The sequence below is a fragment of the Enhydra lutris genome, unplaced genomic scaffold, assembly GCF_002288905.1.
Source record: "Enhydra lutris kenyoni isolate GAN:26980312 unplaced genomic scaffold, ASM228890v2 scaffoldscaffold66, whole genome shotgun sequence".
Taxonomy (NCBI): Eukaryota; Metazoa; Chordata; class Mammalia; order Carnivora; family Mustelidae; genus Enhydra; species Enhydra lutris.
This window is the reverse complement of record NW_019154150.1, coordinates 15116139-15177086: the sequence shown is the minus strand read 5'-3', so window position 1 is coordinate 15177086 and position 60948 is coordinate 15116139. Positions and strand designations below refer to the sequence as shown.

Below are 60948 nucleotides of genomic sequence, written 5' to 3'. Positions count from 1 at the left end.
TCTGGGTTCAGCCACTCTGACCTTGGCCTAACTGCCCCTAAATTGGGCCTCTGCAGGGTGCTGGTATGCGGCTGTTGTTGGTTATGGGTCTGGGGTTGGTTCTGAGTAGGACAAGGCTTTTAGGGACCCTTGCAAGCAGATCTGAGCCTTTGGTAACCTATACTAGCTGCTGCTCCTTCTCCTTCTCCTCCTCCTCCCCCTCCCCCATCCCTGCCTTTTTTTGGTACCAGTATGGTATCCCTCTTCTTCTCCCATAGCAGGACAACCTCCTTGCAGGTTTGCAGGAAGTAGAAGCCAAGGGGTCAGGTCAGGCAATGGCTTCAGAGACTTCTTGCTGACACTGACTTCGCCCTCCTGCCTCTGCGTCTAACCTTTTCCATTAGTCATATTGGCTCTGTCACTCATTTTGGTGACATTTGTTCTGTCCTCTATCTATCTCCTCTTAGCCAAACTCTGGGCAATGTCGACATGGTCAGCTCACACCCCCTGCACCCCTCCCTGTCTGCAGGAATCACTTTGGTCTGGAAAATACTCCCACTTAACCATTTCGGGGATCACAGGCAGCTCTGTCAAATGTTTTGCAGGGATCCAAGAATAGAATTGTCTCCTCTGGGCTGGATTTAGAAGGTCAGGAGACACGATGAGGACCTTATACTAGGTCTTCTCATCGAGGGTCCTCATCAGAGAGTAAGGACTTTCATCATTTTCAGAAGGCAGAGGATACCACTCAATGGAACATGAGTTGAAAACCTTTAGAACCATGTGCTCGTCACCTGGGAGTGCAGGATTCCCATCCAAAGCCCGAGGGGTGGTGGCAGCTGGCTACTGTGACCTCCCCTTCTTCTCAACCTCCCCTCCTCTGAATGGGGGAGGGGGGACTGCTGTATGTCGGAAGCCATGTGGGAATATCATCCGCCAGAGAAACCAAGCCAATTCAACCCACCATTTATTGTTGTCCAAGCCTGTTTGCAAAGCTGAGGGGGTCTTCTGGCTGGGGCGTGGGCAGGAAGCCATGGGGCTACAAGGTGTGGGGTAGACCCAGGATGCTACGGCCCACAGGCTTTGGTTTGGATGACATCCGAGCCAGAGGACCCCTCAGCCACACTCCAGGCTGGACGGTAACAATATAGCGGTGATACAAATAATCAAGAAGATTCAGCTTGTTACAATATATAAAATGCAGCAGTTAATTTCACTTTCCCTGTCGGTCAGATCTGAGATCAAACCCTAGCTTTGTGACAGGCGAGGTCCGGCGCTGGGAGACTTGTTTCCCGATCTGTGAAATGGAGTCCGTAGTTCGCACCTTACTGACGATGCGAAGATGAAGGGGGTCGTCAGTGCACGTCTCTGAGCCTGGTTCGAATAGTTGGCACATGTGGGAAGCTCCCACAGCCCGTAGGGCAGTCTCAACTCTTCCAGCCGACCCGGGACCACTCCACTTCTGCGGAGACCATGGAGACACCTGTGCACCCCAAACTAAACTCTATCAGAAGCGCACCTGCCTGAGGCAGAGGAACTCCTCCACGGGGAGGAGCCGGGCGGCTCGGAGCACGAAGATGGGGGAGGGGATGGCACCTCGGAAGAGATGCCTGAGCGTCAATGTTTCACCCAAAGGAACTTGACAGCGACCACGGGACTTCACGCCCTGCCGAGGCGGCGGCGGCGGCGGCGGCGGCGGCGGCGTGTGACCTTTAGGAGCAAGATCTCTGTCCTCAGCACTCTCCACGTTCCCACGCACACCGCGCAGGGGAACCGGCGGTGGCCTTCCTGGGCTGGCTCCTGAGAGCCGGGCGCGCAGAGTCAGGTGAGCGTGTATGGATTTCTTGCCCCTGATTGGCGGAGGGGGCCTTGGCGGGGAGGAGTCTGACTACTGAGCTCCACCCCAACATCTTCCCGGGTCAGAGCATCCAGCGCGCCAGCCTGCAGAGAGATTAGACTGCTCCCGCACCCGTGCGCCCTCCCCTCCTCCGGGAAAACGCCAGGGCAGAGTTCTCTAGGGGCGTCTGGTCAATGGCCTGGGGGGCGGGACAGCCTCCGAGCCCGGGGTTGGGGCTGGCTTCGCCCGGGCAGGCCTCTGTCCCCAGTGCCACCCCGGGGTGGGTGGTGCGGGCGGGAGGGGCCCACCCTGCGCCCCCGGGCGCCTGTCGGTCAGACCAGGGAAACTTCGGCCTGGAAGCTGGAGGAACGGCGCGCGCCGGGGCTGACGCGGGTCAGCATGGACACCTGCGTGCTGCACGTGGCCCCGTTGCTGCCTCCCGAGGGATGCTGGTATTTGAGGCTTGAGCCCAAGATGCCTTTCAGGTGCCAGCGCCGCCACTTCCGCCGAAGCTCCGCCTGCACCTGGGGGAAGGGAGGCTGGTCAAGCCCGCCCCTAGCAGGCCTCCTCCACTGCTGACTGGGCTGCTCCGGATGGATCCTCCCTTGGCCAGTGCACAGTTGGGACCACATAGGAATGGGGGTCAAATCAGGACTTTGGAGTGGGAGGAGGTAGGAGGCAGAGAGGATTAGAGGGTGCAGTCCAGGGAGGGAGAGGGGTGCTGCCTGGGGGTGGCTGTATCCCCCTTCTTCTGTTCCCTGCCCTGCAGCTCACTTAGGCTCATCTGAGTGGATGGAGCTCTGTGCTTTGTAACCAGGGCTCTACAGCAACTCAGCCTCTGATGGTGGGTACCCCCCGCCCTGACTTGCTGCATACAGCTGCTTAACAAACTGATGTGCCCACGAATCCCAGGTCTGTGTATGTGTGTATGTGTGCGTGTGCGTGTGTGTGTTTGTCTTAAAATGCACATGCTAAGTCAGCAGGTCTGGGAGGCCAGGTGGGGGCAGAAATCAGCATTTTTAACAAGGTCCTAGGTGTGCACCCCTATTTTCTGGTCTGAGAACCACACTCGGAGTAGCAAGACTGAACTCATCATTGCTTTGCACATATCCCATCACTGTTTCCCGACCCTGGGCCAACTGGAGTGTTATTGCCTGGTCCGCAAGATCTGGGAGGGGCTTACCTCGCCATTGAGGAAGCAGTAGAGGATGGCCACCACAAAACCCTGGGGAAGAAGGGAGCCGGAGATGTGAGGCAGACAGACTCCAGGAGCCCCCAGCCCTGTACCACCCATGGCCATGGCCCCTGTGTTCCCCTGGTTAACCAAAGAGCAAAGCATACAGTAGGGGGTTAATCAGTACAGTGAAAAAATTGGAAGCCACTGGCAAAGGGCCAAGGCCCCAGGTTGAACTCCCTTAAAGCCCAGAGAAGTATGCAGCCTTTGGTCATTAGTTCATACCTGGAAAGACCCCACGACGAGCTCAAAGACCATTTTCACTTCAGCTTTAAAGTTGTGGGGAAAGAAGGCAAACACGAAGTAGTGCACTCCAAACAGGGGGATCAGCAGAAGGGTGGACTTGGCCAGCCTCCTGGGGACAGGAGAGGGGCAGACGGTGGGCACGGGAGGTAGGGATAACAACGGGGAAGTATGAGCTTGGGCTGCTGGCTCCTAGAAATATTGTGTTCTCCTCTGTTCCTGCTTCAGATCTGCGAAGCCCATGCCCTCACACCCCCCAGCTCTCCTAACCTGGAGACAAGTATGAAGGAGAGGGAAACTCTATTCTCACCCCTCTGGAGGGGAGTCTATAAACAAGGCCAGTACTGAACCCTGAAGATAAGATACAGTATTTCAAGCTCTGTGGCAGCAAAGGGAGAGATGGTTTCAGCCCCCAGGAGATCCTGGTTCCCCCTCCCCTGGTGTCAGATTCCCTAATCTTCGAAGTGGGGTCAATGTCTGCTCAACATGATCAAATTACAGACATGCCCACTCTAAATTCAGAAGTGCTTTTGGGGCTGTAAAATGCATTGCTTCCACAAGTGACCCATTCTCTACTGGGGATGAGGACATTTGGGAAGGAAGTCTCTGTAATTGGGGTGCTGACCCCATATGCCCGAGGCCACTTGGGAGGATGCTGGGCACTCAAGTTTATGCCTGGTTTAGTACTGCTCTCTGTCTCTGACTTCTTGCCTGTCCACTCCTCTAGGAGTTGCCACCTTTTCTAGAATCGCTTCCCTCTCTCCCAGCCTTCCCACATGGATACACACACTCCCAGCAGGGCCAGCGCCTCCTTTGCCAGCCATGTGTGCAGGGCAGGGTTGATCCTCCTTCCAAATGACCCCTCCTTCTCCGATGGAGCAGGGCTCACCCTGCCAGTCCCCTGACCTCAAAGCCGGTCCGGGCAGCTCAGTGAGCCCATAGTTCATTGGCTGGGAGAGGTCTGAGGGCCAAGGGGTCTCTGCCTTTATCTCTTCTGCCTTGGCAGTCAGTCCAGGGAACCCTAGTCCTGGATCTGAGGTCCTATAGCCGACGGGAGGCAGAGACTGGGGCCTTGCCCCTCCAGCTCCTTCCTGGACCCGGCTCCCAGCTGTGCCAAGATCCTGAGCACTGCCCACCCTCTTGGGCCACAAACCTATTCCCCATGCCCAAGGCTGACAGATGGAGGCATTCTTTAAATTGAAGGCTTACAGGGAGGTGGAGAGTGGGAGCTGACGGCCCCTCAGCGGGGAGCTCCATCTCCCATTCCCCCCACTGCTTCTGCCTGCTGACAGCTGTTTGGTTTCTGTCTCACCCACGGGGACCTGGTGATGACCAGCTCTCTTTGCTTCCTCTTCGAGCCCTTTGGAGCAGTTGTACATTGGGGAAAACAGGGCCCCACAGGCAAAGGGGAGGATTAGGATGCACAGGCCTGATGTGCTGCCCCCCTGGCAGACACAGATCCCTTCAGGGCCTTCCGTTCTCAGACTGGAAGGGAAGCTCCTCCTACGCACCCAGCGGGGGAGAATGCCGTCACACGGGGGGAACGTGAGCCTTAGTCTCATCAGAGAGAATCACAGGATTCCAGAATAGAATCCTAAATCCAGCAGCTCGTGACATTCTAGCCAAGAATCTTAGAACCACAGCACAAGACTCCCCCAAGAGAAGCCAGGCCAGGAACAGTCCAGAATCCCAGGACTGGAAGGCCCTTATGGGATATCCCAGGGTTGTCCAGTCTCTGTAGCACTGAGAAGCAATCTCTTATTCCCATCTGTGGGCAGGCAGACCCCTACTCACCTCCCCACAGCAACCCTGTCCATGTTTCCTTAGTTCTGTCTTTGAGCCCTCTCGTTCTCATGAAACCCTGCCTGGTTCTCCAGTCCTCCCAGGAGTAGAGAACAGCCCTCACACCTTGCCAAGCAAGGAGCACGACTGCTGTCCCATGGGCACTGTGCCCTCTCCTGCCATGGCCATGTGCTCCCAGAACCTTGAAGAGAAGGGAGCACGTGTCTGTTTCCTCACCTGTAAAATGGGAACAGTTGATAGGGGACAGTGTGGATGACATAAGGTGATGTTCAGAAACTCCTTACCACACGCATGGCACTTAAAGCACAGGTGTTATTATTACTGGGGCGGCCGCATCCTGAAGGTGGCTATCTCACTGTTCACCTGGGGGCTCCCCCAGGGCATGCATCTACCGTGCATTTACTGGGTCCTTTTTCTGTGCCCCACACACATGTCAGGGACTGGGCATGTGGTGTGAATAAAGCACAGGTGATCTGTTGTCTTCTCAAGCTCCCTGGCTTGGCAGCAGATGCATACCTGGCGCAGATCACTTGCTAGGTAAGTGATTGCAGGAGAAGCAGGCCTGGGGAAGGGGGAGCCTGGGGCAGGCAACCCTTGTGGGCTGAGCCAGGTCATGGGGGCAGAGGGAGGCAAGAGAAAGGTGGCTGTCTCATGACTCCAGAGTCACCAAAGTTCCTGGAGAACTTCCAGGAAATGTGGGTAGATTTGAAGACCGGGGATGGGGACACCGGGGGACCCAGGGCATACTCACGAGTATGGGCTGCTGTTACTCTTCCCAACGTCTGGGGACCGAAGTTTCTGAACCAGAATTCGGATGATGAGAATAAATAGGATAAAGTTCACCTGGTGGATGAGGTCAAGGTCAGTGGTCAGAGAGGGGAGGCCAGGGTGTCCAGGTCCCTGGGCTGATGGCCTGTTTTTTCCCCCCAGGACCCTGCTGCCTGTCCATCTTATCTCTTCCCTAGCTTTTCCCTTTTGGGCAGGCCATCTGGGAACTCTACTTCACATCTCCAAGGACTGGGCCTCCCAATCCATTTTCTTTACCCTAGAGGAGGAACTGATGGGGAAAGGGGTCGGGCCAGTCCTGCACAGGCACTGGGAAGCCTATGTTTCTGTTCTGACCCTGACATGAATCTCCTGTGTGGTCGAAGGAAATCGACTACCCAAGCTGGGCCTCAATTTCCCCATCTCTACATGGCGGGAAGAGGCCTTACCAAGATGGAGGTGAGGATGGGGGCCTTTATGATCCACCAGAATGAGGAGTTGATGGTGTCCCAGCATCTGGACAGGGCATGGTGGGGGAGAATGAGAGCAGTTGTCCTCAGCCAGAGTTAGAGGCCCTCCCTGGTGTTCCGGCTCTGCCCCTGTACCCCTTAGAAACTACAGGCCCAGGCTTTGTTGCTCCCAGTCTCCCTCATCCCTCCCAGGGGATCAGCCCCAAGTGATGGCAGCCAGGGGGAGGGGGTAGGGCAGCAGCTCACCCAAAATCTTCAAAATGGATTGTGATGACGGTCCACACAATGGTGAATGTGCTGGGCACCCCTGTCAGGGCCAAAGGCGAGAGAAAGAGAGGAGAGGGCACAGGGAGAGGTTTAGGAGAAAGAAGCAGAGAGAAAGGAAGGGAGGGAGGGAAGGAGGGAGGGACGGAAGGAGGGAGGAAAGGGTGGGTTGCCAGGGCTGCCACCTGCGGTTACAGAGCTTGTGCACTGAGCAAAGACGCTCATTCCACTGAGGGGGTGGAGCTCTACTCCTCAGGGGCTGTGTCCACCCAAAGGAAGAATCTTTTTCTAACTTTGATGGAGGTATTTTACAGACTAGCAGGGACCCTGTGTTTCAGGGGCTGAAGCGGAAATGGATGCTCACAGAACCCGTCCCCCGGATCAGCCCTAGGTGCAGCTACAGCATGAGGGCACCTGCCCCGGGGTCAGAGGTTTGGGGGACTTTTAACAACCTTTGGCTGAGAGCCCGGCAGGCAGGACCTGCAGCCCAGGGAGACCTAGGAGTGCAAGCAGGGTCGGCACCACCCCCTAGTGAGCTTCCCAGGCCTTGCCCCTTCTGTCCCCAGCCTGGAAGCCCTCCCTGGTACCATACCCCAGCCGACGAGTATGTACCCCCAGAAGTACTTCCGCTCAGAGAAGAAGGAGACGGCAAGCAGGGTGTGCAGGTAGAGGCCCTCCACCAGCAGCCAGAAGAAGTTGGCCATGACACAGTATTGGAATAAGACCATGGCTGCCTTACAGCTCACCTGCAGGGGGAGGATAAAGAAGGGGCTCACTGAGGCTCGAAGTGGTCCCCCGCCTTCACCCGGTCTGTTTGGGGACAACAAACACAGATGCAGCATGGCCAACTTAATCTCTCTGTTGTTTTTGCACTGTCCCCTTAGAAATGTCCCTGGTGGTTTTCCCATTATCCTTGATTTTAGATCCTCTGATATTCTGGGATAGGCTTGCACTTTCCCACCCATCTATCCATTGCTTTACCCACTAGATACCCACTACCAGCTCACCCATCTGTCCCTCCACCATCCACGCATCCACTGATCATTTATTCATCTCTCCATCTATCACTCCATCCATGAATTCACCCATCTATCTCTTCATTCTTCTATCTTTCTACCAACTAGACATGCACAAGCATCCATCCACCTAACCATCCAGGCATCCATGCATCCATCCACCTGTCTACTGACCCACCCCCCTACCCGTCATCTATCTATTTTTTCTTGGTTTACCCATCTAGCCTTCCACCTACACAGCCATCCACACACTGACTTACTCAGCCGTCCATTTACCTACCCGTACACTTAACCCCTCCCCCACCTACTCATCCACCTTATTTCAATTAGGATGGAAGGCAGCTGGAAGAGGTCTGAGGAAGCCTTCTTGCCTGAGTTTGAAAGAGTTGCCTGAATGTGTGGGGCTATGAGCTGTGGACTGTGGAGGGGGGGTTATGGAAGTGTTGGGGACTGATGGGGGCAGAGAAGAGGCAAGAGGAAGAGGAAGTAGAGATGAAGAAGAGGAGGGGGGGGCGCCTGGGTGGCTCAGTGGGTTAAAGCCTCTGCCTTCTGCTCGGGTCATGATCCCAGGGTCCTGGGATTGAGCCCTGCATCGGGCTCTCTGCTCAGCAGGGAGCCTGCTTCCTCCTCCCTCTCTCTCTGCCTGCCTCTCTGCCGACTTGTGATCTCTATCTGTCAGATAAAATAAATAAAATCTTAAAAAAAAAAAAAAGAAGAGGAGAGGGAAGGGACGGTCATTCCTCCTGGGGGCAGAGGAGCTGGCAGGAGCGTGCGTTCCCCAGGCAGGTGAGGACAACGGGAGAGTCAGGGGGATCCCTGAGTATGGCAATCAGGGGTTGCAGGTGGCCCACCTGGAATGACTGGAAGATCTCCTGGGCTCTGTCCTCTCCCAGAAACAGTCTTCCATTTCAGATCAAGCCCAAGTAGCCCAAGTAGCTGTGAGCCGGAGCTTAAAGCCATCCCCCTCCAGGAAGCCCTCTAGATTCCACTCCTCTCTGGAACACAGGTTGCCACCCTTCCTTCCTGTGCCCTTGGCTTTAAGACATCCTCAGAGAGCAGCTTGCCCTCCTGTCCCTCTGGCTACAAGCTCCTTCCTCAGGTGTCACTCCAGTTCTGCCAGCTATAGGCGGGTGGTGTCTCCCATCCTCCTCCGCTCACTTTACAACTAGAATAGCTCATCTCTTTAACAGGACAATTAGCTGTGCTTCCTGCCTTAGAAAAGCTTCAGATAGTTGCTAAACGGGTCTCCGAAATTATCCTTAACAGGTGTGCTGGAGGCTTCCTGGCTTTGTAGCTCAGAAGTCCCAGCTCCTGGGTGGAGTCCTCTGGGGAGCTCTGGGATTGGCCAGGGTGGCCACCCTGGGTTTTCCCTCCCTCTTGTCAAGATGCCTGAGACTCACCATCACAGGTTCATTCTCTGGGGAGAAGGTATTGCTGACCCCAAAATAACGCAGTGCCTCTGAGGTCCCTCATGAAGCAATGAGTCACTGGCCATAGGAATGGGTGGGAGTCAGGGCTGGTCTTGAGCTCTCTGTCTTAGGTCTTGGGCCCTCAGAGATGGGGCCAGTGCTCATGATCACTTAGAGATGGACCCCTTAGTGATGGGCAATGAATTCCTTAGATACTCTCTTGAATGCCCTTCCTGAGGAAGCCCCAGAACAGGGCTGATGGCAGGAGAAGAAGGGAAGAGAAGGGCTGTGTGTTTGGACTGGCTCCAGATGGTGGTGATGAGGGAGGTGGAGGAAGGAAGTTTTGAAGTCCGTGCAAAATAGGGAAACTGAGGCAGGGAGTTTCCGAAGGTCACTTGGGAAGTTAGCAATGGGGGGGGGGGGGGGGTGGGGGTGGGTTGGGGGCGGGGGGGGGGTGGCTGTGGATTCTGGCCACAAAATGGCACACTTCCACCAAAGAGAGGCCCTTGTGACAGGCACAGGCAGGTGTGGGAGCTCCCAGGCAGCTGTGCACCATCTCCTGTGGCTGGGAGGGGGGTGGGATTCAAGGAGCTGGGGGGGGCGGCGGGGGGGGGGGGGGTTGGCCATCCTGGGAGAGAGAAGAGGAAGGAGGAGAGGGGAAAAGGGGAGAAAGCGGGAGAAGAGGGATGCGGTGTGAGAAGGTGAAGAGGGAGAGCGAGGCGGGCTGGGCAGGGTTCTCACCGAGCCCTTGGTGCAATGGTCCAGCTCCTCGCTGTCGAAGAGGGTCAGGTCTTTGATGAAGACAGAGGCGGCCCTCAGGATGAAGGATATGAAGAGGTGCACGTGGATGTAGTTCCGTGTGCAGTGGAGCTTCCTGCGCGAGGCGGGCGGAGCTGGGCGGCTGCAGGGGCTCGGCCACCCGGCCCAACCGCATGGTCCTGGGCTCCACGCGAGGGCAGGGCAAGGGCAGCCTGTGGCCTCCAAGTGCAGGCCCCGCCCCCGGGTAGCCCAGTCCTGTGGGCCTCGGCCTCCAGGGCCAACCCCACCCTCTGGTGCCCTATTCCCAGGTTCAGCACCATCCTGTGGGGATGAGGCTGAGACAGGTGGACCGCTCTGAGCAGCTTGCTGTCTCCTGGGGAGGTTGGCCTAACTGGGGGACAGAGACAGGGACTGTGTGCTGCGTGGGTGGGGGGTGACCGGGGAGGGGACCAGAGCATGACTGGGCCAGGCTGGGCTCGAGGAAAGGAGTGAAGTGGCTGGGTCGGCTTTGAGGCTTGCCCTGGGGCTAGACCTCACCTGAACAGGCTCAAGATGGCTGTGGCAATGAGAAGGGCAGCGAGGGACAGGCTGTGGCCAATGGTGTAGCCGGTCTTCACGGAGCTGTAGAACATTGACCGCTGCTACAGGGGGGAGAGGAAGGGGTGATCTTAGGTGGAGGTGGGGCGGGCTCACCTAGGGGGTGCTGGCAGGGGCGCATGCTCTACACACCCTGCCTTGGCAGGTGAAGAGGCCCAGGGATTGGTCCCCCCAGTGGCCCAACATTCTGGCCCTTCAGGCTCCATCTGAGGCCCTTACACTGTGCAGCAAGGGAGGCACACAGGAAATTAGGACACCAAAGAAGACACTGGGGTAACTTGCCACTATGGGCTCTCAGGGGCAGCAGTCAGCAGGATGAGGGCAATCTGGCCTTTCAGGGGGTGGCAGGACGAAGCTAGAATCCAAGAGCTTCTTGCTGGGTGCCTCTCAGTGCCCTCCGCATGGACACACGTGCAGAGCCTCGGTCACTGGGCCCTCCCTTCTTGCTCGCCACATCGCACCCCTGCCGGAGCCCAAGCAAGGGGTCAAGTGGGATTTAGGGGGTTTAGATCCTGCCTGAGGACCTGGTGGGCTTTGAGGGCCTCTGAGGAAGTTGCCTTCGTAGGAGCACTGAAAGCTCTGAGCAGCGTCTGGGGTGGGACCAATGTCACAGCTGACAGACACACACCTGTGTCTCCGCACCAAATCAATGAGGGGCTCCTAGCTGAGGACTCCAGTTACGCTCTACCTTCCTATCAGAATCCTTCCCTGGCTCCTGGGCCCACATCCATACAGCGAGCCCATCTTCGCCTGCTCCCGGGCGTCCCTGTCCTAGGACTCAGGACCACAGTCCTGTCCCTGTTCCTGTCCCTGGCTGGCTGGCTGCCTGCTATCTGAGGGTGGTTCCTTCCAAGATCTGCTCCTCAGTTTCCCCTCTGCATGAGACAGGAAGATGAGGCCTGCCTGGCCTGCCCCCCTCTAGGGCTGGAGCAAGGTGCCCACAAGGTGGGGGAGAGTGGGTGGGGTGGGGGTGGGGCAGGGGGGGTGGCCGGGCTGGGAGGGTGAAAGCCCCTTTCCTGTTCCGGGTCAGGGAGAGACAGGGAGATGAGCCCCTGGAAGTGCAGGTGTGGTGAGGGAGGAGGCTTGGGAAGGACCCCACCCCCACCCCGAGTCCTGCTTCCACATGACAGCAACCTTACTCCTTGCTGGGAGAGTGGAAGGAGGCTTGCAGACTGAGGCACTCTGGGGGAGGAGGGGCAGGGGTGCACAGAGGCCCACCTGGTCCAAATCTGATGCCTTGTCATCCCAGCCACAGGCAACGGGGTAGGGGCCGGGCTCCAGGTGTGTCCAGCCCTCGGTGGTGCAGCCACGGCTCACGTTGAGGCCTGGGTGGAGGGCAGGGGCCGAGAGGAGAGAGGTTGAAGCTGGGAGCAGGAAGAGTCCATGGAGTAGGCATGGGGCCTGGCTGTCCCTGAGCTCACCTTATCCCTGCCACCCCCAGTGGTGTTGGGCTCTAGCCACCCTGCCCTAGACCCTAGGGCATCGTGGGGGACTTGGGGTGGGGCAAATCTCCAGGGCTGCCAGGGGGACCCTCCAACATGAGGGACAGTCACAGCAGACCTTTCTGGGCTCAGCCCTGCCCCTTGCCATGTCTAAAACTGACCCCCGGGGCAAGATAGATAGTGACCCTTGTCACAGCCTGGATTCTTGGTGCAGAATGACCCATGGCTCTTGTCACAAGCTGAGTGCTCACCCTGGTCACAGGGCCAAAAGTGCTGGAGTGGCTGAGGGTTTCTTTGCCCCATGGGTACAGACAGCAGTCCTCTGGCTGTCCCGAGGGGCTCCTCCTGGCTCAGCCTGCCTGGGCCAATGGGCCTGCTTTCCTCCCATACCCAGTGTGGCTCAGATGTGCCACTGGAGCGGGACCAAAGGTGAGGCAGGAAGGACACCTGAGAAGGGCGCAGGTCTGAAATCCTAAGTGGGGAAGCAGGGAGTCCTACCTAGCTGGGGAGCCTGCCCAGACAAAGGCACATGGGAGGGGGCATCAGGCAGCATGGCCCCACAGGGTCTTGGAGATGAATTTTGCTGCAGCTGGGCCTCTGGGACTGTGGCACCCTCCACTGTCCTCAGAGGCCCAAAGCTGAAGCAAAGGGACAGGACCCACTAGGGGGGCCCATGATGTGAGGGCTGCCCTTGTGGCTGCTGGCTCTCTAGCCCTGGGGAGGGGCTGAAGGGAAAACGCGGGAGCCAGAGAAGATCCCAGGACTCTTTAAGGCACCTGGACTTGGTGAGAGCTGGCTTGTTGGGGTGGGAGGGAGGGGGGAAGAGGAGGAGAAGGAGGGGAAGGAAAGGAGCAGAGAGAGGAGGACAGGAAGGAGGAGAAGGGGCAGGAGGAGGAGGTAAATGGATGGAGGAGGAGGGAGAGGATGATGAGGTGAGGAGATGAAGAAGAGCTGAGAAAGAAGACGGGTCCTAACGTCCTTGACCTATATAGCTCCTTCCTCACACCCCAGGCGATATCACTGGGGTCACCATCATTGCCACTACCGGCATCACTTTTGTCACCACCACTGTGTCATCGCTGTCCCTGGCACCACCACCAGCGCCATCACGGTCACCACCAGCCTCACCAGCACAACCACTATCATCACCATCAGGGGTCCCATCGCTGTCACCAGCACCATCACCGGCAGCGTCACCATTGAGAAACTTTGTTTGTCGCAGCTGGACAGAGCACTTGAGGCCCAGTATCTTACTGGATCCCCTCAACCCCTCAGCGAGGAAGGGAAGCCCATTTCACCTGGAGAGGCCAGGCTCCCAGAGGCTGGTCACTTGCCCCGAGAGGCTATGGCAGGTGTGACCCCTGGAGTCATCCTGGTTAACCTTGCCCCTGCCTGCACTGAGGGGGACCTGACAGCTTGTTTTGGGTGTCCAGGAGCAGAGCTGTAGGAGGAGTCGAGCTGTCCTGAGAGCTCGGGGAGAGTCACTCTGCATGTGCATTTAGTATTTCTAAACTTGGCTTGGAATACACCCAACTGGGTGATTCCCTGCCCGCTATTTCTGTAAATCCTCCAGGCCGCCCTTTGAAAGAGGTTCTTAGCACCCTGCCTCAAGGCTGGGGAATTGAGTGACAGCCAAGGACAGACTCAGGAGCCGGGCCTGGGTCTCTTTCTACTGCGAGGTCTGGAGCCAGCAGGAGACACTCTACTGAGGCAGGGGTGTTGGGGGGCGGGGCCAGTTCTGAGTTGGCAGTCCTTCTCTGGGCCAGTTCCCAACCACTCTGCTGCAAGGGACTCCCAGCGTGAGAGAGAAGTGCTCACTTAGCCCCTTAGCTTTCCACCCCCGCTGCCCGTGCAGCCTGGGTAGGCTTCAACCAGGCCCTCAGTAAAACCGCAGGCCTGCCTCAGCCCCAGATCTCAGGTGCTCACCGAGGGCCCCTCCCAGGATCTGATTCTTGTGTGGACTTCCCCCACCAGCTGCCGGTGGGGGGGCAAGTCCAAAAAGGTGACAAGCCCAAATCAGCCAGCCTTGAGGTTGGGACACCAACACCTCGAGTTTTGAGCACCCCACTGGCCAGAAGGACTAGAGCTTGGTGAGGCCAGACCTGTGACACAGCAGGCACCTGGTACCATCATGAATTAGGGGACCCACCAGCATTCACACTGCAGGGGTGGGGGGCAGCAAATGGGACTGTGTTAAAGCTAGCCATTAGGAGTAATGATGAGTTCGGGGTGCCTGGGTGGCTCAGTGGGTTAAGCCGCTGCCTTCGGCTCAGGTCATGATCCCAGGTCCTGGGTTCAAGCCCCACATCGGGCTTTCTGCTCAGTGGGGAGCCTGCTTCCTCCTCTCTCTCTGCCTGCCTCTCTGCCTACTTGTGATTTCTCTCTGTCAAATAAATAAATAAAATCTTTAAAAAAAAAAAAAAAAAGGAGTAATGATGAGTTCCACTAAAGGAGGGGACTGCCAAGGTCCAGAGAGGTCGGGTGATTTGCCTATGGTCATACAGCAAGGAGGCAGCAGGCTTGGGATACATTTGTGGGTTGGCCTGACTCCACATCTTTCTGGGCTTCTGGAGTGACTCAAGGGGCACCCTGTCCCCTGGAAACCTGCCTGCCCCACATATCGGGGGAAGGGAGTGGATACTGGGTTACCTTCAGAGCTGGATGGCCTCTTTGTACAGCCCTGGGGTTGTGGCCCAGGTCTCAAAGGGAACGTTCTTGAAGAGAGATCTCAAGGGTGGCCACCTGAGACCCCAAGAAGCAGTTCAAAGTCCCTCTCCAGACTGGGCCTGGGAACCAGCACAACTTGTATGTGTAGAGGGGAATACAGAGGACGGGTCTAGGGACTTTAACCCCACAATCTCCCAGTCTCCTGTGGCTCACCATGTCACACAAAGAAGTCATTGCCTCCCTTCCACTCCTCCCTGGGCTCTCCATGAGAAAAGCACAGCTCAGTGACTGGAGGTAGAAATGGTGCAATTGCTTCCCCACACACCCCGCCCCGCCCTCTCTCCCCTTCCCCATCAATCACCAGTCCCTTCATCCCAGCCTCCCTTCCTCACTACCACCACCATCTTCTCTCCCTGGAATTAGGCAGGAGCCTCCTGCTGACTCTCACCGCTTTCCTGTCCCCTCCAACCCACTCCCACCTCGAGATAATTGAAGAGATTGTTCTCAAACCTAGCTCTGACTATGAGCGTGCTCCTGCTGAAATCCTGTCTGTGGTGCCCCGTCCCAGTGAGCCATGGCAAACATCTCAGGTAGGCATCAAGACTGTCTTACCTATGGCTTCACGATGTAGGGGGTCGGGCAGGGAGGTGTCCCACAGACCCCACAGACACATTAATGTAGCCACTGTTGTCTTAACCAAAATGGCGATCCTAGTTGTCACTCTTAAAAAATGTCTTTTCAAATATTTCAAGGTAAAAACACCACAGATGAAAGACATGCAGACCAGGAATCAAAGGACTAGGCCCCCATGGACGTTTTGGTGCCTTGATGAGCAGTCCCTAGCCTGGCCAATACTCCTTCCCCAGGATTTTTTACCCAGCCTGGGGAGATGACTTCTCTCTAACTCTACAGTCTTTATTCTCTTCAGGTGTCTTCAACTTTCCCTGTAGAACTATGTCCCTTCCAATGCTTCCAGGGAGGACGCTCTTTCCCCAGTTCTGTTACCCACAGGGGTGGGAGTTGGGCTTGGCACTGTCCCCGTTCTACACTTGCCTTCTCGCAAACCTCCCTCTCTGGAGTTTAAGGCTCACACCTTCTTCCCAGGAAAACACGCCCCCTTTCCCTTCCATTTGCAGCCCCTACGCTGGTCTCTTATTTCTCTCCATCATTTTCAGAGGCTAAGGCCGCCAGGTACAGCTTTGTAGGTTGTACACTGCACAAGGGCATCTGGCTAATAACATGGGGACCGGTCTACCTCATATTCAACTTGTCATTAGGTGGGTTCTGGTGGGTTCTGGTGAGAGGCTGACTCTGCCTGAGGAGGGACTGCCTTCTTCTCATCTGCACAAAGGCACCATGTGGGCCCCAGGGGGCTGGCAGCCTCGGGGTTAGCCAGATGGTGGGCTGCAGTCCAGGTTCTTAAGGGAAGGAACTGCCTTGACAATTCCAGTAGGGACAGAAGGAAAAGCCGTCAGGAGGAATGCAATTAGAGGAGTGTCAAGGAGGAACACAAGTAGCAGGCACTTCCAGGGATCTGATAGAAGGCTGGGTGCCAGGCTCTGCGGACTGGACGCATGAGAGCTGCCGGAAGAGCTCATCACCTACCTGCCCAGGTGTCAGACTCCCCTGGAAAGCTGGGCTAGGTGGGAGCTGGCCTGGAATACGGATGTCTCTGACTGCTCCCAGACTCCACAGGGAGGGCACCAACATCTCTCCCTCACTGCTGAAGTCACAACACTGAGCACTGGAGGGCAACACCAGCCTGCTCCAGAGTCCCTTTGGCCCACTTCCTGTCCCTATTATACACAGAAATAGGTCCAGAGAGCAAAAGGCCACCAGGAATAAGAGATGTCCAAGAGTCTTTCTGCACAGCCTCTGAATTCTTATCTAGGTCGTGTTCCTCTTAATCCTTCCCCCTCTAGACTTGCTCCTCTCTCGGGTCCTCTCCACTCTAGACCTGCTCCTTCCTGGAGTCCTTCCCACCCTAGATTTGCTCCTTCCCGGAGTCCTCCCCCATCCACACCTGCTCCTTCATTGGGTCCTCCCCCCTCCAGACCTTTTCGTCTCTCGGGTCCTTCCCCCTGCAGACCTGCTCCTCCCTTAGGTCCTTCCCCCTGCAGACCTGCTCCTCCCTTAGGTCCTTCCCTCTGTAGACCTGCTCCTCCCTTAGTCTTTGATGAGTCTCCAGCTCATCCAACCTAGACCTGAGGTGGGCATGCTGCATCCCTCCCTCCCTGCCAGGAGTCCCATGCACCCTTCACAGACAGGGAAATTTCCCACTTCTCTCTTCTGTCATGCTTGAAGTCCAAACCATTACCACTTCTCACCTGCCTTGTGACTGGGTCTTCCCACTGCACCCCCAGAATCCTTTCTTTTCATGGAAATTTGAATTATCGGTTAAAAATCTAAACCTAAATTGGACTGGTCAGTCCCCAGCTTAATGTCCCCAGTGGTTTCTCAGTGAACTTAGGAAAAAGTCCAAGGACTCAGTCAGCGCTCAGGGCCGGCATGGCCTCTGCCGCCTGTCTCTCTACTCTCCTCCCTCCCCTGCTCAGCCAGGGACCTCCACTGCATTTCCTCAGTGTCCATCCCACAGGCTGCTGATCCTCCCTCTCCACAATCCCCCCTACTCCCGACTCAGGATCTTCCCCACCTCCAGGACTTCAGAATGTAGCTGAAAGTTCACCCCTCCATCCACGAACACCTGCCTTAATGTTGTGCCTTACCCCCTTCTCCCTCCCAGGACTCCTTACCCTTTACAACACGTGTTTGTGTCCCTGCTAAATGTCTCTTCAGCTAGAGCCAGGAAGACAGCGTGGCTGGTCTAACGCTCCCCGCCCTGTGTTTGTCTAGCCCATGCCTGTCATACTAGTAGACGTTTAATAAACGTTCACTCAACGAAGAATGGCTGAATATGTGCTGGAGGCTTCCTCAGTGAGTCGATGGCAAGAAAGCCCAGTTCCTAAAGAGGCTCCTCCTCTTCTGCCTTCTAGAGAACATTTGTTGAAGCAGAACATGACAAGGTGTGTAAGCAAAGCCCAAAAGGTCATCGGCTCCAGGCAGTGAAAGACAGTCATGACCAGACAACGGGAACACAGGAGCCATAATCTAGTCATGCATCTGTCAATCAGTTATCAATTACTGAACAAATATTTAGTGAGCCCTTCCCATGTGCTTATCTTTTATGTGAAGAGCTAATCTAATCCTGTGGATCCTTCAAAGACCTAGTGCCAATACACCCTCTTCCAGGAAGCCCCCCCACCGATTGCTTGAGCCCCTCTGACCACTGTCTTTTGCCTGCTCACTTCCTCAACAGGTGGGGACCCACTCCAGCTGGTACCGCCTGAGCTGCCCCAGCTCCCTGGTTTTAACCTGGGCCTCTTACCTTGAGTTGAGGAAAGGAGGTTAAAGATGAGGGGACAGGCCAAGACGACCACCTGGCCCGGAGGGGTGGCTGGCCAGCAGGTGAGGTTGTCCCACATCTTGCTGCAGCCTGAGGGGGAGGAGGGAAGGCAGAGGACACACAGGTCAGCACAGTCACCGGGTTCTTCCAGCCTTGGGACCTGAGCCCACTGGCACCCATTCTTCTTCTTCCTCCAGGGTCCCACCTGGAGGAACCTCCAGTGTGAGAGAGCTGGCATCAACCTGCCCAGGCTGCAAAGGGCCTCTCCAGATGGGCGGCAGGACTACAGCTCCATTGTCCTCAGTGAGGGATGGAGCTCCCCCTGGGGGTGTTTTGAACAACGGGGGGATTTTGTTGCAGAAATTAGGGGTCTCACCTGGCATTTGGAGGGCAGGTCCCAGGGATGCCAGGACATCCTGCAAGGTGTCACATGATAATGAATTATAGTATTGTGTATTCTGCAACACTTTCTGGTGAGCCCCTGGGCATTTGTGTAGGTGAAAGTGTGTTGTAATGACAGAGCCTAGACTATTACTCCATTTTGCATATAAACACAAGGTACTTCCTGTATAGTTTTAACATATGTGGAGTCTTCCAGAAATGCAACTGAGTAAAGGGAGGGATTTTGTTGTATGTTGAACACTATTTTTTTAAAGATTTTACTTATTCGACAGAGCGCACAGCAGAGGAAGCAGCAGGCAGAAAGAGAGGGAGAAGCAGGCTCCCTGCTGAGCAGGAAGCCCAATGCGGGACTTGATTTCAGGACTCTGAGATCATGACTGGAGCCGAAGGCAGATGCTTGACTGAGCCATCCAGGTGCCCAGTATGTTGAATACTATTAAGAGCTGTTCAAGCTGGGGCGCCTGGGTGGCTCAGTGGGTTAAAGCCTCTGCCTTCGGCTCAGGTCATGATCCCAGGGTCCTGGGATCGAGCCCCGCATCAGGCTCTCTGCTCAGCAGGGAGCCTGCTTCCTCCTCTCTCTCTGCCTGCTTCTCTGCCTACTTGTGATCTCTGTCAAATAAATAAATAAAATCTTAAAAAAAAAAAAAAAAGAGCTGTTCAAGGTTTTTAGAAAATCACACTACCTCTAACAATGCTGCCCATGAACCGGAGTCAGGGAAGCAACCACTGTATAGATCAACCCACCCATCGCATTTCCAGAATACAAGTACATTCCAGGCTTCAGACTATGTGTTCTTATTTGTCAGTGTCATCGTGCCTGAATGTATGCATAGTATTTCATTACAAATCACTTTCCTTTTTATTTTTCTTTTACAACCGGAACTTCATTTAAAAAAAAGAAAAATGGACGCACGTGTCCTGAATTTCATAAAGGAGACATTAGAAAATATTTGTCATAAACGGAGGTGTTGGGTATGATGGGGTGGTGGGTATATTGGGATTCAGCTAGGTCTTGAGGAGTCTTCAGAAAATTAAAAAAGCAACACCTCTGCCCCCAACTCAGTCAAACTGTGACTTGTGCTATGGGGCGGTGGTGTTCAGGAGGTGAGTTTGGAGAAAGCCCTGCCCTGCAGGCTGTGTTTTCCGCCTCATACCTATGAGCCCTGAGGGCTGGCTGGTGAAGGGTGCACAGTGGGGTCCCTAGGCGGTTGCTCTAATAGGCAGATGCATGATTTTGCCTCCTCAGGGTCTGGGTGTCCTTGAGGGACTAGGACTCTTCTGGATCCCCTTGCCTGGGGGAGATTTCATTGTTTCTTTTCAACCCTGCCAGACCCATAGATTTTCTCAGGAAACCCAACCCCCAAGCCAAAGTCAATGCCAGCTGGGCCCATCCCAGCCCAGCCCAGGTCCGAAGGTTCATAAATTCACAAGAAGGGGGCCTGGGAAGAGGAGGTAAAAGGACGTCCCCAGCTGGGGAAGAGCCCTGGGAGCCCGATTGCAGAGTGGGCTGGCACTGGGGAGGGGCCTTCTAGAGCCACAGCAGCCAGGTGGCGGCAACGGCTGAAGGCTGAGAGCATCCGCGCTCGCAAGGCCGTGCCAGAGAACACAGCCTTCCTTTCTTGGGGCCCCAACCCCTTCGGTCCACTCTGTCTTGAGGCTTCTGTGGCCTCCCTCTGGCTCCCAGTCCCTCCTCCATTCCTGTGCCAACCTCTCTGGAGGCCCTGAAGGGACCCACGAGGCCAGGCACATTCTGCTCGCCATTTGAGACCCTGTTAGTAACAGCAGCAGTTACGTAGCCTTTGTAGGTGGGAGGCACGGTTCCACCCTCTTTAAATAAACAACGTATTTAACCCTCCCATTTTACAGATGAGTAACTGAGGCATGGAGACATCAGGTAACTAGCCCAAGGTCCCGTCGCCGGTGAATGGTGCAGCCTGTTCACCCATTCCCATGCTCCCTCTCCAGCAAACCTCTCACGCTTCTCCCATTCTGAAGGGCTCCAGGCCCATTTCTTGGGGGAATTTTGCTCTGCTGGACTCTAGCCCTCTGACAATGCTGGGCACACCTTGTTTTGTAGGCCAATGATTGCATCTGGGTCCCCGCCAAACTCAGCTCTATGGTTCTCAGGCTGCAGCATGGGTTGGAGAGCAGATTCAGAGCTGGGTCCTCAGCCCTGAGCTCAGCTTGCCCAGAAGCAGCACAGGGAGAGGGAGACTGGGCACTGCCCTTCAGGAGGCTGCACTTGGCCTCAAGGACTCTCAGCACCACCAGGACTGGGCTGTGAACTGTGACATGGCAGGGGAGCCAGGGAAGAAAAGCCCATGGGGGTATGTAGTCAGGGAAGCTTCCTGGAGGAGGCAGTAGGTTCAGGAAGTTGAGAACAGAGTGGTTGGTAAGACAATGCTAGCCATCTGGAAAGCCTCTTGTCTGTGTGTGTGTGTGTCCCAGAGAGGCCCCACAGGCCCCACCATGTATGTTCCTAGGCCCACAGAGATGCAGGGTGCTGGCTGGCTGTGTGTGTCCACCAGGGACTTCCACCTAAGCAAGAAAGCAAGCCGGGAGCCTGGGGTGGGAGTTGGGGAAGGACAGGGGGCCTCTGTGTGCCAGTTTATAGACACGTGTGCACTGACAGACACATACAGACACTCACTCCCAGACACAAAGAACCACAGACATATGGGCAAATACATATACATGTATGCTTATGTGGACATAGAAAGACCAGACACAGCAAACAAAGGCACAGAGAGATACAAGCAACTCACAGACATGCAAGCACAGAGAGGAACGGGCACACCGCAGATACACACACACACACATCCACAAACCACCACACAGAGACACCGTGCACCGGGCAGACACATCCAGGCCTCTCCAGGCTTACAGACACACATGCGCCTGACACACACAGACACTTGGAGTCCGACATGGGGCTTTACAGGTCCCAGAGGCACACGCAGCTCCACACCCACGTGGGCCAAGAGCACATATCTGGACATGCACGAACACGCACAGAGCCCCACGCAAGGTCACAGGCAGACTCATTGCCCACAAACCCATACTTGCCCTCCTCTGGATCCCAGGCCGTCTTCCTGGTGGCAGGATGTTGGCACCCGGCAGGTGCCCTGTGCCAGCAATGATCTCACTGAGATCACGAGGGTGGCTTGCCCTCGGGGCCTAGGAGGCACTGCAATGGGGGCCTAGATTCTGGGGTCTGGGCCTCTCTGGGCTGCCTGCTGTCCCAGATCCTGCTGCTAGGGCCTGCCGGGGCCGGTGTGCAGTGTCTCCTGCCTCCCTGCCCTGGAGGGGGTGGCGGTGCATAGATAGTGAGTGGTCTGGCCACCTCTCACCCAGGTCTTAGTCTTAAGTCTCCAGGAGGCAGGCATCTGTCCTTCCTTAGGAGCCGAGGGAGGTAAAGGCCCTCCGTGAGGCTACAGAAACTCACTTATGGTGCAGGAGGCAGACACTCTGGGCACCGGGGCCAAGAAGGAGGGATCCAGGAGGGGTTGCGTAACTGTTAGCCTCAGATAGCTGACAGGAGACTGGGGAGCCCAGGAGATGTAAAGATGTTCCCTACTCCTGGGCAAGGTCGTTCTGTAACCTCAAGTTTGGCCTCAGGGAGGTGACCTGGCAGGGAGGCCCAGAGCAGACACAGCCACCCAACTGCTCAGCCCTTCTCCACCCTTAGTGAACCTCGGGCTCCGTACCCACCCCCCACTCCCTTTAAGACGTCTGCTGAGGCACCTCCCACCTCCCCAGCCTCTCTCCTTCTCCACGTCCTGTGGCCCACCCTTCAGAATCTGGCTCAAGGATCCTTTCAAAGAAAGGTCTCCATAATTCCTCCCACGCCTTCCCCAGGGCTGCTGTGCCAAGTGTGGGGCTCCCGGGGTGGGAGAGTGGGGAATAGAGGATGCTGTCTGTCATCTGATGGGATAGCCCTGCCAGCTCTAGGCAGCTAGGCAGCCTTGGTCTGTGGGTACCACTGGCATCACCCTTCCCCTGGCATCACCCTTCCCACCATGAGGCCGGAGCTTTCCCACTGCCCTGCAGGAGGAGGAGCCAGGCCCTCAAGTGCTCATCCTCCAGGTTTGACTGTGACTTGTCTCATCAGCTGGACAGTGCATGAGCTGCTGGTTCATCTGGCCTACGGAAGGTGGGCTGGGATGGGAGGGAAGCATGCGCGACTGGGGGCTGGTGTGTGTGGTGGTACCTCTGGGTGCAGAGCCTGGGGCTGGGAGGAAGGAGCTGGGCCTCAGAACCCCCAACCTAGTGTGTGCTCCTTGGTGAACTGCAGGGAGCTCCCAGTACTGGGGCAGGGGATGGGATCAGAGAGGCCTGTTAGGGTTTCCTGCTTCCATCTGGTCCCCCAGCTTCTTCCAGCATTCTCTTCTCGCCTCTGGCAGCTCCATGGTGCCATCCCCACCCGACACGTGTGGGAGGAATGTGCCTGGATCTGGGCGCACGACATGATGAGAGGCAGGGCTCCTTGGGGGTCTGGGGCCCTCTCTGCCCGCTGGGCCTCACCTGCTGTGTCATTCTCCAGCCGGGCTTCCTCTAGGCATTTCTTGCGTTGTACCTCGATCATCCGCAGATGGTAACATTCCTCCTCCCACTGCAGGCTGGTTGCCTGGCCACCCTGGGGGACAGACACAGGGAGGGGACCCGTCATCCTCATTAGCTGCCTATCTCGCATCCACAGACTCTGGGAACATGAGGCCAAACAAAGCCTGTCACTTGACTGATCCAAGTTCAGACAGAACCACAATCCCAACCTCGGACTAAAACCCGACCCAGACCTGGATCGGACCCGGAACTCTTGTTCACTGTACCCACAGTTGGGAGTTCTGGATCCTTGCCTCGGTCTCTCTGGGTGGGAGGGGTCTAGCTAGTGCTACCTGATTATGAGGAGCTGGTCCCTGGAGCCAGGCCTGGGAGGAATCCAGGAGTCTGGCTCCATCTTCCAGGCTCTGTCCCCATTCTGGGAGCCTGTACTCAGTCTCCTGGGTCACAAGGCTGGGAGGGGGCCACTGGCCCTCCTTGCCCAGACCTCACCTGCTTTCTTCTTAGCTTCTAAACAATTCCAGCTGTTTCAGATCTAATGAAGGAGGGGAGGTTTCAGGAAATAAGAGAGCCCCTCTAGGAAGGTTTGCCATCCCACCACACCTCCTTTGCCTCAGCCCCTGCCCTGCCCCAGCCCCAGCCCCTGCCCCTGCCCCTGCCCCTGCCCCTGCCCCTGCCCCTGGGAGGTGGGGAGAAGGGATGGGGAGGCCCAAGCCTCCTGCCTCCCCTTTCCCACACCCTGGCCAGGGATCAGGGATGGAACCAGACCTGCGTGCTGCTGTGGGGGCTGGACAGGCATTGGCACTGGGTCTAACATGTGAGTATGGGTGATGGCTGCCCAGGGACAGACAGGAGAAAAACAGGTCTTGGGAACCACTGGGTAGGGGAAGGCAGGTGAAAGCCTCCACTGAGCTGGTGGAAACTTCTACGGGTCTCTTTTGCTTTAGGAAAGTGGCTGCCACCCCTGGGCAACCCCATATCAGTTTCCTCCTCCCTGCTCAGGGAAGAGAATGCCACGGCTTCCCAACAGGGCCATTGGAGAAAGTTCAGCAAGGCAGCTCCAGAATCAAATACTCTCTGTTGTCTGTTCCAACTTGTCCCTCCTGCCCTGGGACAAGGTCCTCAATTCCCTCAAATGGGCCCCAAGCACCTCCCCCGCTGATTCAAAGGCGCGTTGCCATGGGGCTATGAAGGAAAGCATTTCCTTCCTTCTGGCCTGGTACCAACGGTGTGACTTTGGCCACTGTTCTAAGGTGACCACACAGAGGGATAAGGATCCCACTTGCCAGAGAGCTCGCCATTGCCTGCTATAGCTATACATTGTCGCCATTGCTGTAGAAGAAGGGGGTCCAAGCAGAAGCTGGCCAACTCAGTGTTCAAGAGGCTGCAGACTTGAGTCCCTTCCACTCAACACTCTTGTCCCTTGTGGAGGCCTTGGTGGAGCCTCATTGTCACAAAGGTCCTCAATGTCCAACTTTCCCACACGCAGCTAAGCACCATGGATGGCCTAGCCCAGGGGCAAGAGAAGGCCTCATTGTCCAGGATGCCTTTCAGACTTCTCAGCACCCAGACCTCACCTGCCCATGTGCCATGAGTCTGGAAGCCCCACAGTGAACCTGGGTTCCATCTTGGATTGTTAATTTTATCAGCCAAGGGAGGGAAGGACATGAGCTGGTAAATCACTTAAAACTTGGTATATGGAAAGCAACACAGATCTACTGTGGAGCAGAATATGGTTCTTCATATAACTATTTCAAAGAAAATACATGGGATTTGAAGGAAATGTGCCGCGGTCTCTCTTTGGGGTCACACGTTTCCTTTCTTGCCAAAAAGCATTACTCAGACTGAAACACTCGAGATGCTCTGTCTTCAGTGATCTGTGACCAGCTCATACTGCTCAGGCATGGGAAGAGGGGTGGCCAAAGGACCCCAGAGGTGACTTCTGGAAGTCACTGGCTCATGTCTCACCATTGGTCTTGCTTGTCTGGAACACGATTCTCCCCAAAGTGCCTTCTCAGCCTTACTGCTCTCCAGGAAGGCAGATCCTCCCTCCCAGGCTCGCCTATGTCTCCTGCCCATTCTCTCCTACCCTGTTCCCCACAACATGAACATGGGATGGATGGGAGTAGACATCTGCTGTTGCTGTCTTCCACCATTCCTTATCCTCCTCTGGTGCCATGTTCTCATCTCCACCTGGGAAACCACCTCCTTCCCCACTCCTCCTTCTTGGGATTCTGATGAACAGTCTTCTAAGAGATCAACATGTCATCAGACTTGAGCCCATCAGAGCATTCCTGGCCTTAGTGCCTTGCACATGGCCCAAGTCAGGCTGCTCAGAGCCAGCAGGCTCATTCCTGGGACTTTGGATTAAGAGATTAGACAAATAGATTTGGTCTTTCCAACTAGACTGGAAACTTCAAAGCGTGCAGGGGTTGGAACTACTGCTACCATCTTGTTTCTTCTTGTATTCTTGTGGAACACAACAACGAAGGCCACACAGGTAAAGGATGAATTAAAAAAATGGAGAAAAACTGGGTCCTCTTGACATTATCTCTGTCCCTGGATGCAGCCATGCCTGAAAGTAGCCCTGCTTCCAGCAACATGAGTCAATATCTTTGTTAATTGCTTGAGTCTGTTGAGTTTTCTGTCCCTACAACCAAAAAACGTCCAGACCTGTGCTCTGAGGACAGGACAGTGGATGCCCCCATTTGCTAGGTCCTCTTTTTTTTTTTTTTTTCTGAAAGAGTACACAAGTCAGAGGGAGAGAGAGAATCTCAACAGCGTCCATGCCCAGGGTGGAGACAATGCAGGGCTCAATCTCACAACCCTGAGATCACAGCCTGAGCCAAAATCCAGTCAGACGCTTAACCAACTGAGCCATCTAGGGACCCCTTTGCTGGGTCTCTTACGCCAGAGCTGTGGCCACACTCTGCCAAGAGATCATTCTCTTTCAGTCACCAAGGGCATCATAGGGTTCCTAGCAGCTTCTGCTTACCGCTCTTTGAAGGTGGAAGGCTATCGGGTCAACCTCTCTAGCTGACTCTGTCCATCTGTCCCACCCAGCAGCATAGCTACAAAGTCTTTCCTGAGAGGCATTTTGCAGAGGAGGTGGGCAGGAGGCCCTGGGGTAACCTGGCAGTATGGGCTGTCTCTGAATAACCTGAGGGTAGTTTGGAAGATGAGCTCTGTCTTTACCCCAGTTTAGCTGAGTGTTAGACCCCATCTGCAGAAGGGTAGAGGAAAGAGAGACCCGAGATCCCCTAGCAAGTACGCATTCCTAGATGGGAACTGCATCTCTGACCACTAGTCTGGACTACATCAATCCCTGTCCATGACCTTGCCTGGGGCCATCTGGTCTACCATTGCTCTTTGGGGGACAGGGCCAGGGCAGCTCCCTGTAGCCCTTATCATTGAGGAATTCATGCAGACTTTGAACTTCCTCTTCCACTTATTTCCCTATGCTAAACATCCTCATTATCCCTCTGGGCTCCAGACATACTAAGCTGGAAAATTCCCAGCCAGATGCAACCAAACCTACTGATTCTAGGAAAGCGTTCCAGGGTGGGATATAACTGGGGTATGGGCTTCACAGAGAATGGGTAGTAGAGGTGCGTCTTTGGAGAGGTGTAAATTTGACCATTAGAGGTGGAGTAAGAACATTCCAGAAAGCAGGAGCAGTGTGTACAGAAGCATGGAGGTATGAAAACGCCTAATACATGCAAGGTTGCAAATACATGGTATGGCAGCAGCAAGGGGACAAGGTGTGGGACACAGGCAGGGGGGACAAGTTGTGGGACACAGGCAGGGGCCAGCCCTCATCAGGTCCTGCCTGGACCAGTATACTAGCTTTCAGCCCCACCACCAGCAACCCAAAGACCCCAGGAACTAGGAGTCAAAGCCCACACTTCAAAACTGACATTCAAGGCCCTCCCTATTTCTACTACTGCCTACATTTCCCAACTTGTCTCCTGATGCCCCACATGGACAGGAGAAATGAGGGCTTTCTCTCAAGCCCTCACCAATTCCCCTGCTGGGCTGAAGTCACCTGACCTTGAGGGTGGGTTGAGGTGGGAGTTTCAGGCCACATGGAGCCCCCAGCACCTTCTCTACTACAGGAGTTCCTGAGCCCAGAAGAGGAGACCTAGGCAAGAGTGAGGAAGTCTGTAGCCTCCCTTGAGCCTGAGTCTTTTTCCCTCCCCTGCCATGGTACTGTCTGGATAGGGGAAGTGACGGACTGGATGTTGGCAGGAGAATCCTGAGTCTCTGGTTGGGGGCAGGAATTAATCCCAGTCTCATTATTCTGCCTGTTTACCTGGGTCCCTCCTCTCTATCTTCACTGTGAGGGGCTTGGGAGAAAGTCCTGCTTTCTCTTGCATGTGGGGCTCCCTGAGATCTGGGGTAGGGTGCAGATGCTGGGAGTTGTGGCTGTTAGATGATAGGGGCTCTGAAAGACGGGATGGGGGCCTGACTCAGGTTTTGTGGGTGCCCTACCCACCCCTCAAGGGGAGCTTGAGCTCACAGCTACTGGCCTGGAATCAGAATTCCCAGCCAGAGAACTATGGCCAGAATTCAGGGCCAGAGAACTATGGCAGGAGAAGCCAAGGGAGCATGGTGAAAGAGGAGGAGTCCCTCTGAGGGCAGCTGGCTTCTGAGAGAGGTCTAAAATGCAGCAGACTGGATTAGGCGAGAGAGAAGAGAGAACTTCCTGCCTGCAAATTACCAAGCTCTGGAAGGCCACTCTGAATGATCTGTGCTTCTGAGACTTGCCCAGGAAGGCCCTTTGTCCCTGACAGGGATGGCTGGGGAACGGGGGAATAAAAAGTAAGGGTGGTCCCATTTACCACTCTCCCATCACCAGCTCATATCCCATGATTTATTTAAGCCTCCTCCTCCTGCCATTGAAATAATGGGGCAACAGAATCACTGGGGGAAACTGAGGATCCTGAGAGAAAGCCGAGGGGTCAAAGGCACGCAGGACCCCAACCCAGCTTCCCAGACTGTGCCCCTCATTCTGGCTTTTGTGCTTGAATTGGTGAGGAGATAGAGAGGGTGCAGTCGGGGGAGAAGCAGGAGGAGACAGGGGCAGTGGGGAGGAGGGGGGCACACAGAAAGGTGGGGTAAATCATGGGATCCAGAAATCACAGGAAAAGAGGAGAAGCACGCTCCCAGCTTCTCAGAGGAAACCCTGAGAAGTTGAAATAGGGCCTCATCCTATTGGGAAGAGGCACAGGGAGATGGCTGGGGTGATAGGAACGTGGGCTAGTTTGATCTGGGCAGTGGCTACACAGATGTGCACACGTGGGACAACTCCTGCACGGTCACTGCAGATTTGTACATTTTACGAATTAAAAAATGTCTCTGAAGTCCTGAGGCAGCCTGCAGCAGGCTATTGCTGTTTTGGAAGAAGAAACTCCTCTTGGTGAGGCCACAGATTCCACAATCAGACTGCCTGCCACTTCCTGGCTGGGTGACCTTGGGCAAGTCTCCCCACCGCATCTGTAAAATGGGGCACCATCTACTTCCAGGGCTGCATCCAGGGTCACATGTCAAGGACACCAGGGAACCACCAAGAAAGGTTAGTGGTCATTGACAAAGGCTCAGGCAGCCCCTTGTGCCAGGCTGGCCTTGCCGTCTGCATCAGGACCTGGGCCTTGCCACTGCCCACACGATCTGCAGAAGGCCAGGCAGTCTGAAGTTCCCGCTGGCTGCCACGTGGGCGCTGTGTCCACCAGAGGGGAGGTCTCAGGGCAGGGATTCCCTCACCCCCTACTGCTGTTCAATTTCTTCCCCCTCCCTGTATTTTTACATTCTTTCGCCAACAGTCTGATGCCTCTGCTTTCTGAATATCCATATTTTGCCAACCTACCTCCTCCTGGGAGAGGCCGAATTCTGGGTGGTATGTTGGGGGCGGGTATGACAAAGAGGGAGACACAGGAAGCAGGTTTGGGCATGGGGCATGAAAGAACTTTCCACATCTTAGGGTGGTCCCAGAACAAGGGCTCTCATTATGAGAATACAAGCGTAAAGATGTTCCATCTGGGGCTAAGCCTGGCCCCATCTAAGGGCACTTCTTGTGGATGTCCTTAGGTATACAAAGCCTCTTGGGGATTCTTTGTAGGGGATCATTGTGGCAATGGCCAGTGAAGCAGGAGCAGCAGGGACTCAGGTTTAAATCCTCTGCCTCTTGAAAGCCATCCTGGGCACCCCGGAGGGAAAAAGGACTCAGTTTACACACATGGTGTGTGTTGGGGGGCCCATGTTGGTGTTGGGGCCACGTGCTGAGAACTGAACACAAGCGTGCGCAGAAGACAGGCTGAGACTTCCATACAGAGTCGGTTGGTGACCTCTTGCCCTCTTCTGATGATCGGCTGTGCAGGAAGAACTTGTTTTTCAGATAGCGGGAGGCACTTCCTAAGAGACATGGACCCTCACATCATGAGCTACATGAAACTGGGGTGCAGATAAAGACTGGGGCCCCATCCAGGGAAGGGCTGGACGTTCACCCACCCACCAGCTCTCTGTACAGGCTCACCACAACCCAGTCCAGAAGGATCTTTGCAGTCAGACCCCAACCCCTAGTAGTATCGCCACACTGCCTGGGGGTGCTGTGCCAAACCACGCTGTTTGGGGATGTCTGAACAGCAGATATCAAGGAATTCCTGTTCATTTTGTTTAGTGTGCTGGGGGTATCGTAGTGGTAGAGGAAAATGTCCTTTGGTTTTAAAGAATGCACCTTAAAATCATGTGGGGTGCAAGGTCATAATGTCTACAATTGATGTTACAAGACTTCAGCCAAAAAGGGGAAATGATGCCAATATTAATTGTTACCGGCTATCAGTTGTCAAACGCAGGGCCTGGGAGGGGATGGGCACTGGTTGTTCCCATACTGCCATTGTGCTGACATCACCCCAAGGACTGAGTATTTCCATGTTCATTACATTATTCTCTGTCTCTCTCTTTCATATGTTTGAACATTTTTTTCACAATAAAAAGTTAATTTAAAAAACCTATAATGCGGTGGAGAGATGAAGCTGTGTTTCTTTGACTTCTGAAATACATCTAAGGTATGTGAGCAACTGTGGGCATATTATACAATTGTGTTGGGAAGTTCAGCTGGGGAGGGCAGAGTGTGGGAGGCTGAGCAGCAAAGGCAGGGAGAGAGGGGCAGGGCTTCCTCTCATCCCCTGGTCCCATGCCGGCATCCCTGGCCAGAGGGGCCAGTGAGGGGTCCCTGCGAGTAGCAGGCTTGGCCTAAATTAGGTTGCCCCTGAGGCTGTCCACCATGGGAAGAATTATGTTGCCTACTTCCCAGCCTTCCCTGAGATGGCCCCTCACCTACCTGGGCCTGGAGTCTCACCCCCACATTGCCTGCCTAGCTCATGAAGTCCCCTGGGCTCCCAAACTGGGGATCGAGTGAAGAGAAGGCCTATCCCAGGTCACACGGCTCTTGGTCCTCCTTCAAGCCTCGCAGAAGGGGGGCCCAGCACTCTCTTCCCATTTCTCCTGCACTGGGGAGGGGGAGGCCAAGATTCCCACCCTCCCTTTTGTGATGAGGAAACCGATACCCTTCCATAGAGATCAAACATGTTCTCAAGGGCAACTGGCCATTGGCATGGAGGAAGGTGAGGACCAGGTCGCATGGGCTCCAGAAACATCAGGGAGGACTGAGATTCAGGGCACCAGGATGGGAGGTTGGAAATTTCTGAGGAAAGTTCACTCTTCCAGCACAGTCCCCTAGGAGCCCCAGGTGGCTACGGTTGTCATTCTGCTCGAGAAGGAGGGAGGCCTGACCCCACTGTAGCCATGTTTCCTTAAAGCCCGCAAGGTGGTCTGCTGGGGCCAAGAGGGCCGGCCCAGCCGTGGACGGCCCCTGGAGACGCTGAAAGCAGATAGCTAGGGCAGGATGGCCACGGCATACTGAGACCTTCAGGAGCGGGTGGGCAGCAATCTGCCTCAGAGAGGAGGTAGGAGAAGCCAAGCCTTTCCCAGCCCCTGGGCCATCCCTGCTTCTGGGGGGTGGGGTTGTGTGTGGGGGATCTGGGGGCTTCTTCCTCCTTCTGGGATCAGGCCTATTGGTCCTGCCAACAGAGGATCTTTTATAGTTTTTGGTGGAATGTTGGCCCATTTGTCCAAACTCTTTTAGGGCATTGTCCTGCCTCCCCTAGGGAGCCTTCCCTGACTGCTCCTCTCAGTGATCCTTGCTTCGGTGCTGGTAAACTGCACCCCGTAGACCCCTGGGCTCTTCCTTCTGGGCCACTGGCTCTGTTCTCCCTGACCAGCCTGAGAATCTTCCCAGGGCAGGACCTGGGTCTGCTCCTCCTCTGACACCCACCCTCCCTGTCCCTGAGCTGGGGATTGCCCTGAGTAGTTCTGCTACCAGTGAAGAGCCCCTGTGCCTGCTGTCCAGGGGGTAGGGGCAGTAGAAGGTCTGACAGGTGGCCTTGGGGCAGACTTCCTCTTCTGAGACACTAGAGATTTTCTTTCCTCTTTTTTGCTTCCCTGTTCAGAGATTTCCCCTTCCCTGACTGAGCTCAGGGCACCATAAACAGGAGTGATAAGGCCTTGGGTCTTTACACTGAACTTTGCAGTTGCCATTTTATGACTCTGATGATTATCAAGTTCTGCTCCCAGGACAGGCAATGAGCTTCTCGTCCCCAGTACGTCAAGACATTAGCTAGATGGAAACACAGAGAATCCTGCTTCAGTGGAGGTGATGGTAAGGGAGGTAATCATGGGATAGAAGAGACTAGGTGATCAGTATACTCTACCCACCCACCAGCCAGCCTGGAGCTGCTGTTAGACCTGGGACCCACTTGGGTTAGGCTCCGACTAAGCAGCAACCCCAGATTCCTCAAGTCCTGGGGTAGGCAGACAGAGAAAACCAACCTCAGTCCAGGGCTGATTAGTGGGGGACAGGTGTCTTTGGGACTTATTTTGCCCATCTGTAAAATGGGCTTGGGTGGACTCCATGAGTTTTGAGGTCTTCCCTGATCTTAGAGGGAGATGATCCATGCATCTCCCACCCGAATCAGCATCTGCCCTGCAGGCGAGCCACCCGCAGCAACACATGAGGGCACGGCCACGCATGGGGCTCACCAGCACACATGCCTTAAAAGCATACACACATCTTGTGGGGTTGAAGCAGAAGCTGAGAAAGAGGACGCCCCGGCTTCTTGGCTGTGTGCACCTTGCTCAGCTTTCTTCAAGCACACGTCTGGCCCTTCTTCATAAACACCACCCAGAGCCTCTCACTGCCCACCACCTTCCACCTTGGGCTCTTACCTTTCAGCGCCGCTCAGTGCGAAGGCACAGGAAGGGCCTGCCAGTCAGCCACCTTACCCCAAAAGCCCCTTCCTAGCGCTGCGTCTGCTGCTGAGACCTTACTCCTACACGTAACACACACCGCCCCACCGCTACCTCCAGACGGGCCCAGCACACAAAGACGACCCCCGTAGACTCCCTCGCTGCCACCTACTGTCCACCAGGCCTTCCATTTCAATCGACCATAGTCCCCCCACCCTGCCTCCGCTGACTTCCCCGCCCCACGCACAAAGCAGCCACTACACCGAAGGCAAGTTTACGGAGCACTCTCTCTCCTGGCGCCCTTCCACCGGTGTCCCAGCTCGCCGCGCTGAGCGGGCTCTCAGCCGCGCAGGGTGGGACTAGGAGCGAACAGGATCCACCCCCTTGGGTCTAGATCCGGGCCGAAGCTGAGCTGGGAGGAGAGACCCGGCGCTCCGTGCCCCTCATTCCGCTTCCACAGACGTGCGCACAGACTGCCGGGCTCCCGCCGCCCCCACTCCACCCGCTGCGGCCGGGACTCCGCGTTGTCCGGCGGGCACTCACCGCGGGGCCGAGGGTGCAGGCGAGGGCGCTGGCCAGCACGCAGAGCCAGCGGGCGGGCGGCGAGCTGGTCGGGTGCATGGTCTGCCCTGAACCCGCGGCAGGCGGCCCGGCGCCGGGAATAGGCGTGCGGGCCGCGCACCTCGCGGTCGACGGCGGGGAGCCCGGCAGAGTGGCGCGGTAGCGGTGGCCCCGGCGCGAAGAGGCGCAGCTCGGGGCTGGAGGCGGGCCCCGGGGGCTCGTCTGACGGGCGGCGGCTCTGGCCAATGGCTCGGCAGAGGCGGGACCGCCGCTCAGGTGTGGGGCGGGGCTGGGGGCTCTCCCGCCAGGGGGTAGTCCCTGCGCTCAGTCCGCGGATCCCCCGCCCCAGGTCAGTCTTCGGTTGCCTGGCGTTCGCTAGCCCTCACGCCTTCCGACCGCAGCCTCGGGAGTCTCGAGACCCCAACACGCCGCGTGCTTGCCTGCTTAGCTCACAACGTTTCCAAGCGCCTGGTTGCCGTCTCCCACGCCCGCACGCTCCCTCAGCCCCACCCCAGGACGCTCTCCACGTCCACCTTAAGGGCCACCTCCTCCGGGAAGCCTCCCTGCCAGCCTCCCCATTTCCCGTGTCTGCGCCTCGGAGGACTGGTGCTGGAGGGCCGGACTACGAGACACCTGTCACTTCTTATCCCCCAGGCTGCGGGCTGCGGCCTGCGTAGGGTCCTAGGTTATCAGCGACCCAGAGGTGAGGCACGTGGTTTGATCCATTTTCAACCGCCCCAGCTCATCCCTCGTCCCCACAGGCCGAGCGAGGGGAAACAAGGGCGCGAGTGAGGCCCTACCCTGGGTTCCTTGGTGCCACCCCTGAGCCCAGGCGACCGGGCAGGGCGCGTTTGGCCCTGGCTGGGCTCCCGAGCCCTTCATGACCAGAGAGTGAGGTGTCGTGCTTTAGGGAGGATGGCACGTCCGCGTTCTCGCGCGTCTCGGCTCAGGCACCTCCCGAGGGAGGCTGGGCCGAAGTTCCAGCGCCCCCGCGCGGGGAGGGAAGATCTGTCCCCGGTGCTCCTGACCACGCTGCAAAACCCACCTAAAATGAAGCGGGAGACTTCCTCCTCCTCCTCCCGCCTTCTCTGTTTTACAGCCCGGGAAGCTGAAGTGTAGAGAAAGGGCTGCACTCGGGCCGCCTGCCTCTGGTGCCTCGCTTCCGTCCGCCGGGTGACAATGGATCAGCTTGCCTCCACTTCGCGTCCTCAAGGCTCAGTTTTATTCGTCCCTAAAATGAGGTGATGGTTCAACCCGCGCCGCGCGCCGCGCCCCGGGAGGTTTTCTTGTAGACCAAGAGCAGGTGGCTGCCTTGCCCTCTTTCCCAGGACTCGGAACGGTGTGATCTAGGCTGGAGGTGGCGCTGGTGGTGGCAGAGATAGGGTGGATGGTGGATGGATGTGATAAAGGGATGACAGTGTCCAGTGGAGAGGCGGGGAGGACTGGCACGACCGGGGCTCCCAGTGGGAAGCGAGGCTGCTTGAAGGAGCTCCACCAGGCTCCAGCTGACCAGCAGGTGCCTCAGAGTTCCCCACAGACACACCCGGGCTTCCCTCCTTAGAGCTCAGGAAACTCCGGCCTCTGACTTTCTGGCATGGGAGGAAGTTATGGGGAATCGGGGAAAAGCCTGAAAGGGATGAGCTCCCAGCCCCTCCCCAACTTAGGTTTATTTGGGGTGCTGGCATTTGCTTCCCCCTTCTCTTCCTTTCTCCCTCCCTCTCTCCCTTGCACATTTATTAATAGCTTGCTGTGTACCAGCCTCTGTGCTGTGCACTGGGGCACGGAGGTCGGTAAGACAGGGGGACCTCTTGCAGGGGGGAGGATCTGGAGAGCTATTGTACTCCCCACAATTTCCACCTCCTTCCAGATGAGCCTGGACATAGACTCTTCCCCCACAGGGGAGCAGTGGAGATGCCTGTGCCTCCAACCTGGCCATTCTATGGTTGGGACCCAACTGCTTAGTGGAGGACGTGTTTGAAGAATCTCCAGGCTTCTCAGCCATCTCCACTTCTGGGGGCCAGGTTAGGCTCAGGAGCTAGGCATCCTTGCCTCCCCTTGTGACCCTAACAGAACCCCTTCTTAGGCCTCAGTTCTTCAGCAGGACAGTGGAATTTGGTCCCAGTTCTGGGGAGTCACCTCTGCTGGCACAGCGTCCTAGGAGTCCTAGACATGAATGGCAAATCCATGGGCTTTGGGTCTCATAAACCCTTGCTCACTATACACACACACACACACACACACACACACACGCACGCACGCACACATGCATGCACACACGTACATATACCACCTAGCCAGCCACAGAATGCTAAAATCCCATCATTAAAGCTTGTCTCTTGATCTGTTGAAGTTGTGCCCTCTCTGAGGACAAGAATCTTTGGTACTTGAAAGTACTTTGTGAGGGGGTGAAGATTGGGGAAATTAGGAAGGAGCCAGACCCCACTTTGCCACCTGATAGCCTGGCCTGGTGGGTGCCTGGTGGGGAGGGAGGAGACAGAGGGAATCTTAAGACCCCCCAACCAGAGATGGGCTGCCTTTCCCCTTGCTCTGGACGGTGGTCCACAAGAAACCTCTTTACCTTCCTGTGCAGGCTAGAGACCATGAGGGTGACTGGCAGGCCCTCTCCACTCCCAGGCGGTCCCTGGCTCCTGGGAAGGAAGCAGGTGACTAAGGAAGAATACTTTTCCAGGCAGATTCTTTGCAATGAAAATTACTCCTTTGTTCTTTCTGAATTGTTCCCCTGGGAGACCCACCCTTCCTTACATATCAAAAGGCACAAAACAAATTCAGAAGTGAAAGAAGGAGCAGAAAAAAGAAAAGAGCAAACACAAACGAAAAATTAAAGATTCAGTCCAGGTTAGATTTGACCACGTGTTTACGAATGGTTTTGGCTTATTCAGTTCTGTGTTCCGAGGCCCAGGGGGCATCTCCTGAGAGTCCTGAGGGATCTTCTGGAAAAGCCATCCTTTCACCTGTCCCCTGGTCTGGGAAGTCTTCTGGTGGGGAGGGGGCTGATTTCAGAAGCCTGGGGTTTGGTGGGAAGGGCAGGCTACCTGAGGGGGTGAGAAGCAGAGACTTGGATCTTTGTTCCCCATCTGGAGTTGGCCTTTGTTTCAGCAGTCCAGGCTTGGGGAGGGGGCCGCAGCTCCCCACTCCTCCGTGTCCTTTTGCACTGATTCCTGTTCTGAGTATCCCTTCCTGGATCTCTGAAATCTGTCCCCTGTGTGTGGCCCAAACCCCAGAGCCCTTCCGGCTGCTGGTTGCCGGAAATCACAGGGGTGCAGAAAGAAGATGGGGGGAAGAGGGAGAGGCAGTCACTTGCCATTCCCCGTGACGACAGGCACGGCAGGAAAGAATCTGCAGTTACTCATTTGGAGCCTGCTTGGCTTCCTGGCTGCCTGCCTCATTCCCGCAGTGAGTGCCACCCTTGCCTCCCCCAGTCCTTCCCCACGTCTCTGAGTCGTGCGCTCACTGCTTCAAGGCTCCCAGCTCAGAAACTCACTGGTGGTGAGGTTCTGCAGTAGAGTGGGAGCAGCCCTGGGCACCACAGTCTAGATTTGACCTGCATGGGGGATGGGAGTTAGGCAGGCAGGGATCTGGCCTGGGGAGTCACTGTTCCAGGATTCCCCCTCCAGAGCCATCCATATCGCTCTGTGGATGCAGCCTCTCTAGGCTTCTGCGTTGCCCTTCTTCGGGGCCCATTCTTCCTGTGAGAAGATGCATTTTCACTCCTAGCTGTGGTTTGGGGGAGGGCAAGTGGGACTCAGACAGGTATTTAAAGAAGCAATGTTCTCTCCATCCCTTCCCTAACAGCAGGGAGCAAAGAGCATCCCTTTATCCCCTATACTGGTGCTGGCCAGTGATGGGCTCTGCAGGTGTCACAGGCTTGGCCACAGGCTGCCCCTCTAGGGGAGCCTAGTGCTGTTTGGGTGACATACTGGGGGAGGAGGCGCTGACCTAGGAAGAAACCAAAGTTCAAGGGAGTACAGGTAATGGAGGGAGAATTGTCCAGACTTGACAGGTGGGGACCAGTTCTGGAATGGCCTCTACCATCCCTTGGTCTTGGAGGCCAGGGCTTAGAGGGAACAGAGGGGACAGTGCAAATGTTAGGGGTTTCCTTTCAGGTCCTCCCGTGAGCAGACACTATGATGGAACTAAGATGGTGGAAGTTGGTGGGATGGCAGGGGAACTCTGAGAAAGATACCGTGGAGCTCCTGCCAGCCGGCTGGAGAGCTCTAGCAGAGGCCTTCATAACTTCACTGTGCTCCGTCAATGGCCTGGAGCTGTCTGGGAAGCGCAGGGCCTCTGCTCCACTGCTGGGGTAGGTCCTGAAAGGATAGGTAGATCTAGAGGCCAGCAGCTCACTGCATTCCTCACAGCGGAATGGCGAGTTCTTTCTTGAGGGGAGGTCCAAGGGATGCACATCGAAGGCTATTACAGAGGGGGAACCAAGGCATGGTAAATGAAGGGGGTGGGAGCACTCCTGCTCCAGGAGTCAGAAAGAGGAGACTTAGATCCTACTCTCAGGGAGAGCCGAGTCTGGGCCCACAGACAGATGACTGGAGAAGGAACTCTTTTCTTCAAAATCCCAAGGCTCAGTTCAGTGCAGGCCTCAGTAGTCTGTCATTGTGCAACTTGGCATGTGGGTTATGGTGTGGTGATTCTGGGAGGCTCTAGAAAGGGATGCCCCCCCCCCCCCCCCCTTTGTTCTCGAACAGCAGCCAGTCTCTTGGTCAAATACTTACTGTAACATCTTTGTGAATGTGTGTGCACATGAGCGTGTCCATCTACAAGGGCATGTGACTGTGTGTCCTTGTGTGTAGGCACATCTGCTCCCAGCTGGTGTGTCTGAGAATAGGCCTTGGTTGGGAGGTGGAGTTGGGGGCAAGGTTCTGGGTAACTAGGGGCTGAGAGGGAACGAATGTCATAAAGGGCACCCAGGACCACAGTCCCAGGGTGTTTCTCAGAGCTCATTCCTGTGCAAGTAGACTCCTGTAGGGGTTGGAGCACTCCCACCCCAGGGAGAGCTCAGACTAACCCCACAGGAGATCACCTCCTCACTTCCCAGCCCTGTGTTCCTGTGAATTGGTGTGTAGCTGATCTCAGGCAGAAATTCTGGAAAAGGAAGATAATGTGGGTGAGACAAGATAGACATGAGGGGTAAGTAACGTAATTGATGTCGTGAGAGATTAGTGTGTGTGTTAAAAATGTAAGGGTATCAGTTAAAAAAAAACAAAAACCAGAGATCTCTATGTAACTCCTAAACAGCTAAAAGAAGGAAAAATTAAGAAAACTCTACCAGATCAATAAAAGATCATATGTACGGAAGGAGGGTAGGTTAGGGACAAGAATACGTGGCAAATAAAAACAGAATCAAAGATCAGGAATAATTACAAACACTGATTGCCACAGTCCATGTGAATGAAGGAGAATTTAAGATGGAAAGTTTAAGAGAGATAGCTCATATTATTAGAATGTTCAGTCTATCAGGAAGATGGTTGGGATTATTATAGGAGAATTCTAAAACCTGTAAGGAACAGATGATTTTTATGTAATCAAACTGCTCAACAGCAGCAAAGAAGACAGACTGTTTTCCAAGATATTTTATGGGGTATCATCATGCTGATAATAAAACAAGGCATGGAGAGCACCAGAGAAGAAGACGATAATTCTGTTTTATAATTTGGTGGATGTTAATAAATAAAGAATTTTATGAATTATGTTAATACAAAATTCAATTTCACATTTAATGTTTAATTCACATTACTACATACACATAGAAGCAGGAATGGAGACAAGGGAGGCACACCATGGCCGCTGGGGTGGGGAAAGGAGGGGCAGGCCTGTCGTCAGCTGACATGCCTCAGACAGGACCCTGCCAGCCACTGCCTGGCGAGGTGGGGGTCCTGGGGGCCCAGGAGGTGTGTCTGCAAAGGCCGGTCTCACCTGCCAGGTGGGAGCTGAGACAGGAGGAGGAAACCCCGGCTGGTCACGTGGAGGCTGGTTGGTGAATCAGGTGTTCCCAGAAAGGGATGGGCCCAAAGTTGGGCTGATGTGGGCCAGAGAAGACAGAGCACAACCCGGGCCTGGAAAATGTCAGGCACAACCACTATCCTGGTCCTTGCAGGGCTGGGGTGAGAGCATCTAGCTGGCTTCCTTTGTCCCATCAGTGGGACCTTTGGTCTGAACTAGGGCCTTGGTTACAGCCACTGTGTGACTTCCAGACTGAAGGGTGGGCTCCAGGACTGGGACTGGGCTGAGGTTGAAGACTGGGCAGACAGAGCAAGGGACCTAGGGGAGGTGGGGGCAGCCTGACTCTGGTCCCTGTTCTGTCCCCATCCCAGTCACCGATGTCTAGCAAGGAGGCCTCTGGGGTCTTTACGGCCTGACTCTGCCCATAGGTGGATAGCCATACTCCTTAAATGCATCTTATTATCATCTTTATTACTGTGATTATTATCAGAACCCCAACCCCAGGCTCTGCCCTCTGATTTCTCTGAGACTGTGTGTGAACACCCTTCCTGTGGCATCAGGCGATATCAGGGTTCCCAGGCCCTCTGCACCTCTCTGCATCGGGTGCAGAGACCCGATGGCAGCCCACATGCTGAGAAGTAGGCTGCTACACTGCCTCTGGGCAGGGTCTGAGGTCTGCAGTCTGGTGTCAACCAGTTGGGGCCTCCCCAGGAAGCCCCCCGCTCCCTTCCCTGCCCTCCCCTTCACATGGGTGGGACTCTCAGTCCCCAAAGGCCCAGGTCCATGAAATACAGCTTGTCTTTATTTTCTTCGAATTAAAATTAATGTTGACTTGATCCCCTCATCACACCAGATTGGTAGAAAATACAGCTTCGGCCTTTCTTCGGTTCCCCAGTGCCTGGTGCTGGGAGAATACTAGGGAGCCCTTTCCTTCTCTATGCCCCTTGGTTATTGGGCCTTATTGGTTGATTCCAGAACTCTCTTATTAGCCCAGTCTTCATGGTGCTGAGGTTTTGGGGCCCGAGAATCTTGGTGGGGCCCGGGGGTCTTTTGTCCAGGGTCCAGCCTCCCAGTATAGAGTGCAGTCCCCTTCTCGAGGTGGGGAATGGTGGGTGCAGCTGGGGAGTTTAGTGCTGCTCCAGAAAGGCAGTCCCAGGGAATCCCAAGGAAGTCTTCCCCTTCTCCTCTCCCCTGCAGGGTCAGCTCCTTCCTAGCTTCAACCCTGCCCTGTTGGGAGAGATCATCTGCCCAAGAGAGAACTCCCTTCCAGGGAGAACAGCAAAAACCATGGCATGGTCTCCTTGCCAAGTTGGGCCCCACCCCACCCCTCCCAAGCAGGGCCAGAACTGCTGAGGTGACTGTTTTGTGGGGCTGTGAGTAGCTCCTGCACCAGCCTTTCTTCTCTGGAAGACACTTGGAGAGGGGGTAGCCCTCGGCAAGAGGGAGAACAGGCCTGGGAGGCTGGAGGGGGGCTGGTGACTGGCATCCCCAATGCAGAGAGGAACCAGCTGGGCGGGACCACCTGCGCAGGGCTGGGAACCAGGCCAGGAAGATGCTAGCTGGAGGAGAAGGGAGGTGGGAGGAAGAGAGTTGAGGAAGGAGAGATGGGGGAGGAGGAAGGAGCAAGGTTGTGTGTTAAGGTGGGGACTGCGGTTAGGAGGCAGGCAGAGGAAAGGGGAGGGAGGAAAGGGATGAGCAGGGCAGGCCAAATGCTGGAGCCGGGGAAGTCTTGTAAAAGGAAATCCTCTCTGGCAAGCCCATCCCTGCTACCCCCCTTCCTGTTCCATTCAGTTCCTCTGCATTTCATCCCTCCCCTGCTCAGGACAGTAGCTTCCTCATAACCTCCAGCTTCTCCCTGGCTCCCCACTCTCCAATCTCAGCAGCCAGGTTGATTATTCTTCTTTTTGTAATTTATTAAGAAGAGCTTCAAAATATACAAAGTGGATAAAATAATGTAATCAGCTTCCTTGTTTCCCCCCTCACTTAGTTCATTCCCTGTGTCCCCACCCCAACTTTGATCATTTGGAAACAAATCACAGATCTATCATTTTATCTGTGAATATCTCAGTATGTTTCTCCAAAGGAATGACCCCAGTAGCATGACCACACAATACAATTTTACAGCTAACTCTCCATTCCGTAATAGCATTAAATATTCAGTTGTATTTAATTCTATTTTTTGCCTTATAAATGCTTTTTTCTTCTTTTAAAGAGAGAGAGAGAGGAGAGAGAAAGAGAGCATGTGCGACAGTGAGGCATGGGAACAAGAGGGGGAGAGGGAGAGAGAGAAAAAATCTTAAGCAGTCTCTATCATGCATGAAGCCTGATACGGGGCTTGATCTCTCGACTCTGAGATCATGATCTGAGCTGAAATCAAGAGGTGGGCGCTTAACCAACTCAGTGCCCCTAAATGCTTAAAAAAAAAAAAGACATTTGTTTAAATCAGGTTCACACGTTATAATTTAGTATAGAGTTTCCCTCCATCTCTCCTTCCCCTGCAAACTCTCTTTGGAAGAAACGGCATTGGTCCTGTCCACCTGCTTCCCACAGTCCAAGTGTGCCGATGGCATCCCTGTGCTGTTATTTAACTTATCTCTCCGAGACTGATGATTTTAAAATACATTTGAAAACAAGCGAGACCCTGTCACTCTGCAGTTCCAGGTGCCTGCGGACCCTGAGTGAGTGCCCCGTTGCTGTCCTTCCCCTTCTGGCCTTCTCTCCTATCACACTGGCCTCCCTGCCTTTCCAAGAACTCACAACTAGCCAATTCTTGCTTTTTGGTCTTTACACTGGCTGTTCCCTCCATTGGCATTGCTCTTCCCCGAGTATCTGTCCTGAATCCAAGAGCTCTCTGCCTCCAACTCCTGGGTCCCAACCTGGTCTACTTTCCTCCATGATTCTCCCTAAAACCGATAGCTGATGCTACCCTCTGCATCTCAGCTTTCTAATGCCACCTACTCATGGCTCTAGGGGAAACCTGTCTTCCCCCTCCTTAGCCTGGCCTTGGAGGCTGGTTCTGTACCACCCAAGCCTTCTAGAATGCCATGCCTTTTGTGCCTCAGTCCCTTTGCCTGGGCTGTTCCTTCTGCCAGGAATGTTTTTCCTCCACACATTGCTCCATTGCTCGGAGGTGACTTTCTCATGCTTTTGGGCTTGAATTCATATCAGTCATCCCTTCTGGGAAGACTTCTGGAGCCTCTGCTGGGGATGACAGGTCCAGGGTGGGTGTCAGTGAAGGCTGGTAAGCAAGAGAAACGGAGCTCCTCTAGGCCTTTTCTGCTTAGACCTATTCGTGACTCTAGGCCAGAGCTGACCCTTGACCACAACTGATCTCTAATTGCAGTTCTGGGCCTCCACCCAGAGCTACCCATGACCCCAGACTGATCCCTGACCCCAGTATGGCCCTTTACCCTTATTATGGGTCTTGACCCAGACTAACCTTTGACACTGATCATGGATCCCAGCCCAGAGTGACCCATGACCCCAGGGTGATATCTAAGTCTGATGACAGGCCCTAGCTCAGCTTGACTTCTGACCCAGGCTGACCCCTGGCTTAGCTTCCGCTGCAATCCATACTGCCTGCCATAGGTAGTGAGAGTGCATGGCTCACTACAGGCAGGTAGTGTGGGAGCTGCTGAGTCACAGGTCCCAGTTGAGGGACAGAACCTCAAAGCTGGGAGCCTTGGGGCACCTAGGGGCAGTCCTCTGCCCATCCTTCCCCTCTGGTTCCCAACTCAGGGAGTGCTGCTGACCTGGCAAGACACTTTGAGGCCAGGCATCAGGGAGGGGAAAACTGGCCGGACCAGCCCACACCTCTGTTTGCACAGGTCTGGGTAAAAATAACCTCAGCTACGCAAGCCTTTCTCACTTCCTCCTTATCCTGGATCCTGCCCAGGCCCAAGTCACTTGCCAGCTGTATCTGCCCCTAGGTCTCTTCTCGCCTGGGATGGGACAGGGGTCCAGGCAGCTTCAGTAACTCTGCTGCAGTCCAAGTAAACCCTGACATCTGCTGCTGCCTCTGAGAAGCCACCCTGGATTGACTATTAGCTCTCAGTTCATGGTGGTTCCACGTACGAGACTACTTATCTCCCCTTGGGTTATATGTGACATGTCTGTCCTCTGCTTTGAAGGAGAAGGATTTGGTTGGGGAGAGGAAGCAAGGAGGAAGCCCAGCCCCTGCCCTGGGATCCCCCAGGCTGCTGGAGAGACCAGAATCTTCTATAGGGATGAGTTAGAGTCTAAGTGGGGGCTACAGGCCAGGCTTGGACTCTTGGGGTTGTGCAGACTAGAGGGAGGGGTTCAGTGGGAACCATGCACTGAAGGGAGTGGAGGACCAGGGAGGGGTGGTGGAGGAGGAGTGTGTGAGTGTGCGAACGCTTACAGTGGGGGAACAGGAGGAGCCAGAGAGCAGAGGCCTTGTGGGTTCGAACTGAGACCACATCTGAGGGTAACTCAGCCCCACCAGAGGACTGTGAGGGGGGTTCTGTACAGAACTGTGTGTATTAAAAAAATGTCCCACCCTCCGTCTAGAGAAAGTGTCAACTGGCTTCACCTGGGGCCAGAACCTGGTTGGGGTCTTGGTCCCCCCTCCACATGGAGGGGCTGGCTGTGTTTTACCATGGCCAGGCTGCTCTCGCCTGGCACCAGTTGGCCACTCAGCTGCCACAGTCATTTCCTCAGTACGAACGTGTGAGAAAACATCCTTGTAGGACACACCCATCATCATCCAGCGGCTTGCTGGTAACAACCCCTTGGTTGTTGGGGTGGAAACCGCAGCTTCTCTACTCTCGGCCTATGCCGTTCAGTGGTTGGATGGGGCTCATCGGCCATTCTGGCTCCGGGCGTGGGTACTTGGCCCAGACCTGGCCAGTGAGAGCCAAGCTGGTGGTCACATGCTTCAAGCTGAGCCAATGAGCATCAGCCCTGGAAACTCTGCCAGAACTTTAGGAAAGAAGGAAGATTTCTTTGGCTATTATGCCAGGAAAATATAAGCCCTCTGCTGCGGTGGTCCTATTTACCTGCTTGAGATTTGAGCCAGTACACACAAAATGAGATCCAAGAGATGGTGAGATAGATTTCGGATGACATTATTTGAGTGCCTGGATCCAGCTGTACCGAAAGCTCGTCTCTCCGTGGACTTCTCCGTTTCTGAGCTATACATTCCTCTTGGCTTAAGCCAGTGTCACAGGAACCAGATAGAATTCTAGTACTGCGACCCCGCCTGCTCCTAGTGCCCAAATTGTTCAGGGAGAGCAGAGGACGAAAGCCCACCCGGGGGGTGGGGGTGGGTTAGGGCAGGGGAGAGTGAAATGTGCCTGTGGCTTGTTTTAGCAATCTAACCGAGAGATGCATTGCCTCTGAATCTTCATGTTGGTCTCTGCTCCTGATCTCTGGAGCCTCTCCTGCATCTGGTACTTCTTTTTTAATAGTGAGAGGCTCTGCTGCATCTCCATATGGTGGGCAGGGCCGGTGGTCCCCGGTGCCTCTCCCTTAGTTCTGCCTGGATTTGCTACCCTTACATGGTGAGGAGAGTGGGGAGCTGCCTCTCTGCGTCTTCTCCAGCCCAATCCCACCTGCCTGTCAGGAGGAAGAAACGCTAAGAGTCTGCGTGTGGAAAGCAGATAGGCTTCCCATGGATGAGAATGCAAATTTCCATTTATTTATTTGGCGGGAATCATTTCCATATTAGTAGTGGAGAGAGGGAAGGACAGGTGGGAAGAAAGTTTTATTTATTTCTTAAATTTTTTATTAATATTTTTTCACATGGGGAGGAAGTTGTCCGTGCTGGATTAATTAGGATATAGCTTCAGCTACGTGTAATAGAAACCAAAAGAACAGTGGCTTGAATAAGATGGAAGTTTGTTTCTTTGGAACGTGGAAGCCAGAGCTGGTATGGAGGTCCTTCCTGAAATGTTAAGGGCCCAGGATCCTTCCATTTGGCTGCCCTGCTGTCCCTTGGCTTTTAGCTTGGTCAGTCATGGCCATTAGTTTTCGAGGGCTGCTGTAACCCAGGACCACAAACTGGGTGGCTTTAACAACACAAACTTATCATCTCACAGATCTGGAAGCTAGAAGTCTGAGGTCAAGGCGTCCTTGGGGTCAGTTTCTTCTGAGGCTGCAAGAGGCACTCTGTCCCATGCCTCTGGCCTAGCTTCTGGTGGCAGCTGGCAATCTTGGGCATTGCTTGGCTTGTAGAAGCATTACTCCAATCTCTGCTTTTGTTGTCACCTGGTGCTCTCCCTGTGGGTGTGTCTGTCTCCAAATTGCCCCTTTTATAAGCACACCAATCATATTGGGTTAGGGCCTACTCCAATGACCCCATTTTAACTCGATTATCTCTGTAAAGACCCTGTCTCCAAATAACATTAGATTCTGAAGTATTAGGGGTGGGACTTCAGCATATGAATTTTGGGGGGATGCAACTCAACCCATAATAGTTATCCTATGTTGTATAACAAATTACCCCTAAACTTAGTGGCTTAGGGAAATCATTTATTATCTCTCCTGGCTTCTGCAAGTCAGGAATTTGGGAGCAATTTGGCTGAATGGTTCTGGCTTGAGATCACTCATGGGGCTGCAGTCATCTCCTCCTTTCCCCCATCCCCCCCCCAACCTTCCCAAACTACCCCCCACTCCCCAGTCCACAGTGCTGCTTGACGGATCCTCAAAGCGCCGTGTCTCACTTCCCCCAGGGTGAGGGGTCCAAGAGACCAAGACGGAGAAAGCTACCGTGCCTCTTCTAACTAGTCTTGGAAGTCACACCCCGTCACTTCTGTCACATTCTATGGGTCATACCGGCCACTCCCGATTCAGTGTGGGAGGAGGCTGCACAGTGGCTTGCACACAGGAAGTGAAGATCTTTGGCCACATGGCCGATGGTGTCTCACCACCACTTCTGCTTTCTACTCAGCAGGAAGGACAGAGCACTCCTTCCTGGTGACAGAGTGACCTGGAGGTAACCCAGTCCCCTGGGGAGACATATCTTCAGGCTTTCTGTGGTATATCACTTGCCACAACTTAGTCACGGCCACACACAGTGCAACACGCAGCTGGGAAATGTGGTCTTTATCGGGGCAAGCATGTGCCCTTGCTTCAAAATTCCGTTACTGTCTTAATGTGAGTCTCTCTGAGAGCAGAACCTGGGACAGTGGATAGAAAAAGCCAGTTTTTTCCTCGTCAGTAGGGAAAACCCCAGTCCTCTACTCCTTGTGGGTTTCCCTTACTACTCAAGCAGAGCACTTCCCTTCAGACGCTTTTGGTCACCAGTGTTGGGGGGGGGTTCCCTACCAAGCAATTCTGTGACACCAGCTGCGTGTCCTAAGATTTAACTCTGTTCTGTCATTTCCACTTGAAGATAGCCTCAGATCCCACTGGTTAAGGCTCCTTCCCATGAGACCACCCACCACACTTCCAATGCCAATTTGCCCAGTTCAGGTTGTCACCTTGGCTTTTCCTAATCACCGTTCCTGTGCCCTGTCCTTGTGTTGTATTAAATTGATGAAGTGCTCACAGAACTCAGGGAAACACTTTCCCTAGTTATTTAAAGGATATGACAAAGGATTCAGATGAACAGCCAGAGGAAGAGATAAATAGGGCAAGGCCTGGGAGGGTCTCGAGAGCAAGAGCTTCTGTCCCCGTGGAGTTGGGGTGCGTCACCCTATGGGTCCGTGGATGTATTTGCAAACCCAGAAGCTGTCCTGACCCTGTATTTTTGGGATTCTTACGGAGGGCCCCTCACATGGGCATGATTGATGGATCATTAACTCCATTTTCAGTGCTCCTTCCTTCCTTCCTTCTTTTTTTTCTTTAAAGATTCATTTATTTATTTTTTAGGGAGAGAGAGCATGAGTGGGAGGGGCAGAGGGAGAGGGAGTACGAATCTCAAGCAGACTCTGCACAACATGGGACTCAATCTCACAACCCTGAGATCAGGACCTGAGCAGAAACCCAGAGTCAGACGCTTAACTGACTGTGCCACCCAGATGCCCCTCAGTGCTCCTTCTTAAGAACATGGTGGGCAGGGCTGAAAATTTCAAGTTTCTAATTATTGCTTGGTCTCTCTGGTGACCAGTCCCCATCTAGGAGCCATGCAGCCACTCACTGGAGTTGTCACACCATCACAGGCAGGAAAGTTGGGTGCAGTTTATTTGGGAGGTGATCCTATGGGGCTGGAGGTGGAGGGCAGAGAGTTGGCTCTTGAGGTCTCTGCTTTAGGGGATGGGGGCTCAGCTCAGTAAAGACCTCTCAGAGAGGTCATGCTGGAGGTTGGAAGCTGGGACATTTTGACATGGGCTCCAACCTGGGAAATAACTCTCCTGTACTTCCTAACTCTACCAATTCCCCCCGCCCCCATCCCCTGGCTCTATGGCTTTGGAGACAGCGCTGAGACAAAGGGAGAGATCTCTGTGCTTTGGAAGTGAGATGCTAAGAGCCTACCCAGGACTGTCCACCACAGCTGTGGCTGTGACCAGAGGAGGGACCCCCAAAGCACCTGTTCCACCATAGAATAAGTAGAGAACAGTTTGGGGAGCCACTGTGACATCTTTGACCAAGATAGTCTGCTGATTTTGCCTGCCTGCTACCCAAAGTGCCTGAGCACAGGGATCTATCTGGGCTATGAGGTTTGAAGGGCTGCTGTTAGTCCCTGTCTCCTTAGAGCTGGCGCTGTAGGCTTGCTCTAGTTCCTGTCCTGGGGCTTACTTCTTGGCCCTGTCTCACCAGCCCTAAAGGACAGCCGATGTGGACCACCTCCAGGAAACCCCTGGGCTTGATCAGTCCCTGGCCCCCAACTGGGAAATTGAGGGCTTCCTTGTGGGACCAAAACCCTAGTCCAGGGGACCACAGACATTCCCCTCAGGCTCTCACCTTCCACTCCATCCAGCTAGGGATCTTCTTCGGCCAAGATCCATACTGGGCATAATGGAAACATTCAGAAATGGAAGCCAGAGTACAAGTTTAAAAAGGTAAGTGGAGGGGCGCCTGGGTGGCTCAGTGGGTTAAGCCTCTGCCTTCAGCAGGTAATGATCTCAGGGTCCTGGGATCGAGCCCTGCATTGGGCTCTCTGCTCAGCAGGGAGTCTGCTCCCCCCTCCCCGTCTGCCTCTCTTCCTACTTGTGATCTCTCTCTCTGTCACATAAATAAATAAAAATCTTAAAAAAAAAAAAAAAGGTAAATGGAAGGAAGAGAGGGAGCAAAGCCTTCTCCTAGTCTGACTTCCCAGCTCCCATCCCAGAATGCTCATTTCTAGCACTCCTGGTCCCTCTCCACAAAGGTTGAAAGAGGACCCCTCCGGGCTGGAGTTTACCCCTTCCCTCTCCCCTGGGGAGTGGGGGTCACTCCGTGGCAGGGGCTGGAATCTTGTCACTGTCACGGACCCTCTGGTGAAGCCTGTGGACTCTGGTTAGGGGGATATTTTTAAAGCATTAAAAATAAAATATAAAGGATTGCAAAGGAACTCAGTTGAAATAAAAAACAAATTGGTGTTGTCATCATCTGTTCCCTGTATTTCTTAATTCACGTATCAAATGACAAGACCTAGCGACAGGCTCAATAGCTACAGTGACTAAAAAAATTTTTTTAAGCTTTATTTATTTATTTATTTATTTATTTATTTATTTTAGAGTGTGTGGGAGGGGCTGAAGGAGAGGAAGAGTGAGAATCTGAAGCAGACTCCCCGCTGAGTGTGGACCCTGATGCAGGACTCCATCTCATGACCCTGAGATCACGACCTGAGCCGAAACCAAGAGTGGGATGCTCAACCAACCAAGCCACCCAGGTGCCCCTTTTTAAAAATTGTTTTTCAGAGATTTATTTATGTGAGAGAGAGAGAGAGAGGATAGTGACTTTATTTTTTTTTTTAAGATTTTATTTACTTATTTGACACAGAGAGAGAGGTCACAAGTAGGCAGAGAGGCAGAGAGAGAGAGAGGTGGAAGCAGGCTCCCTGCTGAGCAGAGAGCCCGATGCGGGGCCCAATCCCAGGACCCTGAGATCATGACCTGAGCCGAAGGCAGAGGCTTAACCCACTGAGCTACTCAGGCACCCGAGAGGATCATGACTTTAAAGCGGGGATGAGAGTGGGTGACATTTTGAGGCCTCTCCACTGGCGGGGAAGTGAAATGAGAATATTTGGGATTTCTGTTGGTAACTAAGTCACAGCTCCTGCAGGTACCATTGTGTGTTCTTGCCTACATGCATAGTGGAAGAAAATGCTAAATTTCAGTTAAAAGTTAGTGGGAATAAAGTTGCCATTTTCTCCCACCCTAAAATATGGACCCCCCTGATTTCTATTTATGTATTCTTTGGGGGTCGGTGGACCCAGGGATAAAATGCCCTGTTCTCTGGGGAGCCTCACCCAAGGTGGGTTGCCTTCTCAGGCCTCGTGGACCCCGTTGGAGATCCCTTCCTTGCCTGGACTGGTTGTTGTTGGTACGGCTGAGGTCGGAAGAAATTCTAGCAAGTGTGCATCCAGACCCTGGGGCTGGGTGGGAAACTCTAGCCTCCTGATCCTCATGGCTTCTAGGCAACAGCAAAGCTAGCAAAGTCAGCCCCGCCTTGGGCAGGGAGCTCAGTCGGGAAGGAAAGCAACCTGGCGATAGTGCTGTTGTGGAAGGTGAGTGCCGTCAGGGCCACCAGAATGCTGAAGAGCCTTAGGGAAAAGAGAGAGGGCATTTTTGATGGGCCTCAGGAAGGTGTGGCTGGGACACTGGCCTGTGAGAGTCAAGTGCGATTTGCGTGGTGGTGGAGGATTGCACCAGCAGGAGACACAGCATGTTTCTGTGAGGCCGCTGCTGGAGAGTCGGGAGGGCGGGACAGTAAGAAGGGAGGCCGGGCCGGGCACAGGCACAGAGATGAGCAGGCAGGCAGGCAGGCCGGGGCCCCAGCTCCACAGTGCTGAGCCCTTGGGCATTTCCTCATGTAGGCACCACCGGGAGAGCCGGTCCAGCCACCAGTCTGTGTCTTGGCTTTAGGACAGCGAGATGAAGAAGTGCCAGCTTCCAGACCCTCTAGCTGGAAGCCACTGCCCTCATTAGCTAGTGTGGGATCAGCTGCTTTGAGGCTCAGCAGCCCAGATGTCTTAGAGGTTTGTAAATCTCCAGATTAAAAAACGAGTTGCAACATTTGCCCTAAGCCTGGCTCATGCGTGTCCATGTCTGGGGTTGTGGCATTTCTGGTGGGGGCTGTGGAGGCTGCAGGGACAGCCCAAGGGGACCCGGGCCAAACCCGAGTCCCAAGGGATGGGGGTGGGCTGTGTGTCCTGGGACACTGGCTATGCCTGCCCCCGCCGCATGCATCATGGAATGCACTTCCCAGAAGCCTCTGGTGGAGTAGAGAAGAACAGGCCCCAGGACTGGCTGGAGGCTGTGGACAGGAGGCCCAGCCTCCTTCAGCCTCAGCATCCCCTGAGAGGGGACAAGGCTCAACCAGACTGGATCACTTCATTCCAGTCCTGACCCCAGAGATGCTTGCTGGCCTTGGTGGCTCTTTATCAGCATCTTGGATCTATCTCTTGTCCACTCCCCAGCCCATTGTAGATGCCTGGCTACAGATGTCCCCTCTGACACCTCCATCCTCCACAATCTGCCCCAGCCCCCAAGTCTTTCCACAGCCTGCCTCCCCACCCTCCCTACCGCCTGTCAGAGAGGGCTTTCCAGAACATACAACGGATGGGGCCACTCCTCTGCCCCTCCAATCGAGGTCTCCCACTGCCCAAGAACACAGCTCCTTATACTGACATCCTAGCTCCCTCGCTCTTGAAGTGACATAACCGAACACTTTATAACAGGGAGGTGGGGTGGGTGCATGGGGGAGCAATGCAGTAAGCCTTCTTGGCTTGAGTTCCAACTCTACCACATATCAGCTGTGTGACTTTGGGCAAGATGCTTAACTTCTCTGCACCTCAGTTTCCTCATCTGTAAAATGGGGACAGTAAGAGTCCCCACATCTGGAAGTGGGTGAGGATTAAATGAGCTAGCTTATGTAAAACATGTAGCACTTTGCTTGGCATATAGTACGTTCTCGGTAAAAGGTAGCCCTTATCACCGGCTTCAGGCTGCCCTCCTCCCACTCCCACTGTGGCCCAATATTCTGTCACCTGCTAGCTGCCCTCAACTCTCCCAATGACCAGAAGTTCCATCAAGACTTCCCAGCGCTGGGGCACCTGGGTGGCTCAGACGGTTAAGCATCTTACCTTTGGCTTAGGTCATGATCCGAGAGTCCTGGGATCGAGTTCCATGTCGGGTTCCCTACTCAGTGGGGAGTCTGCTCCTCCCTCTCTCTCTGCTCCTTCCCACTGCTCATGCTCTGTCTCTGTCTCTCAAATTAATGAATAAAATCTTAAAAAAAAGAAAAAGAAAAGACTTCCCAGGGTAGCCCTCTATTCGTTATCTATAGCTGTGTGACAGATGACCACAAACTTAGCAGCTTAAAACAATGAATATTTATTATCTCACAGTCTCTGTGGGTCATGGGTCTAAGCATGGTTTGCTGGGTCCACTAACTCAGGGTCTCGTGAAGCTGTCAGCCAAGCTGTCAGCCAAGGCTATGGTCTTATCTGAGGCTTAATTGGGGAAGGATTGACTTCTGAGAGCACAGAGTTGTTGACAGGGTTAAGTTTCTTGTAGTTTGGGACTAAGGGCCTCATTTTCTTGTTTGCTGCTGGAGGGCCTTCCAGGTTGCTAGCTAGAGGCTGTCGTCAGCTCCTAGAGGCTGTCTGGGTTCCTTGCCACACATGGCTGCTTGCTCTCTCAAAGCCAGGAACGGAGAGAGACAATAGCAAGATGGGCACTACATTCTTTTTTTTGTTAAGATTTTATGTATTCATTTGAGAGAGAGTGTGTGTGCATAAGCATGATCGGGGAGTGGGAGGGGGTGGAGGGACCGAGAAAGAGGGAGAAGCAGACTCCCTGCTGAGCAGAGCCCCCCCCCCCCCCGCAATGGGACTCAATCCCAGGATCTGGAGATCATGACCGAGCCGAAGGCAGACACTTAACTGACTGAGCCACCCAGGTGCCCGCAAGATGGGTACTATAATCTCATTTTACACACTCCCACACTTTCCACCACTTTTCCTGCATGCTATTAGTTAGATGCAAGCCACAGGTCCCACCCAAACTCACATGGAGGGGATCACACAAGGCATCCACACCAGGAGACAGGGGACTCGGGGACCACCCCGTCTGCCACAGGCTCCCACGCTCTATGTCTACTCATGCAGCTCCTTCTGTCAGGAAGTCTCTCTGCTTTCCCAGGTCCAACTTGCTCCCTCCCTCCCAATGTTTCCTGAGCACCTACTCCGTGCCAGCATCTGGGCTGGATTCTGGGGGTACCAACATGACTGAGACAGTCCAGCCCATCAAGTTTTCCCTGCCCAGAATTCTCAGCTCAAATGTTTAATACAATACTTGTTCCATTGTTATGCATAATGCCATAATTGCACAATGATTGGTGTAAACACTTCTGTCTTAATGGGCTCAGATTTCTTTTGGGGTCATGGCCTCTCCAAGGTCAGAGCCAAGTCTGGGTCAGGTTTGGGGCTTGGTCTCAGGTCAGGCTTGAGAATAGAGCCCTGACTATGTTAGAAAGGGGCTGGGCTTTTTGTTCCTCCCTAGGTCTACCAATGAGAATGGATCAATTTGTTTTCAGCAACTAGCACCAATATTTTCAGAAGAAGTGCGTCCAAAGCTGTTGAGACTCTGTGTTCTGGCCACGAAATACGGTGGCTGCTAACTGCAGGGGACTGGAGGTCCAGTCCAGCTGTCAGCAGGGTCTTATTTTTCATACTCAGCAAAGCTCTCTACTGATCAAGGGGAATTGCAAGTTATTCAGGGACCGTCCAGTCCCTTTGCCCCTTTTGGCTCAGAAAAAGGAATGCAAAGTTCCTGTTGGACCAGAACTTTGTAGGTGAGGGTTGTGTCTGGGCTTGATCATCTCCGTTAAGATGGAATTTCACAAACTCCCCATGGGAAGGGGTCTGCTGGCCCAGTTTTCCCTGTGGTGTGAGAATGAGTAGAGGGTGACAGATCAGGGGACTGCTGGGGCAGGGAGCAGAACTGAGCAGGTGTTAAGGGGAGCTTAGGCCAGGCCCTGGGCCATGTGTATGTTTGTGCCCATTATACTGGTGAAGGAACTGAGGCCAGGGAAGGGGGAAGGTCTTGGGGAGGGTCACACGAGGAATCAGGCTGAACTTCCCAGTCCCTGCCCTCACTCCTGCTTTGTGATCATGGCCCTTAGACCCTCCATGTACTTGGCGTTTTTCTACCATTCTGGGGAAATGAGATGAGGTTGAGAGATCCTGGTGGCCTCAGGACTGAGAATGCCTTTGCGGAGGTACAAGGTGTCCCCGCTTTGGAGAGGGTTGGGGACTTCAGGTCCCAGGAAGACATCTGGTGGTTTGGAGGAGGGTTTAGCCCCCAGACCCCATGCCGCAGAGGCAGAGCACAGAGCTGGAGCATCCTTGGGGGAGCCAACAGAAGGCAGACTCGAAGAGCCAAGAGGCAGTATCCAAATGAACAGCCCAAGAGATTGTCTGCCCACCTCTGAGGAAGCCGAAGCCCACGGAGGGTTCAGATCTTCAAGTACACAGAGTGGGGCTGGGCTAGGACTTGGGGTTCTTTCTCCTCTTGGGATGGCCTTTTGGAGGCCCAGGGGCCCAGGATGGCCCTACAAGCTCCTGACCCGCACGTGAAGGTTCTCCCCACTGGCTGATGAAGTTCTGGGTAATCGAACGTTTTGGTTAATGGAGACCCATCACTTAAACTATAGATGAACTCAGAGCCCCACAAAGGCTTACTGACCTGGTGGATGGCCAAGCCATTTCTGTGGCGGCGGCCTGGTCCCATAGCACTGGGAACACCACCACCTACTGCCCTGGGGAGGTGTGGCAGTGTGGTGACATGCCAGAGGGTAACCGGTCCCTGTCCTCTCAGGGCTCCCGGCTGAGGCCTGGAGTATCTGCCCTGAATAAGAGGGCACACATTCTGCCTGGGAGAGCGGGGGTACCGACCAGCCCCACCACCCACACCCACACCAAGCCTGGTTGTTGTGTAACAGCTTTTCCTTGGAGCCTGAGGGAACTGGCAGGAAGGACAGGGAGTAAATTAGCTTTGTCACAGAATGGTTTGTTGTTTTTTTCTGTCAAAGGCCCAATGGGAAGGGATCAGAGGCAAACCCACCTTCCCAGGAGCCTAGTTTCAAGGGCTGGGCGCTCCTTAGTGCCAGGGAGGAGTCAACAGGTCCTTTGTGCTCCGGAGTGGGACGCTGCCTGGGAGGGAGGCTCTCTCCCAAGAACCCAGATGAAATTGGATTGTCCAAGAACAGGGGCGGTGGAGACTTTGTTCTGAGGGTCAGCCTGGGGGTTGGTGACTGCAAGGAAGTGCTGACTTTTTGGGATCTGAAGCAGTGGGTCAGCCTCAGGGTGGGGCAAGGCCAGTGTGTAGATGTGAAAACCAGAAGTGATCACCCTTAGGCTTAAATGTTTACTCCATCCATGGGACTTGGAGGTCCCAGGGATTTGGTGATTCCAGGGGCGGGAACCTTAGTAGTTAGCTGCACTGCATGATGGGGTGCCCACCCAGATCCCCTTTTTTCCTTCCATCTCAGCCTCTGTAAATGGGGTTCTGATGGCTCACAGCCTTCTCTGGAAAACTGCCTTACACCAGTGGGAACTATATCACTTAGAGGGTTATACCTCCCATCCCCAGGGGCTGTTCAGGGCCAAAGACCAACCAATACAGGGGATTAAAAAAATAGTCTGCCTCCTTGACACGGGTGGGACCAACTCTGGTGCATTTCCCGCCCCAGTGCTCCTGTGGGGTCAGAGTGGACTTGGACCTGTCGAAACCATCCTAGCTCTGCTCCTCCCCTGCCCCATCCTGCTTCACCTGTTCCCCTTCTCCTGAGTCCCTCCCTCAATAAACCCCATCTCAGGCTCTCCTTCTGGGGACTCCGACCTGACATTGACCAATATAAGACCCCTTACCCATCTTCGTGAGTGGGTTTGAGTCAGAAAACTAGTGAGCATGAATTTAAAAGGAAAAAAAAAAAAAGAACTCTGAAATCACCACGGTGATCCAGCAGGTCATGGCGTGATTTGTGGCTATCTCAGACTGTAGGAGGGACTTATAGCCCTAGAATCGTCTGATTGATCATGGGTGGCTTTGAGATGGTGGGTTTTTGGGGGGGTAGGAGAGTTGAGATCCTTAAAAAGGAGAGTTTCTGGTGTTTGAGAGCTCTTGACTCCTGGGCACCCAGAGGTGCACTGCTTCCTGGAGGGGCCGGGAACACATAGGCCATCCCCCATAGCCCTCCTGGGAGGCCTGGTCTTGTGCTGCGTGGGCTTCTGTCCCGGTGTCCACAGTGGCTGTCCTCCAAACTGGAGTGAGCAGCCTGTCAAAAACCAGAGCAGTTGAATTCTGAGCCAAGATTCTTGTTTCCCACCCCAGTGCAGGGACTTTCCTGAAATTAGAAGGATGGGCTGGCTCCTGGCTCTGTGGTTATCTTGGCAATGCCATTGGTGCAGCTTCCACCCCTTCTGGACCTCATCGTCCTCACTTGAGAAATGAGGGCATTAAAGGGAAGGAGAGATGGGGGGAGGGAAGAGAGAAGAGTTACAGTTATCGATCTTCTCAGCAGAACCCAAGTCCCTTGAGCTATTTGTTGGCTTGGAATTTGACCCATTGGCAGGTGAGGTAGAGGGCATGCCCTTGCTTGTCAATGGGGGCATATCTGGTTTGGGGCTCAGGGCTCTGATGTGGAGTATATGGGGGAAGGGAGGATGTACGGAGGTGACTAAAAGTGGTGCTGAAGTCTGAAAGCACCTCCACCATCTCTGCCTCAGTGTTTTAATTCAATGTCTCAAGGTCAATCTTGCCCTGAATTCTCAGGCATGTGGGCTAAGGTGTCCAAATTGGGACACTTAAAAACATTTTTTATTGTGATAAGATACATAGAACATAAATTTTATCATCTTAACTATTTTTAAGCATACAGTTCAGTGATATTAAGTACTTTCATGATGTAGTATAACCATCAAAACCATCCATCCCGGGGCGCCTGGGTGGCTCAGGGGATTAAAGCCTCTGCCTTCGGCTCAGGTCATGATCCCAGGGTCCTGGGATCGAGCCCCGCATCAGGCTCTCTGCTTGGCAGGGAGCCTGCTTCCTCCTCTCTCTCTCTCTCTGCCTGCCTCTCTGCCTACTTGTGATCTCTATCTGTCAAATAAAATAAATAAAATCTTAAAAAAAAAAACAAAAACCATCCATCCCCAGAACTCTTTTTATCTTAAAAAACAGAAATTTTGGATCCATTAAACAGTGATCCCCTCATACCCCTAACCTGGCAACCACCATTCTTTCTGTTTTGATCACTCTGAGGATCTCACATATGTGGAATCACATGGGTTTTTATTTTTTGTTGTTTTTTTTTTTTTTTTTTTTTTTATTTGTTTGTTTGTTTGTTTTTTGTGATTGACTGATTTCACTTAGCATAATGTCCTCAAGGTTCATTCATGTTGTGGTATAGGTCAGAATTTCCTTCCTTTTTTAGGCTGAATGATATTCCATTACATGGATATACCACATCCTGCTTATTCAGCCATGCACTGATGGACACTTGGTTTGTTTCCATGTTTTAGCTGTTTCAAATAACCCTATTATGGACATAGGTGTACAAATCTCTCTTCTAGGTCCTGTTAACAATTCTTTTGGGTACATACCAGAAGTCAAATTGCTGGATCCTACGATAATATTACTTTTAGTTTTTGAAGAACTGCCATACTGTTTTCTTTAGCAGTTGCCCCATTTGACATTCCCACCAACAGTGTGCATAAGGGATCCGATTTCTCCATATCCTTGCCAATCATCCTGATTGGTGTGGGGTAGTATCTCATTGTGGTTTTGATTTGCATTTCCCTAATGATCAGAAATGTTGAGCACCATTTCATGAGCAGCATTTCATTTATTAGTCACATACATAACTTTTGGGAAGAAATTTCTGTTCAGTTCCTTTGCCCATTTTTGTGAATTTTGGGGGGAGGGAGTTCTCTATATATTTAGGAGTTTTCTATATATTCTGGATCTTAATCCCTTATCACATATATGATTTGTAAATATTTTCTTCCATTTTGTGGGTTGCCTTGTTACTCTGTGGGCAGTGACTTTTGATGTACTAAATTTAAAAATTTGCATGAAGTTCAATTTTTCTATTTTTTCTTTTGTTGTCAGTGCATTTAGTGTCATTCATATCCAAGAAATCATTGCCAAATCCAATGTTGTGAAGCTTTTTCTCTGTGTTTTCTTCAAAGAGTTTTGTAGTTTTAAGTCTTGTATTTAAGTAAACTGGGGCACTTTAGGGAAAAAAAAAAGATTTATTTATTTGGGAGAGAGGGAATGGGGGTCGTGGGAGGGACAGAGAGAGAGAGGGAGAGAATGTCCCAAGCAGACTCTGTGCTGAGCATGGAGCCCGACACAGGGCTCAATCTCATGACCCTGAGATCACCATCTGAGCTGAAACGAAGGACAGTATGCTTAACACACTGAGCCACCCAGGCACCCCAAACTAGGACAATTTTGAGACTGAACAGGGATGCTTTAAAAAAAAAAAGTTTTAATTCACATATGATTAAGGAACAGAGTTATATTAGTTTCAAGTGTATAATAGAGTAATTCAACAATTCTATACATTACTCAGTGCTCATCATGATAATCATACTTACTCCCCTTCACCTACTGCATCCATCCCCCCACCCATCTCTCCTCTGATAACCACTAGTTTGTTCTCTATAGCTAAGGGTCTGTTTGTCTGTCTCTTTTCTCCTTTGCTCGTTTGTTTTGTTTCTTAAACTCCATATAGGAGTGAAGTCTTACACTATTTGTCTTTCACTGACTTATTTCACATGGCATTATACTCTCTAGCTCCATCTGTTGTTGCAAATGGCAAGATTTCATTCTTCTTTATGGCTGAGTAATATTCCATTGTATACATAAATCACACCTTCTATATTGAAAGGGAAGACTTTAAATGATGATGTATTTAAAATTATTTATGTATTGACCAACAAACTGATTCTATTTTATTGGCAGACCCATTTCATTGTCATTAATGTATTAATTTCAAATATGAATTTCTCTCTAAAAGTAACCTATGTCCATGTTCATTAAAACAAAAACTTCATATTGATTATGTGAACATTAAAAATAGTCTAGGGGTTCCTGGCTGGCTTAGTTGGTAAAGTATGCAACTCTTGATCTTGGGGTTGTCAGTTTGAGCCCCACATTGAGGGTAGAGATTACTTAAAAATATAGCATACCCCCCAACATCTGGGGCTGTCTCCACATCCATTGCAGCTGTGGGAGCTAGAGTGAGTGCCCAAGTAGAAAGGAGCACTCTTCCAGCTGGATGTTCCCTCAGAAAACCAACCATCTTCTCACCCTATCATGGTGCATGAAATGGATTTCACTGCTGGAGATGCTAGTGCTTTCAGCACATACCTAATACAGTTTCAATACTGTGTGAAAACAGCTTCCTGGTGCTTAAAGGACAACCATGAAAAATAGTGGAGATGTAAACTTCCCAAACTGGAAAGTGGTCCCACCAAGGTTCACCTTATTGGAATCGACATTTAAATGGCAGAAATGGAAGATATTTGCCCTTCTACTCCCAACATGCACATTCTAAATATTAAGAGACATGATTATCAAATACGCATGAAACAAAAAACTAGGGTTGCCTTAGGTGGTTCAATGGGTTAAGCATCTGCCTTCGACTCAGGTCATAATCATGGGGTTCTGGGATCAAGTTCCTCATTGGGCTCCCTGTTTAGTGGGGAGTTTCTCCCTCTCCCTCTGCCAAACCCCCTGCTCATGCTCTCTCTCTCTCAAATAAATAAATATAATCTTAAAAAAAAAAACCAACCCCACACAACTTACGAAGAGAAAAAAAGTTACCTTTAGAAAGATAAAACCTGGGAGATACCACCTTAGCTAAGAGATCAATGTTAACATCACCAGTAATGGGAACAAATTGGCATCTTTTACCTCCTGATGTGATCTTAGAGACCTATCGTTTATCTAATAATCTTGCCAGTAAACACATTACCTGAATCATGAGGCAACAATTAGACAAACCCAAACTGAGGGACATTCTACACAAACAGTGGGCCTGTACTCTTCAAAAATGTCAAAGTCACAAAAGACAAAGAATGAAGATTGCTTACAAATTTGACACATGGCAGCTAAATAAATGATCCTGAATTGGATCTAAGAGTTGGGGAAGAAATTGCTCTAAAAGCCAGTATTTGCCCATTTCGTAGACAAAGATGAGTCTGAGCAGCATTTGGGAAAGAAGCAAAGTTAGAACAAAGCAGCTCAGTCTCAGATGTTCTGCTCTAAAGTAACTTATTACTGCTTTTTAGAATAACTAGAGACGAATGGGAACAAAGATACTCAGAAACACATTTTCTTCTCAACTCTACCTACTTGTGACATAGGCAAAGGAAGATGACTCAAACTGCATTTGAGAAAACAAACAGTTATAAGTGGAAACAAACCCAGTCTCTGAAATTCTTCTCAAAAGTAGCTACTTACTGTTTGTCAGAAAACAGATCTGAATGTAAGCTTTATCTGGGCAAGAAAGCTAAGAAACATATTGTTAACTAACTTTTTTAAAATTGTGAGTTAGAGCCAGTGAAGACTCTAGATAGCAATTTTTATTTTGGTATTTGAAAATGTTTTAATTGAATGTTTTATTTCAAGATAATTACAGATTCACATGCAGTTGTAAGAAAGAATACAGAGAGATCCAGTGTACCCTTTCCTTTACCCCGTTTCCTTCAATGGTAACATCTTAGAAACCTAGAACGCGATGTTGACCTTGATCCAGTTTGTCCATCCCGAGAATCTCTCCAGCAGCCCTTTTAAAGCAACACCCACCCCGCTCTCTCTCCCCATCCCATTCCTGATCCCCATTCCTGGCAAGCACAGATCTGTTCTCCATTTCTATAATTTTGTCATTTCAAGAATGTTATATAAATGGAATCATACAGTACGTAACCTCTGGGATTTTTTCCCCACTCAGAATAATTCCCTGGAAATTCATCTAAATTGTGGAGCATATCAAAATGTCATTCTTTTTTATTGCTGAGCCATATTTGAAGGTATGTATGTACTAGAGTTTGTTTGTTTATCCACTCATTGAAGGACAGGAGGGCTGTTTCCAGTTTGGGGTGGTTAGAAATAAAGCTGTCTGAACATGTGCATATAGGTTTTTCTGTTAACATCAAATTTTACTTCTCTGTGATAAATGCTCAATACCGCAATCACAGGATCTTTCAGTGGTTGCAAGTTTAATATCATAAGAAACTGCCAACCTGTTTTCACTGTGGCTCCACCATTTTGCATTTCCACCAACAGTGTATGAGGGATCCAGTTTCTCTGTGTCTCTGTGTTATGACTTTTTAAAAAAAATTTTAGTCACTTTTTTTTGTTGATGTCCAATTGCTCCAGCATCATTTGTTGAAATAATTTGTTTGTCCCTTTCTCCAGAGAATTGCTTTTGTGTCTTTGTAAAAAATCAGTTGGGCATATGTGTGTGGGTTTATTTCTGGATTCTCTATTCTGTTCCTTTGATCTGCATGTCCACTGGTCCCTAATACCCTACTGGCTTGATTACTGTAGCAAGCCTTGACATCGAATAGAGTGAATCCTCCCACCTTCTTCTTCTTTTTTCAAAATATTTTAGTTGTTCTAGGTACTGTGTCTTTCCATATACATTTTAGAATAGACTTGTCTATAAAACACTTGCTGGGAATTTTGACAGGAATTGCATTAAACCTATTTTAATATGTTGAATTTTCCATTTCTGAACATAGTACATTTCTCCACTTACTTAGGACTTCTTTACTTTCCTTCGTCAGTACTTTAAAATTTTCAGGATATATCCTGTGCATGTTTTGCTAGAGCTATATCTAAGTACCGTGTTTTCTTTGGAATGATTGTAAGTGGTACTGTATTTTAAATTTTAGTTTCTACATGAGCATTATTGGGATATAGAAATACAATTTTTTTTGTTTATTGATCTTATGTCCTTTGACCTCACTTAGCTCATGTATTTGTTCACAAAGTTTGTTTTTTGTTTTTAGATTGTTTGGGATTTTCTACATAGACTATCATATTTTGCAAATAGGAACAACTTGATTTTTTCTTTTCAGTCTGTATGCTTTTATTTCTTTTTCTTTCCTTCCTACAGTGGCAGAAATTCCAGTATT

At 53.0% G+C, this 60948-nt stretch overlaps 1 protein-coding gene across 1 annotated transcript; it reads right to left on the bottom strand.

Annotated features, from left to right (window-relative positions):
• Nucleotides 1–2148: 2148 nt before the first annotated feature.
• LOC111159123 (vasoactive intestinal peptide receptor 1) lies at nucleotides 2149–32774 on the bottom strand. Its single transcript, XM_022521540.1, has 13 exons — nucleotides 32697–32774; nucleotides 22815–22926; nucleotides 17871–17978; nucleotides 11595–11701; nucleotides 10317–10420; nucleotides 9762–9894; nucleotides 7188–7341; nucleotides 6578–6638; nucleotides 6311–6377; nucleotides 5848–5939; nucleotides 3276–3405; nucleotides 3000–3041; nucleotides 2149–2340 (listed from the first exon to the last, which is right to left on the bottom strand). The coding sequence occupies exons 1-13, from the start codon at nucleotides 32772–32774 to the stop codon at nucleotides 2149–2151; spliced, it is 1380 nt and encodes a 459-aa protein (XP_022377248.1).
• Between the last annotated feature and the right edge of the window lie 28174 nt (nucleotides 32775–60948).

Excerpts from the sequence above, each read along its gene's own strand:
- LOC111159123 (XM_022521540.1), bottom strand. The coding sequence starts at position 32,774 with ATGCACCCGACCAGCTCGCCGCCCGCCCGCTGGCTCTGCGTGCTGGCC. Across the intron at positions 17,979-22,814 it reads GCTGGAGAATGACACAGCAG|GCTGCAGCAAGATGTGGGAC; the intron begins GTGAGGCCCAGC and ends CCTCCCCCTCAG. Across the intron at positions 5,940-6,310 it reads CCATCCTCACCTCCATCTTG|GTGAACTTTATCCTATTTAT; the intron begins GTAAGGCCTCTT and ends CTCATCCACCAG.